This window comes from Biomphalaria glabrata, chromosome 2, assembly GCF_947242115.1.
Source record: "Biomphalaria glabrata chromosome 2, xgBioGlab47.1, whole genome shotgun sequence".
Lineage (NCBI taxonomy): Eukaryota > Metazoa > Mollusca > Gastropoda > Planorbidae > Biomphalaria > Biomphalaria glabrata.
Genome location: NC_074712.1, coordinates 26,641,305 through 26,713,393, shown reverse-complemented (window position 1 = coordinate 26,713,393; position 72,089 = coordinate 26,641,305). Strand labels below are relative to the sequence as shown.

The window sequence follows — 72,089 nt, the reverse complement described above, 5'->3', positions numbered from 1 at the left end:
TATATTAAACCTGCATTTATTTACTAGTTTTATATTATGCTAACATTTTAGTTTTAATCTGTGTTTTATTTCTATTACATTTTGTGTAAGTTAATACTATATTTAGTTTTAAATTTTATTTAATTTCTACTTTAAGCTTACTTATATTTACTAGTTTTTTTTATGCTAATATATTAGTTTAAATCTTTTTTTTTTAATTCTACTACATTGTATATGATTTTAAATTCTATTTTTAATTAGAATATCTATTAAATTAGTGCTAGCATTTAGACATTTTTTTAAATTAGATTTATAAACTAACTACTGTTTACAACCTAAGCAAACAAAGGCATTGTTGACAGCAAAACAATGACAATGTAGATAGGTTACAGGCTATAAAGATTTTAATTCTACTATATTAAGATGTAAGTTAGTACTACATTTAGTTTTAAAGTTTAAATTGTTCATGTATACTTTAAACCTACTTATATTTAATAGTTTTATATTATGCTAACATTTTAGTTTGAATCTGTGTTTTATTTCTACTAAAATGATGTGTAAGTTAGTACTACATTTAGTTTTAAATTTTAGTTAATTTCTACTTTAAACCTACTTATATTAACTAGTTTTTATTATGCTAACATATTAGCTAATGTTACAATTAGATAGAAGGCAGACATCATGATGGAAAAGAAGAAAGGCACTTTAAGGCTCTAAAAGTGCCAAAAAAGAGGAGCGCAGTTTAACGTCATGTCTCGGGACATTACAATTATTTTAATGTTCACTACATTAAACCTGCATTTATTTACTAGTTTATACTATGCTAACATTTTAGTTTCAATCTGTGTTTTATTTCTACTACATTTTGTGTAAGTTAATACTATATTTAGTTTTAAATTTTAGTTAATTTCTACTTTAAACCTACTTATATTTACTACTTTTTATTAAGCTTACATATTAGTTTAAACCTTTTTTTTAATTCTACTACATTGTATATGATTTTATATTCTATTTTTAATTAGAATATCTATTAAATTAGTGCTAGCATTTAGACATTTTTTAAAATTAGATTATAAACTAACTACTGTTTACAACCTAAGCAAACAAAGGCATTGTTGACAGCAAAACAATGACAATGTAGATAGGTTACAGGCTATAAAGATTTTAATTCTACTATATTAAGATGTAAGTTAAGACTACATTTAGTTTTAAAGTTTAAATTGTTCATGTCTACTTTAAACCTACTTATATTTACTAGTTTTATATTATGCTAACATTTTAGTTTGAATCTGTGTTTTATTTCTACTACAATGATGTGTAAGTTAGTACTACATTTAGTTTTAAATTTTAATTAATTTCTACTTTAAACCTACTTATATTTACTAGTTTTTATTATGCTAGAATATAAGCTAATATTACATTTAGAGAGGAGGCAGACATCATGATGGAAAAGAAGAAAGGCACTTTAAAGCTCCAAAAGTGCTAAAAAAGAGGAGCGCAGTTTAACGTCATGTCTCGGGACATTACAATTATTTTAGTGTTCACTATATTAAACCTGCATTTATTTACTAGTTTTATATGATGCTAACATTTTAGTTTTAATCTGTGTTTTATTTCTACTACATTTTGTGTAAGTTTATACTATATTTAGTTTTAAATTTTAGTTAATTTCTACTTTAAACCTACTTATATTTACTACTTTTTATTAAGCTTACATATTAGTTTAAACCTTTTTTTTAATTCTACTACATTGTATATGATTTTATATTCTATTTTTAATTAGAATATCTATTAAATTAGTGCTAGCATTTAGACATTTTTTAAAATTAGATTTATAAACTAACTGCTGTTTACAACCTAAGCAAACAAAGGCATTGTTGACAGCAAAACAATGACAATGTAGATAGGTTACAGGCTATAAAGATTTTAATTCTACTATATTAAGTTGTAAGTTAATCTACATTTAGTTTTAAAGTTTAAATTGTTCATGTCTACTTTAAACCTACTTATATTTACTAGTTTTATATTATGCTAACATTTTAGTTTGAATCTGTGTTTTATTTCTACTACAATGATGTGTAAGTTAGTACTACATTTAGTTTTAAATTTTAGTTAATTTCTACTTTAAAACTACTTATATTTACTAGTTTTTATTATGCTAACATATAAGCTAATATTACATTTAGAGAGGAGACAGACATCATGATGGAAAAGAAGAAAGGCACTTTTAAGCTCCAAAAGTGCTAAAAAAGAGGAGCGCAGTTTAACGTCATGTCTCAGGACATTACAATTATTTTAGTGTTCACTATATTAAACCTGCATTTATTTACTAGTTTTATACTATGCTAACATTTTAGTTTTAATCTGTGTTTTATTTCTACTACATTTTGTGTAAGTTAATACTATATTTAGTTTTAAATTTTAGTTAATTTCTACTTTAAACCTACTTATATTTACTACTTTTTATTAAGCTTACATATTAGTTTAAACCTTTTTTTTTAATTCTACTACATTGTATATGATTTTATATTCTATTTTTAATTAGAATATCTATTAATTAGTGCTAGCATTTAGACATATTTTAAAATTAGATTTATAAACTAACTGCTGTTTACAACCTAAACAAACAAAGGCAGTGTTGACAGCAAAACAATGACAATGTAGATAGGTTACAAGCTATAAAGATTTTAATTCTACTATATTAAGTTGTAAGTTAATCTACATTTAGTTTTAAAGTTTAAATTGTTCATGTCTACTTTAAACCTACTTATATTTACTAGTTTTATATTATGCTAACATTTTAGTTTGAATCTGTGTTTTATTTCTACTAAAATGATGTGTAAGTTAGTACTACATTTAGTTTTAAATTTTAGTTAATTTCTACTTTAAACCTACTTATATTTACTACTTTTTATTAAGCTTACATATTAGTTTAAACCTTTTTTTTAATTCTACTACATTGTATATGATTTTATATTCTATTTTTAATTAGAATATCTATTAAATTAGTGCTAGCATTTAGACATTTTTTAAAATTAGATTATAAACTAACTACTGTTTACAACCTAAGCAAACAAAGGCATTGTTGACAGCAAAACAATGACAATGTAGATAGGTTACAGGCTATAAAGATTTTAATTCTACTATATTAAGTTGTAAGTTAATCTACATTTAGTTTTAAAGTTTAAATTGTTCATGTCTACTTTAAACCTACTTATATTTACTAGTTTTATATTATGCTAACATTTTAGTTTGAATCTGTGTTTTATTTCTACTACAATGATGTGTAAGTTAGTACTACATTTAGTTTTAAATTTTAGTTAATTTCTACTTTAAACCTACTTATATATACTAGTTTTTATTATGCTAACATATTAGCTAATGTTACAATTAGATAGAAGGCAGACATCATGATGGAAAAGAAGAAAGGCACTTTAAGGCTCTAAAAGTGCCAAAAAAGAGGAGCGCAGTTTAACGTCATGTCTCGGGACATTACAATTATTTTAGTGTTCACTACATTAAACCTGCATTTATTTACTAGTTTATACTATGCTAACATTTTAGTTTCAATCTGTGTTTTATTTCTACTACATTTTGTGTAAGTTAATACTATATTTAGTTTTAAATTTTATTTAATTTCTACTTTAAACCTACTTATATTTACTACTTTTTATTAAGCTTACATATTAGTTTAAACCTTTTTTTTAATTCTACTACATTGTATATGATTTTATATTCTATTTTTAATTAGAATATCTATTAAATTAGTGCTAGCATTTAGACATTTTTTAAAATTAGATTTATAAACTAACTACTGTTTACAACCTAAGCAAACAAAGGCATTGTTGACAGCAAAACAATGACAATGTAGATAGGTTACAGGCTATAAAGATTTTAATTCTACTATATTAAGATGTAAGTTAGTACTACATTTAGTTTTAAAGTTTAAATTGTTCATGTATACTTTAAACCTACTTATATTTAATAGTTTTATATTATGCTAACATTTTAGTTTGAATCTGTGTTTTATTTCTACTAAAATGATGTGTAAGTTAGTACTACATTTAGTTTTAAATTTTAGTTAATTTCTACTTTAAACCTACTTATATTAACTAGTTTTTATTATGCTAACATATTAGCTAATGTTACAATTAGATAGAAGGCAGACATCATGATGGAAAAGAAGAAAGGCACTTTAAGGCTCTAAAAGTGCCAAAAAAGAGGAGCGCAGTTTAACGTCATGTCTCGGGACATTACAATTATTTTAGTGTTCACTACATTAAACCTGCATTTATTTACTAGTTTATACTATGCTAACATTTTAGTTTCAATCTGTGTTTTATTTCTACTACATTTTGTGTAAGTTAATACTATATTTAGTTTTAAATTTTAGTTAATTTCTACTTTAAACCTACTTATATTTACTACTTTTTATTAAGCTTACATATTAGTTTAAACCTTTTTTTTAATTCTACTACATTGTATATGATTTTATATTCTATTTTTAATTAGAATATCTATTAAATTAGTGCTAGCATTTAGACATTTTTTAAAATTAGATTATAAACTAACTACTGTTTACAACCTAAGCAAAACAAGGCATTGTTGACAGCAAAACAATGACAATGTAGATAGGTTACAGGCTATAAAGATTTTAATTCTACTATATTAAGATGTAAGTTAGTACTACATTTAGTTTTAAAGTTTAAATTGTTCATGTCTACTTTAAACCTACTTATATTTACTAGTTTTATATTATGCTAACATTTTAGTTTGAATCTGTGTTTTATTTCTACTACAATGATGTGTAAGTTAGTACTACATTTAGTTTTAAATTTTAATTAATTTCTACTTTAAACCTACTTATATTTACTAGTTTTTATTATGCTAGAATATAAGCTAATATTACATTTAGAGAGGAGGCAGACATCATGATGGAAAAGAAGAAAGGCACTTTAAAGCTCCAAAAGTGCTAAAAAAGAGGAGCGCAGTTTAACGTCATGTCTCTAGCATTACAATTATTTTAGTGTTCACTATATTAAACCTGCATTTATTTACTAGTTTTAAATGATGCTAACATTTTAGTTTTAATCTGTGTTTTATTTCTACTACATTTTGTGTAAGTTTATACTATATTTAGTTTTAAATTTTAGTTAATTTCTACTTTAAACCTACTTATATTTACTACTTTTTATTAAGCTTACATATACGTTTAAACCTTTTTTTTAATTCTACTACATTGTATATGATTTTATATTCTATTTTTAATTAGAATATCTATTAAATTAGTGCTAGCATTTAGAGATTTTTTAAAATTAGATTTATAAACTAACTACTGTTTACAACCTAAGCAAACAAAGGCATTGTTGACAGCAAAACAATGACAATGTAGATAGGTTACAGGCTATAAAGATTTTAATTCTACTATATTAAGTTGTAAGTTAATCTACATTTAGTTTTAAAGTTTAAATTGTTCATGTCTACTTTAAACCTACTTATATTTACTAGTTTTATATTATGCTAACATTTTAGTTTGAATCTGTGTTTTATTTCTACTACAATGATGTGTAAGTTAGTACTACATTTAGTTTTAAATTTTAGTTAATTTCTACTTTAAACCTACTTATATATACTAGTTTTTATTATGCTTACATATAAGCTAATATTACATTTAGAGAGGAGACAGACATCTTGATGGAAAAGAAGAAAGGCACTTTTAAGCTCTAAAAGTGCTAAAAAAGAGGAGCGCAGTTTAACGTCATGTCTCGGGACATTACAATTATTTTAGTGTTCACTATATTAAACCTGCATTTATTTACTAGTTTTATATTATGCTAACATTTTAGTTTTAATCTGTGTTTTATTTCTATTACATTTTGTGTAAGTTAATACTATATTTAGTTTTAAATTTTATTTAATTTCTACTTTAAGCTTACTTATATTTACTAGTTTTTTTTATGCTAATATATTAGTTTAAATCTTTTTTTTTTAATTCTACTACATTGTATATGATTTTAAATTCTATTTTTAATTAGAATATCTATTAAATTAGTGCTAGCATTTAGACATTTTTTTAAATTAGATTTATAAACTAACTACTGTTTACAACCTAAGCAAACAAAGGCATTGTTGACAGCAAAACAATGACAATGTAGATAGGTTACAGGCTATAAAGATTTTAATTCTACTATATTAAGATGTAAGTTAGTACTACATTTAGTTTTAAAGTTTAAATTGTTCATGTATACTTTAAACCTACTTATATTTAATAGTTTTATATTATGCTAACATTTTAGTTTGAATCTGTGTTTTATTTCTACTAAAATGATGTGTAAGTTAGTACTACATTTAGTTTTAAATTTTAGTTAATTTCTACTTTAAACCTACTTATATTAACTAGTTTTTATTATGCTAACATATTAGCTAATGTTACAATTAGATAGAAGGCAGACATCATGATGGAAAAGAAGAAAGGCACTTTAAGGCTCTAAAAGTGCCAAAAAAGAGGAGCGCAGTTTAACGTCATGTCTCGGGACATTACAATTATTTTAATGTTCACTACATTAAACCTGCATTTATTTACTAGTTTATACTATGCTAACATTTTAGTTTCAATCTGTGTTTTATTTCTACTACATTTTGTGTAAGTTAATACTATATTTAGTTTTAAATTTTAGTTAATTTCTACTTTAAACCTACTTATATTTACTACTTTTTATTAAGCTTACATATTAGTTTAAACCTTTTTTTTAATTCTACTACATTGTATATGATTTTATATTCTATTTTTAATTAGAATATCTATTAAATTAGTGCTAGCATTTAGACATTTTTTAAAATTAGATTATAAACTAACTACTGTTTACAACCTAAGCAAACAAAGGCATTGTTGACAGCAAAACAATGACAATGTAGATAGGTTACAGGCTATAAAGATTTTAATTCTACTATATTAAGATGTAAGTTAAGACTACATTTAGTTTTAAAGTTTAAATTGTTCATGTCTACTTTAAACCTACTTATATTTACTAGTTTTATATTATGCTAACATTTTAGTTTGAATCTGTGTTTTATTTCTACTACAATGATGTGTAAGTTAGTACTACATTTAGTTTTAAATTTTAATTAATTTCTACTTTAAACCTACTTATATTTACTAGTTTTTATTATGCTAGAATATAAGCTAATATTACATTTAGAGAGGAGGCAGACATCATGATGGAAAAGAAGAAAGGCACTTTAAAGCTCCAAAAGTGCTAAAAAAGAGGAGCGCAGTTTAACGTCATGTCTCGGGACATTACAATTATTTTAGTGTTCACTATATTAAACCTGCATTTATTTACTAGTTTTATATGATGCTAACATTTTAGTTTTAATCTGTGTTTTATTTCTACTACATTTTGTGTAAGTTTATACTATATTTAGTTTTAAATTTTAGTTAATTTCTACTTTAAACCTACTTATATTTACTACTTTTTATTAAGCTTACATATTAGTTTAAACCTTTTTTTTAATTCTACTACATTGTATATGATTTTATATTCTATTTTTAATTAGAATATCTATTAAATTAGTGCTAGCATTTAGACATTTTTTAAAATTAGATTTATAAACTAACTGCTGTTTACAACCTAAGCAAACAAAGGCATTGTTGACAGCAAAACAATGACAATGTAGATAGGTTACAGGCTATAAAGATTTTAATTCTACTATATTAAGTTGTAAGTTAATCTACATTTAGTTTTAAAGTTTAAATTGTTCATGTCTACTTTAAACCTACTTATATTTACTAGTTTTATATTATGCTAACATTTTAGTTTGAATCTGTGTTTTATTTCTACTACAATGATGTGTAAGTTAGTACTACATTTAGTTTTAAATTTTAGTTAATTTCTACTTTAAAACTACTTATATTTACTAGTTTTTATTATGCTAACATATAAGCTAATATTACATTTAGAGAGGAGACAGACATCATGATGGAAAAGAAGAAAGGCACTTTTAAGCTCCAAAAGTGCTAAAAAAGAGGAGCGCAGTTTAACGTCATGTCTCAGGACATTACAATTATTTTAGTGTTCACTATATTAAACCTGCATTTATTTACTAGTTTTATATTATGCTAACATTTTAGTTTGAATCTGTGTTTTATTTCTACTACAATGATGTGTAAGTTAGTACTACATTTAGTTTTAAATTTTAGTTAATTTCTACTTTAAACCTACTTATATTTACTAGTTTTTATTATGCTAACATATTAGCTAATATTACAATTAGATAGAAGGCAGACATCATGATGGAAAAGAAGAAAGGCACTTTAGAGCTCTAAAAGTGCCAAAAAAGAGGAGCGCAGTTTATTGTCATGTCTCGGGACATTACAATTATTTTAGTGTTCACTATATTAAACCTGCATTTATTTACTAGTTTTATACTTTGCTAACATTTTAGTTTTAATCTGTGTTTTATTTCTACTACATTTTGTGTAAGTTTATACTATATTTAGTTTTAAATTTTAGTTAATTTCTACTTTAAACCTACTTATATTTACTACTTTTTATTAAGCTTACATATAAGTTTAAACCTTTTTTTTAATTCTACTACATTGTATATGATTTTATATTCTATTTTTAATTAGAATATCTATTAAATTAGTGCTAGCATTTAGACATTTTTTTAAATTAGATTTATAAACTAACTACTGTTTACAACCTAAGCAAACAAAGGCATTGTTGACAGCAAAACAATGACAATGTAGATAGGTTACAGGCTATAAAGATTTTAATTCTACTATATTAAGTTGTAAGTTAATCTACATTTAGTTTTAAAGTTTAAATTGTTCATGTCTACTTTAAACCTACTTATATTTACTAGTTTTATATTATGCTAACATTTTAGTTTGAATCTGTGTTTTATTTCTACTACAATGATGTGTAAGTTAGTACTACATTTAGTTTTAAATTTTAATTAATTTCTACTTTAAACCTACTTATATTTACTAGTTTTTATTATGCTAGAATATAAGCTAATATTACATTTAGAGAGGAGGCAGACATCATGCTGGAAAAGAAGAAAGGCACATTAAAGCTCCAAAAGTGCTAAAAAAGAGGAGCGCAGTTTAACGTCATGTCTCGGGACATTACAATTATTTTAGTGTTCACTATATTAAACCTGCATTTATTTACTAGTTTTATATGATGCTAACATTTTAGTTTTAATCTGTGTTTTATTTCTACTACATTTTGTGTAAGTTTATACTATATTTAGTTTTAAATTTTGGTTAATTTCTACTTTAAACCTACTTATATTTACTACTTTTTATTAAGCGTACAAATAAGTTTAAACCTTTTTTTTAATTCTACTACATTTTATATGATTTTATATTCTATTTTTAATTAGAATATCTATTAAATTAGTGCTAGCATTTAGACATTTTTTAAAATTAGATTTATAAACTAACTACTGTTTACAACCTAAGCAAACAAAGGCATTGTTGACAGCAAAACAATGACAATGTAGATAGGTTACAGGCTATAAAGATTTTAATTCTACTATATTAAGTTGTAAGTTAATCTACATTTTGTTTTAAAGTTTAAATTGTTCATGTCTACTTTAAACCTACTTATATTTAATAGTTTTATATTATGCTAACATTTTAGTTTGAATCTGTGTTTTATTTCTACTACAATGATGTGTAAGTTAGTACTACATTTAGTTTTAAATTTTAGTTAATTTCTACTTTAAACCTACTTATATTTACTAGTTTTTATTATGCTTACATAGAAGCTAATATTACATTTAGAGAGGCGACAGACATCTTGATGGAAAAGAAGAAAGGCACTTTTAAGCTCCAAAAGTGCTAAAAAAGAGGAGCGCAGTTTAACGTCATGTCTCGGGACATTACAATTATTTTAGTGTTCACTATATTAAACCTGCATTTATTTACTAGTTTTATATTATGCTAACATTTTAGTTTTAATCTGTGTTTTATTTCTACTACATTTTGTGTAAGTTAATACTATATTTAGTTTTAAATTTTATTTAATTTCTACTTTAAGCTTACTTATATTTACTAGTTTTTTTTATGCTAATATATTAGTTTAAATCTTTTTTTTTTAATTCTACTACATTGTATATGATTTTATATTCTATTTTAATTAGAATATCTATTAAATTAGTGCTAGCATTTAGACATTTTTTAAAATTAGATTTATAAACTAACTACTGTTTACAACCTAAGCAAACAAAGGCATTGTTGACAGCAAAACAATGACAATGTAGATAGGTTACAAGCTATAAAGATTTTAATTCTACTATATTAAGTTGTAAGTTAATCTACATTTAGTTTTAAAGTTTAAATTGTTCATGTCTACTTTAAACCTACTTATATTTAATAGTTTTATATTATGCTAACATTTTAGTTTGAATCTGTGTTTTATTTCTACTACAATGATGTGTAAGTTAGTACTACATTTAGTTTTAAATTTTAGTTAATTTCTACTTTAAACCTACTTATATTTACTAGTTTTTATTATGCTAACATATTAGCTAATATTACAATTAGATAGAAGGCAGACATCATGATGGAAAAGAAGAAAGGCACTTTAAAGCTCTAAAAGTGCCAAAAAAGAGGAGCGCAGTTTATTGTCATGTCTCGGGACATTACAATTATTTTAGTGTTCACTACATTAAACCTGCATTTATTTACTAGTTTTATACTATGCTAACATTTTAGTTTTAATCTGTGTTTTATTTCTACTACATTTTGTGTAAGTTTATACTATATTTAGTTTTAAATTTTAGTTAATTTCTACTTTAAACCTACTTATATTTACTACTTTTTATTAAGCTTACATATAAGTTTAAACCTTTTTTTTAATTCTACTACATTGTATATGATTTTATATTCTATTTTTAATTAGAATATCTATTAAATTAGTGCTAGCATTTAGACATTTTTTAAAATTAGATTTATAAACTAACTACTGTTTACAACCTAAGCAAACAAAGGCATTGTTGACAGCAAAACAATGACAATGTAGATAGGTTACAGGCTATAAAGATTTTAATTCTACTATATTAAGTTGTAAGTTAATCTACATTTAGTTTTAAAGTTTAAATTGTTCATGTCTACTTTAAACCTACTTATATTTACTAGTTTTATATTATGCTAACATTTTAGTTTGAATCTGTGTTTTATTTCTACTACAATAATGTGTAAGTTAGTACTACATTTAGTTTTAAATTTTAGTTAATTTCTACTTTAAACCTACTTATATTTACTAGTTTTTATTATGCTTACATATAAGCTAATATTACATTTAGAGAGGAGACAGACATCTTGATGTAAAAGAAGAAAGGCACTTTTAAGCTCCAAAAGTGCTAAAAAAGAGGAGCGCAGTTTATTGTCATGTCTCGGGACATTACAATTATTTTAGTGTTCACTATATTAAACCTGCATTTATTTACTAGTTTTATATTATGCTAACATTTTAGTTTTAATCTGTGTTTTATTTCTACTACATTTTGTGTAAGTTAATACTATATTTAGTTTTAAATTTTATTTAATTTCTACTTTAAGCTTACTTATATTTACTAGTTTTTTTTATGCTAATATATTAGTTTAAATCTTTTTTTTTTAATTCTACTACATTGTATATGATTTTATATTCTATTTTAATTAGAATATCTATTAAATTAGTGCTAGCATTTAGACATTTTTTAAAATTAGATTTATAAACTAACTACTGTTTACAACCTAAGCAAACAAAGGCAGTGTTGACAGCAAAACAATGACAATGTAGATAGGTTACAAGCTATAAAGATTTTAATTCTACTATATTAAGTTGTAAGTTAATCTACATTTAGTTTTAAAGTTTAAATTGTTCATGTCTACTTTAAACCTACTTATATTTAATAGTTTTATATTATGCTAACATTTTAGTTTGAATCTGTGTTTTATTTCTACTACAATGATGTGTAAGTTAGTACTACATTTAGTTTTAAATTTTAGTTAATTTCTACTTTAAACCTACTTATATTTACTAGTTTTTATTATGCTAACATATAAGCTAATATTACAATTAGATAGAAGGCAGACATCATGATGGAAAAGAAGAAAGGCACTTTAAAGCTCTAAAAGTGCCAAAAAAGAGGAGCGCAGTTTATTGTCATGTCTCGGGACATTACAATTATTTTAGTGTTCACTACATTAAACCTGCATTTATTTACTAGTTTTATACTATGCTAACATTTTAGTTTTAATCTGTGTTTTATTTCTACTACATTTTGTGTAAGTTAATACTATATTTAGTTTTAAATTTTTTTAAATTTCTACTTTAAGCTTACTTATATTTACTAGTTTTTTTTATGCTAATATATTAGTTTAAATCTTTTTTTTTTAATTCTACTACATTGTTTATGATTTTATATTCTATTTTTAATTAGAATATCTATTAAATTAGTGCTAGTATTTAGACATTTTTTAAAATTAGATTTATAAACTAACTACTGTTTACAACCTAAGCAAACAAAGGCATTGTTGACAGCAAAACAATGACAATGTAGATAGGTTACAGGCTATAAAGATTTTAATTCTACTATATTAAGATGTAAGTTAGTACTACATTTAGTTTTAAAGTTTAAATTGTTCATGTCTACTTTAAACCTACTTATATTTAATAGTTTTATATTATGCTAACATTTTAGTTTGAATCTGTGTTTTATTTCAGCTACAATGATGTGTAAGTTAGTACTACATTTAGTTTTAAATTTTAGTTAATTTCTACTTTAAACCTACTTATATTTACTAGTTTTTATTATGCTAACATATTAGCTAATATTACAATTAGATAGAAGGCAGACATCATGATGGAAAAGAAGAAAGGCACTTTAAAGCTCTAAAAGTGCCAAAAAAGAGGAGCGCAGTTTAACGTCATGTCTCGGTACATTACAATTATTTTAGTGTTCACTACATTAAACCTGCATTTATTTACTAGTTTTATACTATGCTAACATTTTAGTTTCAATCTGTGTTTTATTTCTACTACATTTTGTGTAAGTTAATACTATATTTAGTTTTAAATTTTACTTAATTACATATTAGTTTAAACCTTTTTTTTAATTCTACTATATTGTATATGATTTTATATTCTATTTTTAATTAGAATATCTTTTAAAATTGTGATAGCATTTAGACATTTTTTTAAATTAGATTTATAAACTAACTACTGTTTACAACCTAAGCAAACAAAGGCATTGTTGACAGCAAAGGTTACAGGCTATAAAGATTTTAATTCTACTATATTAAGATGTAAGTTATTACTACATTTAGTTTTAAAGTTTAAATTGTTCATGTCTACTTTAAACCTACTTATATTTAATAGTTTTATATTATGCTAACATTTTAGCTTGAATCTGTGTTTTATTTCTACTACAATGATGTGTAAGTTAGTACTACATTTAGTTTTAAATTTTAGTTAATTTCTACTTTAAACCTACTTATATTTACTAGTTTTTATTATGCTATTATATTAGTTTAAATCTTTTTTTTTTAAATTCTACTACAATGGTTATGATGATATATATTTTTTTTTATTAGAATTTCTTTTAAATTAGTGCAAGGAATTAATAATTAATTAATATTATTGAATTATTAATATGCAACTTAATTTTCCACTCCACCAGACGTCTTGAGCAATCACAACACAAGCCCTTGAGCTAAAAAAAAAAAAAGAACACAAACTGTTATAATATATTTTTGAATAAAGTATATAACTTATGAAAACATACAACGCAAGCAATATATTTTATGATATAAACAAGCTAAAGAAATAAAAATTTAATACATTATAATTAATGACATTTTTAAATTTACATAATTTAATATTTATTACATAGTTTAATATAATTAATGTATATAACTGTAATTAAACTATTAATGTTCATTATAATTTATATCATAACTTTGTGTTTTTATAATACTGTGACTTTTTTTTACATTTGATATTATAATTATACATTAGATATTAGATACTAAGCCTGGCAAAACTGCTCTTACTATTAGGTGAAGGGGTGAAGGTGAATACCTGGTGCTACAAAACCAGGAGCTTCAGGCAGATTGAGCTCACTGGCCTAGTAAGGCAATTCATCTAGGAGAGGGGTATACTGAGTTCAAACCCCCACTGCTTTGATGTACTTAGGCTTCAGGAGACAATGGTTGTTGAGGAAAAATCAGGAGTAAAGCCCCTTAGGCAATGTGAGTATCAACTAAGACATTCCCTCCAGCAGCTTCTGCAACTAAGCATGTGCAAAATTTAATGACAAGCGTTAGTTTGGATTACACAAGCAAGGTTGAGAGAGGGACCATGAGCCCTTTAACTAAGGTCCAGGAATGCGACCTGGAGAAACTCTGGTTCTGCTGCAAAGTGGCTAAAACAACAGTTATGGGTTATAAGTCCAACTTGATTGGCGTAATGTATGGATGCCACAGGTTGTTTCTGACAGTTGAGAAGTCTTCACGCCTGTGTTATGAGCACTCTTCTTTATAGCAGTGAGAGCTGGTCAACATGCATGTACCAAAGCAAAGATTGAATAGTTTCCACTTGCACTGCCTAGGATACATAATTATGTCTTCAATCAGGAAGTTTTGAAATTGGCCAATATGCACAGGATCTATGTCACCCAAACTCTAGATGGCAGAATCCTGAAAGAGTTCTTATATGCTGAGATTGTGGAGGCAGTCAGACCAAAGGGCTGCCCAAGACTAACCTAGAGAAATGTTTACAAGTGAGACATGAGAACCACAGGCATCAATGAAAGTATGTAGAAGAAAATATTCCAAGACCAGAGTGCAAGGAGACTGACTGTGCATCTGTCAGAAAATTTCTAAATGTTTATGTGTATCTGTATGTTATAAATTATTTCCATGCTATATGTTAAATAAAATGTATAATGATGTTGTTTTTTTTATTTTTACTACATTTAGGTGTAAGTTAATACTACATTTAGTTTTAAAGTTTAAATAGTTAAATAGTTTGTACTATTTTTATAATTAGCAATTATTTATTTAAGATTTTAGGTCATTCTTGGAATTCACTCAGCACTAAAGGATACTGAACATCTCTCATAGATAGTAAATGTGATTTATCAGTGCGCTGTTCACACAGACAAAACTTGTCATATCTCAGAATACAAGTTGTTCATTCTTTTTTTTTTTGTTAAACTTTTTGAAAACATTTTAGATTATCTTTTGGTTCATAACATACCATTAATAGAGTTGAAAAAAAAACTAATAAGAGGATGAAGGTAAGCAGAAGGAAGATAGATGAGAAAGTTACAAACAAGACAGCAGTTTCTTTGAATATATATAGATCAGTGATTGATAGGAATTTGTGTACAGCTTGGTTTAATACTATATTAAATTTTTTTGACCAAAGTTAATCATTAAAAAAGGGATTTAAATCTACTACTATTTCAGGACATATATTTTGATTTTATGGGGTTTTGGCACATCAGCACAATTCGCCCACTGGTTCAGGACAATATGTTAAAGCTTATTTTTAAAGTGTTTTTGTTTGGATCAGATTACGTGTGTAAGCCTAAGTAAGATTTTTTTTACCAACCGAGCTGCTGATTATGTAGTCCTAAGAAAGATTTTTTTTTACCAATCTAGTTGCTGATTATATAGGCCTAAGTAGATTTTTTTACCAACTAGCCGCAGATTATGTAGGCCTAAGTAAGATTTTTTTTACCAATCTAGCTGCTAGGGACTAGTTAAATCTTGACTATAAATTTAAGCTTATATTTCAGATACTTCTCAAGAATGTGCAAAATTTCATGTTTATTAATGTTTGTTTAATAAAAAAGTATTTTTTTTTAAGATAACATTTAACATTTAGTACAAATTAAGTTTTAAAAAGCAACATTTTTCTTAACAATAATTAAATTATGTTAATTAAAATGTTCAAAGTGATCATCATTAAACTACTATGTTTTACCTAAGTTTGATCAAAACCATTTTAGAAAATGAACATATAAGATATGTTTCAGATATGTACCTATTATGTACCTAATAATTAGATTAAATTTCATCAGGTACTTCTACAACAGACAAACAAAAGTTCATTCCCAAATTATTTAACAAGTTAAATGTACAACTATTTAGCTTAAAGGCAATTTTATTATTAGTTAGTTACTGCTTTTATAATGAAATAGTTTCTCCATGAGAGAACTAAATCTGGTACTTGTACATCAGATAAGCTTTAATTCAAGCCTAAATTATATAATTTTCTGATGTATAACTGTATACTTAACATGCCCATATAATATTGGCTTTTTAAACTTATGTTGGAGTTTTTCAGTAATAAATTCTAAATGGAATTACAAATTTCTGTCCATTAAAACACTAAATAAATGTGATACTTGTACTTAAGATATATAGTACTATCACTTAAAACTAACAAATTAATATACTAATTATAATCTTCATTTTCAAATGTCCAATTCACTGCTGTATTAACAGAAAAGATCTGTGTTACTACTAAATAATATGTAAAATACAAACTGTCCATTAAAATGCCAACTAAATTTGGTACTTGTACATCTGATAAACATCAGTACATTTCAAACAATTAACAAGTTAATGTAAACCTAGTTATTAATGTAGTTTCCAATGTAAGCTATTTACTGCCTAAATAAATGGAAGATATTTGTGGTATTGCTAATTTATTTATATGAATATTGTACACTTAAATGCCAAATGATGACAAAGAAGTTAATGTACACTAGTTATTTACCTTAAGCTTGAAATCTCAATTATTCACTTCCTAACTTAGAGCGGTTTTGCTAAGTAATAAATAAAACAAATAGTTCACTTAAATGCCAACTAAATTTGGTACCTGTACATCTGATAATCATCAGTACAATCCCAAATGATTAACAAGTTAATGTACACTATTTATTTACCATAAGCTTCTAATCTTAATTATTTACTACCTAACTTTAACGGAAGAGATAGGTGGTTTTACTAATTAATATATAAAACAAACAGTCCACTTAAATGCTAACTAAATTAGGTAACTGTACATCTGATAAACATCACTACAATCCCAAATTAATGTACACTATTGATTTACCTTAAGCATTTATCTCAAATATTTGCTAACTAGTGTAATGGGAGAGATCGGCAGAATTGATAACTCAAAGAAACAATCCCAAATGGGACAAAGAGGCCAGATTAGACAATGGTGCCCTTTCTGATCACTTCCCAATAGAAAATGGCATGAAGCAGGGCTGTATACTTGGCCCTACTCTATTTGCTATCTTCTTTGGCATAACGCTGGGTCAAAATGAGGCAGCGATTGCATGAAGGCATCTACATCTGGTTTCATTCTGACGGCAATGTGTTCAATCTCCGGCGTCTACTATCCCATACAATAACAAAGGAGATGGTCATAACGGAGCATCTCTATGCCAATGATTGTACCCTGCTAGCTCACAATGAACATGACCTCCAGAATACGATAAACGAATTTGCATATGCTGTCGCCTCTTTCGGTCTATCTATAAACCTCAGGAAAACAGAAGTCATGTTCCAGAAGTCACCCAATGAAACATACTCAGCCCCAAGGATCACAGTAAACAGACAGCCCCTTAATGTGGTAGACCACTTCACATATCTAGGTAGTATAGTGTCAAATGACTCCTCACTTTCAAGGGAAGTTGATAACCATCTGGCCAGGGCTAGTAGCGCTTTTGGACGCCTTCAAGTGAGAGTCTGGAAGAACAAATCGCTCCGCCTGCCTACAAAAATCAATGTCTTCCAGGTGGTGGTTCTCTCAACTCTTCTATATGGCTCTGAGACATGGACACTATATCAAAAACAACTAAGACTTCTTGAGCACTTTCACCAAAGATGCTTGCGCTCCATCATGGACATACAGTGGCAGGACAGCACTACAAACAGCGATGTCCTTGCAAACTCTGGTATGGACAGTATAGAGGGACTTCTTATGGTCCGACAACTACGCTAGGCAGGGCACGTATCCCATATGGGAGACAAAGGTATGCCAAAGACAGTATTTTTTTGTTGAGCTAAAAGGTGGTCGACGTAACAGAGGCGCCCCACGGAAACGCTTCAAAGACCAGCTTAGGCATCACTTTTCCTTGACTGACAAAGAAGAGAGCACCTGGCTGCATGCAGCATCGGAACAAGACAGCTGGAGGTCACGCACGATACATATGAGACCAAAAGAAAATCCGCTGCCGAGGACAAACTCAGGCGGCGAAAAGAAAATCTAAATCGACCACCTGTGGACAATGGTTATGCTTGCCCCGGATGTGTCAAAATATGCAGGTCACAGCTGGGGCTGCGCAGCCATGGGAAATACTGTATTCCTCATTAATCTTCGGACTCGAAGGCAAGCCTTATTATTATTATTATTAACATTAAGCTTTTTAGGTTTTGAAGCATTATCCAAAGTGTATAATGGCATTGCTAATTAATTGGCCCACTAAAATGCCAACTAAATAACATACCCGACATCTGATAAACATCAGCACAAATCCAAGTGATCAATAAATAAATGTAAAATTAAACTACTAAATTAATGTACAACTGGTGCTCCTACTATTAGTTTTTCAGTGTGTATAAGAATGGAGGAATTTCACCCTAATACTAAATCTAAATTTGGTACTTAATCATCAGAAACATTTTCGCCTAATATTAATTATGTAATGTGTATAAAAATGTGGTGAATTGAACAGAATTAAACTGAGAAACACAAATCGGTTTACTAAGTTGCTAACTTAATCTGATATTTGTACATCAGATTAACAATCCTTCTTTCTAAAAGACCAAGGTGTCTGAAGTTTTTCACCACCATGGTGATTTTATTTACTTATTTCCATGATCAATGACTAATGAGGATGTAATGTGGTCAGCACAAATCACCTTTATTTTCACTAATGAATGTCAAGTACCCATTATGCTCAATAAAAATAAGAAGACCTTTTAGCCATAATCTCATAATCTATGTGTCAACTTGAATACACACTCTTCTTAAGAAAATCTTATCTTATATAATACAGACGTTACTTCAAAAAAGAAGATGTTTACATCCTATGCGTCATGCATCTAGTCATGAATGTTAACTAATGACTTAAATTCTGCCAAGTCACTGGTTTTCCTGGCTGGCTCATGCAACCCATTTCATGCTTTAATAGCACTAGGGAAGAAGGAATATTTGTACAAATTTTTCTTAGCATATGAAATGTGCCTTTATCTTTGTATCTTTCTGAGTATTTTATAAGATATTGTTTTTGTATTTGAGGATAATGGTTCAGTGTTTTATGTTAAGTTGTTAAAGCTAGCATAAAATATACTTTATTTTATAGTTTATAATATTTATTATGCTTTCATAAATTCTATAGAAAAATTAATACTTTATTACTTTATTTAGTTTTTAGTATTTTATCCTTTTGTTGATGCCAACATTTAATACTTTAAGAAGAACTGTATTAAAATTATCTTTTATACTTGTATATATGCAATCAATTCAAGATAACCTGTCTCTAGAAGAGGAGATTAAAATCGCATAGAGAAGGCCGCATTGATGTTTGCTAGACTATGAACAAGAATTTAGGAAAACCAAAAGCTTACTACAGCCACCAATATGCATCCTTAGTATGCTACTGTACAGCTGTCAGTTGTGGACAACCTATGCAAAGCAAGAGAGAAAACTAAACTCATTTCACTTGAACTGCCTTCGAAGGATCTTAAAAATCACATGGCACAAGAGTGTGTGCAATACTGAGATCCTGACATGAATGGGGCCTTATAAGCATCTTTACAATCCTCAGACAATGCTGTCTGTTCGCTGAATGGAGGACAATCGCATCCTGAAAATCTTTCTTTATGGGCTACTCGAGTCTGGCTTAAGAAAAACTAGCCGCCCACACCTCTGTTACGAGGATGTAATAAAACAAGACCTAAAAACAGTGAACATTGATATAGACCATTGGGAAGACATAGACCCAGACGGCACTAGCTTGAGAGACAGTGACCAAGAAAGCTTTGGACATTGAAAAAACATGGGCCTCAGCTCTAGTTGATAAGTTATGATTTAGTGTTTCATTCATTTTTATTACTTTACTTTTTATTTTCTGTCCTGAAGACTATCTTAAAGTTAAATGATTTAAAGAATGGTGCTACTATAGTCATATGTCAATATTTATTCATAATCCCAATTTCTTTGTTTTTGACTGAAGACTATCCCCTAGTTAAATGATTTAAAGAATGGTACTACTATAGTCAAATGTGAATATTCATTGATGTTCCTACTTTATGTTTTGATATTTTTTAATTGATTAATATTTTCTAAAGCCATGTTGGTATGGAATATAGACATAATGTTTATCCAAGTTGTTTTTGGTGTAGCTACATATTATGTGTTCTAATATTTTACATGTCAAGCTGGTGAGTGATATCTTACATAATACAAACATTACTTCAAAAAATAAGATGATTACATCCTACGTGTTATGCATTTAGTCATATTGTTACTTTATTACTGTTTAATATTTTGTTTTTAAGCAAATGTTACTGCAATGTTTTAAGTTTTGTTTAATATTACAAGAATTTATTTAAATTATAGATTTTAAAAAGTTCAAAAGAATTTAATTTCTTTTTATCTTTCAATATATCTAAGATAATATTTAAGTAAGGTAGTTAACAAATATTTACAAGCAAATTAAGGACATTTTAAAACAATATTTAACTCTACCAGACCTTGAGACCACCTTAAGGAATTTTTGTAGATACCTATATCTGTAAATTCTGTAAAGAGGGGATTTTTCACCTTAAGAATTTTTGTCAGAATCTAAAAAAAACTAACAACTTGTGCCTAAACTATTTTAATAAGCTATTGCAAATGGCTACATCCATGTTGTAAAATTGAATGTGATTTTATTTGGAAAATATATGAAAAATTCACAATGAAATATATGATTAATGAACCAAGAACTTCAACAAGAAAGTGAAATAAAAAAATTTGTCTCACATCTATAACTTTCGATAGGATAGAAAAGGTCCATTCCTGGATCAATCATAGCGAATGAGTTAACTAGATGATGTTAGTTTTTTTTTTTGCTTTAAATGCTCAGGAGCTTATTAATATAAACAATTTAGTTCAAGGACTCTGGGCTGGTGGGATTAAGACATTGGTTTACAAATAGAGATTTCTATTTAGAGCTTTTAATTTTCAGTGTGACAAGAATTAGGGATAATAAAGCATACAAGAGGCACATGTCTTATTCTATACACTAGAACAAAGTGCTCCTTCTTCCCTAATGTCATTAGAAAATGAAATGGGCTGCCTGAATCAGCAAGGGAAAACCAATGACATAGCAGAGTTTAAGTCATTGATCAACACATGACCAGATTTACACATGAAATGTGTAGGACAAAATTATCTTTTTTTGAAGTAATGTTTGTAGTCTATAAAAAAAAAGACAAGAAAACAGAAGGTATAGACAATTAAGTATTAAAGATTAATAATTACATTTAAATACATTTAAATAGATGCACTGTTTCTCATAATGTTTTATTGTTCATGTTCTTTACACATTAGCACAGAGAAAAAAAAGAAGTCAAAAGACCTGTCTGATTTTTGGGTTTGATGCAATATTTTTGTTATATGACAAGTTATTTTATTTTTCTTAAGTTCTATTGTCAGGCAGATTCTGTAGGCCTAGTGTAATACTACAGGGGGAGAAGATCCTCAATGCAGAACACTTTACTAAACTAAGAAGAAGATTTAGTAATCTATAAGCAATCTGGTGCTCCAAGACACTGTCTTTACAAAACAAGAACTAAATCTATAACAGAAATGTTAAGTTTCTGTAGGTTTCAGATATAAGGAGAGTTGTGTGCAGGAAAGCGCTCTCAGGGAGGTCAATACAAGCAAAGACACTCTCAAGAGCTCATTCAAAGAGTGTGATATTGACATTCATGACTGGGAAGCACTAGCTTTCAATCGCTCCTGACCAATCTTACCCATGCCACATATGCAGCCAGATTTTTAAAGCAATGATTGGATTTTGCAGTAATTGAGTCAATAGGATTTGAGAAATGTGCTCATCTTAGATCATGAAGGAGGAGCTATATAAATATATATGTTTCAGAGACATGGAGAGTCACAAAAACAAATATGAAAAAGCTCTGACCTTTGGCTCTGCCGTATATTGGGAATTAGGTGGCCGGAAAAGATAACTACTGTTGGAGAGAACCAGACAGAAACACACAGCTCAAAATATCAAAAAATGAAAGTAGAGCTGGATAGGACACACCCTGCGAAAATTACCAATGTTGCAAGGAACTTGATTGGAATCCACAAGGAAAGAAGAAAGCAAATCTGGAAGAGGTCAGTCATCAGTTAAGCTGAAGATACTGGAATTACATTGAAGTAGATAAAGAAAGCTGCTCAGCACCAAGTTTGGTGGAGAGGTGTGGTTCTGGCTCCCCAGGGAGTTCACAGGAATAAGTAAGTGAGTGAGTGTTGAGTTTGAACAACTATCATATCCCTCATTTTTCAAATAATTACCTCCCAGTATTATTATTCATAAGAAATAAGATGGAAAGAAACCTAACCAATGTCAAATAAAGATGAAAATTGCAAATTGAAACTGAATGACATCTCAATAAATTAGAAGTGGACATAAAACTTGTATTAAATGATGACATGAATGAGTGCTAACAATAAGAATGAAAACAATTTCAAAATTGTATGATGATGATACACAATAAATGAACAATGAGAATCCCATTACATTAAATATTTTATGAGGAGACTTTTCAAATAATATTCAAAATGATTTCAATAAATTAACATTTTAATCTCATTAAAAGAGATGATATAATAAATATAAATCTTGTGTTAAATTTTATAGAGTGAGAAATGATGATCATATATTTAGGAAATCATAATACTTTTAAATGATGATGATAATGATGAAATTTATTTAAATGAATACTATTCAAGATGAAAATGATGTTTATTGAGAAGTATATAATGAATGAATCTTTCAAAATCATGATAACTAACTAAATAAAATGATATTTAACAAAAGTACAAAAATGAAAAAAAGAATGATATCTAATTAAATGAACACTGAGAATTAAACATTGTTGAAATATTTTCAGTTCTCATTGTTTATTCAATGAAATATCAGACTTTTTCTTTGATAACAATGATGATGGCATTAAATTAAATGACCAAAAATTATAATAATGATGTTATCTAACTAAATGTATAAATAGAATATATAAATATTGTAAGATAATAAACATGCTATTTAACTAAATGAATAAAATAAATGTTACAAAATAAAATGAATGATGAATAATGATACAAAATGATAATAATCAAATCTAATTAAATCAATAAAATAAATAAATAATATTAAGATGATAATGACAATGAAATATAATTGAATAATAAAAATTAATAAATATTTTAAACTGATGATAATGATGATAAATCTAAATTAATCAAATGAATAAAGATACAAACGGTAAATAATGGAAACTAACCAAATGAAAAATTCAATGAATAATGATACTAAAATTAATAATATGTCAAAATGATATTTAAATGAACAAAATGAATAATATTTCAAAATGATAATTACGTCTAGCTAAAAAAAAAAAGAATGAATAATGATATAAATGATGATAAAGATTGCATCTAACTAAATAAAAAATTATTTCAAATGATGATGATATGTAACTTAAATGAATAAAATAAATTAACTGATAAAAAAAATGAAATGAATGAAATGAAAGATTAATGATACAAAATGATATTGAACTAGATATTTAAAGATGATAATGAGGATGAAATGTAACTAAATTAACAAAATGAAAACTAAATGAAACTGGGGATAATGATAAATGACTTGATACAAATGATAATAATGAAATACAACTAAATTAATGAAATGAATGATTAATGATACAAAATGATATCGAACTAGATATTTGAAGATGAAAATGAGGATGAAATGTAACTAAATTAGCAAAATGAAAACTATATGAAATGGGGATAATGATGATAACTCAAATGATGATAAGTTAAATGAATTAATGATACAAAATGAAAATGATGAAATACAACTAAAGAATGAAGTGAATGATTAATGATACAAAATGATATTGAACTAGACGATAATGAAGATGAAACGTAACTAAATTAGCAAAATAAAAACTAAATGAAAATGGGGATAATGATAAATGACTTGATGATACAAAATGATAATAATGAAATACAACTAAATTAATGAAACAAATGATTAATGATAAAAATGATATCAAACTAGATATTTGAAGATGAAAATGAGGATGAAATGTAACTAAATTAGCAAAATGAAAACTATATGAAATGGGGATAATGATGATAACTCAAATGATGATAACTTAAATGAATTAATGATACACAATGAAAATGATGAAATACAACTAAATGAATGAAGTGAATGATTAATGATACAAAATGATATTGAACTAGACGATAATGAGGATGAAATGTAACTAAATTAGCAAAATAAAAACTGAATGAAAATGGGGATAATGATAAATGACTTGATGATACAAAATGATAATAATGAAATACAACTAAATGAATGAAATGAATGATTAATGATACAAAATGATATTGAACTAGATATATTTAAGATGAAAATGAAGATGAAATGTAACTAAATTAGCAAAATGAAAAACTAAATAAAAATGGGGATAATGATAAATGACTTGATGATACAAAATGATAATAATGAAATACAACTAAATTAATGAAACGAATGATTAATGATACAAAATGATATCGAACTAGATATTTGAAGATGAAAATGAGGATGAAATGTAACTAAATTAGCAAAATGAAAACTATATGAAATGGGGATAATGATGATAACTCAAATGATGATAACTTAAATGAATTAATGATACACAATGAAAATGATGAAATACAACTAAATGAATGAAGTGAATGATTAATGATACAAAATGATATTGAACTAGACGATAATGAGGATGAAATGTAACTAAATTAGCAAAATAAAAACTGAATGAAAATGGGGATAATGATAAATGAACTGATGATACAAAATAATAATAATTAAATCTAACTAAAGGAATGATTAATGATACAAAATGATATTGAACTAGATATTTGAAGATGAAAATGAAGATGAAATGTAACTAAATTAGCAAAATAAAAACTAAATGAAAATGGGGATAATGATAAATGACTTGATGATACAAAATGATAATAATGAAATACAACTAAATGAATGATTAATGATACAAAATGATATTGAACTAGATATTTGAAGATGATAATGAGGATGAAATATAACTAAATTAGCAAAATGAAAACTTTATGAAATGGGGATAATGATGATAACTCAAATGATAACTTAAATGAATTAACGATACAAAATGAAAATGATGAAATACAACTAAATGAATGAAATGAATGATTAATGATACAAAATGATATTGAACTAGATATTTGAAGATGATAATGAGGATAAAATGTAACTAAATTTGCCAAATGAAAACTAAATGAAAATGGGGATAATGATGATGACATGTAACTTAAATGAAATAATAAATCAAAATGATAATAATGAAATCCAACCTAATGAATGAAATGAATGATTATGAATCATGAATGATACAAAATGATATTGAACTAGCTATTTGTCTAACTACATTAGACAAATGAAAACTAAATGAAAATGAAATAATGATACAAAATGATAATAATGAAATCCAACTAAATAAATGAAATGGATGAACTTAATGAACAATATGATAGCAATAAAGATAACTAAATGAGCAAAATGAATGAGGATGATTATGTTATACTAATGAATATTAATTTTCATTTAATGTTTTAATTCTTTTTCTTTTTTTACTTTTTTTCTTTCCTTTTGTGTTTTTTTTTTTTTCTTTATTGTTTATCTTTTTTTTTTCTTTCTTTTTTTTTTAGTAACAAATTCAACATGAAAGAGAAAATTAAATTTCTGCAAAGGTTTTATTACTAGCAAAGTAAAATAATTTAAACTTAACATTACTTATGTAAAATGAAGCTTACATATCAATAGAATGATATAGGTAACATCTACGATATCTAACAAAATGAATTTTTAAAAAGAACACAGGATAATGATAATGTCATTCTGGCAATACAAAACTAAATGAATAATAATAGTTACCAGATCTCTAGATGATAATTATGATGATTATGATGATAATTAAACTAAATGGTGAATAGAAATATAAAATTATGATGCCAATTTAAATAAATGTAGTTTCAAAATGATTATGATGATGATTCTACCTAAATGCATAAAGCAAATGAAAATTTCAATATGAAAAAGATGATTCTAACTAAATGAATAAGATAAGATAATGTAACTATATGACTAAAATGAACTGTAAATAAAATGTTTATGATGATGAGTTTCTATAAAGAGCTCATTGGTTAGTACTATCCTTCCACACATTCAAGTTTATCTAGCTGTTACTGTTTTAAATTTGAGGAGAATATTTCCAAAATAAAGGGTATGATTTGTTGAGTCAGTGGGCTGAAATAGTCTGTATTTATGCATTGCTAAAAAGAAAAAATGATGTTTGTATGTGTTTTAAGTGTGTATAATGTATATATGTGTTTGTTTGTGCATAAGTGTATATATGTGTATTGCAGTCACATTTTAAAGTAAAAAAAAAAGATTCATTCAATAATTTTGAAAGGAATTAAAGAAAGCTGTAAATAAGGGAGATGATATTGTGTAAATGTGTATTTTGTCACATTTTAGAATTATTCCCCTTAGCAAGGGAATTAATATTGTAATATTGTGTGTTGCATGTTACTGTATAAATAAAATTCAATTGTGAATTATTAATTGTAAATGCAACAGCTACTAGTATCACTGACCTGAAATCAGAGAAAAAAGAGAGAGCCAAAGTGTTTTCCTTACTATCAAATAAAAAATGCATGTAAGTATTCGAACAGGTACAACTGTCAGATCTTAAATGCATGATAGGTTTTAATATTCTCATGAAGTTTCTAGACAGCTCCATACAAAACAAGCTTACAGATATCTTTAAAAATTTGAGAAATTTTAAGATTTTAATCAGGGTGAAGATCAGCCAATACAAGATTTTATTGTTTAATTTAACACTAAGTTTGGGACAATAGAAAACCAATGAGGCTGCCTGAAATTCTGGTGCTGGGAAAGCAAGGATTACAGCAATTGAGAAAATGCTTGTTTTGACAGGTATAAACAAAGTTCATTGGGAATCACTGTATAAGGAAGCAATGTCATCTCTCAAAATGTTCATAGGAGAAGAAAGTAAAGTAAAATTGCTTGATGCGTACAAACTTGAACAAATCTTAGTTTAATGAAGTATGATTGGTTGGAGACATTGTTTGGTTTGTTGGTTGAAGAAAACAAATTACATAGAAGGACATGTAAAGAGTATTTAAGTTTGATGGTGGGACATCAAAAGGTGAATTTTATGTAGCCGTCAGAATGACTAGATAAAAAGTTAAGCTTGTAAGCTGATGTAGTTGAATTAGAAATAATATTGTTATTGTATGGATCTGTTATGAAAACATCTGGATTAAAAATGGAATAAGAGAAAAATAAAGAGATTGTATTTCAGAAAAATAAAGAGATTGTATTTGAGAAAAATAAAGATGTATTGTCTTTCATCAATTTTAAAAGTGCTTTGGTATATGTATCAAATGAAGGAGGCTCCTCTTCCTGATACAAGGCATGGTCACAGCAGTCCCTTTAACTTTATTACAGCCAGAAGGATAGTAAGAAATAAAGGAGTGGGGCTCTGGAACTCCAGCATTGGGGACAATTTGGTTTAGGTTTTAAGATCTGGTAGGGTTAAATATTGTGCTTGATAGTACTTGTCTAATATTATATTTAATTGTTATTAAGTTTAATTTCTAATGTCATATAATAATCACTTTATTTTCTTTTTTAATTAGTACCAAATTAATTTCTTTTAAATGATCTCACGATATTTTAATTGTTACTGAGTAATTCTTAAGCTTTCATTGAGAAATTAGTTTATGACAAATTTTTACGTTAGGTTTTCTACTAAAGGCATCATATTATCGTAATTTATAAACAACTCAGCATATGATAACACTAATGGATGAACATTTCTAAGAAATACAATTTACCAAGCATTAGATTGTATGTTTAAATGGGTCAGAATCATCTAACAATATAAATGATAAATAAAAGAAATTAAGTGTAATGTATGAGACCCATGCAACACTTTAATGTATAGGATGACTGCCTGGTCATGTGGTATGTGCTCTGGATTTGGTAAATCCCCAGTCATCCTGTGAGAAGTTTGAACTGGGATGTAATACTCTTCAAATCTGAAGGATCATCTGAAACATATTAAACAAACTAAAAACTAGGGGAGATAATAAATGTGAATACATGACCTGATCTAGTCCTCTTGAACTACTGTCTGTACAGTAAGCAGACATCAGAACTCTTGTTCCTTAGTTCACAACATTCTTGCGTGTCATGCAAAATAAAAAATAAAACATAGTCATTGATCTGCTGTATTATTTTCATCATCTTAGTTTTAATTACAAAGCAAATTGTAATTTTTAATAATATTTGTCTCAAATAATTTTTATCTTTATATTCATGTGTAAAACACAACACTTAAAAAAATAACGTATCTTATCCATAGTATAAGGGCCTTTTCTTTTAGTAATTAGCATGCAATTTTAATGGTTACAAAAATTATTTTTATCGAATTACTCTTCAACATCTCTCTTTTCTTCCCTTTTGAACAGTTTTGAGCTATAGCATTTTGCCTATATTAAAATGTATCAGGAATAAACTCTTGGCTGGCTATATATTATTTTGGCATTAAACCCCTTTTTTCTTTTGCCAACCCCAATGCAACTATCTTTCTAAGGCACAACCATGTGTGACTTTTAGTATCCCTTTCATTTGTGCATAGTTTTGTAGTTTGTAAACAAAATATTTTTTTTTAATAAAATGTCTACACCAGCATTATTTTTTTTTTGCACCTGAAGTTGAGAGCCACTGTGTCCTAAAATGAAATTGATATTTTTGTGTTACTAGACATCATTTTTTGCCTTTAACAAGTGTGAAAAATACTAAGGAACTTAATATTTATTATTTCATTGGCCAATAAGTGTAATAATAAGTGTAATTTCTAGTTTTAAAAAGTCATGTCTAACAGTGTAAAAAAGAGAGACAACTTTTAAAATAAATAAAATACTTTAAAACAAAAATAAAACAATATGCCTAGTTTTCAAAACTATATACTTGCAATAAAGTTAGAACAGTTTCTTAAACTCTCAACTTCTATAGGTGATTTAATGCACTACAGTATCAACTTTCATTTCAATTATTGTTTTAAAAAAAATAGCTATATGCATCAAATTTTCACCACAAAAAGATTAACTAAGTGTATCTTCTTGTTCTGAATAAAAACCTAAGGTACACACTGTAGATCTGTTTTACAAAAGTGTGATGGTATTTTTCTATCACAATGTAACTGATTAGAAGTTAACTTATCACAATAAGAGCTAATAAAAATTTGTAAGTAAAAATATTACCTGATTTAGATTGATGACAATTACTGTTTCCATATCAACCACTCAGTTTATAGAAGTCAGACATCTTGATCATGAAAAATTATTTTAAAAAAGCAACAAAACAAAATACATTTGGCAATCAAATCATTAAATAGAAAGAATCTGATATAAAACTTTTCACATGTAAGTTATGAGTGAGTATGGTGTGAATGTTCATTTTGTTTTTTTATAGTTATAATGTTTTGTTTGATGTAAAGCACAAATTGTAAGACAAATTTCCTTATGGACAATCAAGAGTATTATTATTAGCAAATGAATGGAATATTTAATATTTAATAACCTCCAACACTGTTAATTCTGAAACTATAATTTAGTAATAACAAAAGCAAAAATCTGACCTGATGTAGATCTATTGTAGTTACCATCACCACATCAAATGTTCAAGTTAGCAAATGTCATTAATATTATACTATTATCCAATTCATATGTAATTCTTAGCCTGAAAATTAAAAGATCGAAAAGACTAATTAATTAAATTTAATATTATATTTGTATGTAGTTGTAATACATTTATGAAAATGAATCTATGACCTTTCTGAATTAAATATGATGGCATAAAAAGAAAAGAATTAACATTAACCTATGTAGGTCTGTTCTATATTAATAAATCATGATAAAAAATGTTATTCAATTTTTTTATTTTTTCCAGCAAAATATTACATTATTTTATTTTGTGTCAGAATGACTTTTCAAATAGAAAGCACTATTGAAGAATGTATCAAATCAAACATAGTCTTCAACCAAGACTTTGCCTGAATTAAACTAAGAAAGAAGATGGGACTATTATCATGTAAAGTGTTACAGAGACTATTCAATATCCTTTGATTTTAACAGTAGATTTTATCTGCATATTGTTCACATTATTTTGGTGATAATAAAAATAAACAAGATGCAGTCAAACTTCATATGGTAAATTTCATCCGGCCAAAACATTTTACAATTTAAAATAATGACAGAAGATTGGCCCATGTGATCATGATTTACTTCATCTCTTCTTTGAAATATAGAGATCTTTTTCTAGATTTAATTATTAGAAAATTTTTAAAATCCTCTTTGTCCATGTTCTTATCTTGACATTGAAATATATTTAATCCCTAACTCACCTTCTTTGTCTTCTTATATTTCTTAAATATGAATGTGAGATTTGCCTCAATACATGTGAGACCCACAGGAGCAAATTATTTATTTTTTAAGTTATTCCTTTCAACTAGAAATCTCAAGCTTAAATTAAGTGAATAAAAAATAAATTAAAACTAGATTCTTTGAACAAAGACAATGCAATGAAAAAATATTTCAGTTTTATGATAAGAATGCTACTAGTCACAGAAATGATGCAAGAATATGATAGTTGTCAAGACAAAAGATGGAATAGAAAAATCAAGCTATTGCTCATAGAAAGCAGATCAACACTAAAAATTGACTTACTTGACTTGTTCCTGTGTATCCCAGGTGAGCATAGAGCTGCAACCAGAACAATCTGCCAAAGTCTATTCTGAGCAGCTTTCTTTATCTGCTCCCAGTTTATTTCATAATCCTTAGCTTCACTGATGACTGACCTCTACCACATCTGTTACAGCCTAACACTTTTTTTTCTGCTCAGTTCTCTCTCACAATTTAACAGTAGATGTCTTTTGGACCACCTGATTCTCAGTAACCAACATAGGCACTTGTTGGCAAAGATCTTGAGTTTTTTATATTTGTCTTTTGACTCTCTACATTTGTGTTAGAATTTGGTTCTTGTTCTTTAAAGAAAGTGCTTTGGAATGACAGGCAAACCTAGCTTTATCAATGCAATGTCTTATATTGTCTTTAATTTCACTGTTTTGATTATCCCCACTTCACAGATAGGCAAACAAAATGGTCTTAGATTTCTCCACCTATAGTATGCCTGGGCTCTCTTGTTTGTTATTAATTCTCATAACTTCAGTTTTCTTTTGTTGTCCAGTCTTGTTTGCTTCTTTGTCACTCTGATCAGTTTGGCCTGAGCACTTTGTTAGTATGGGAGAGGAGACAGATGCCATTAGGTCTATTGTTTGAGCACTTTGTTGTGTATTGGAGAGGAGGCAAGTGCCATCAGGACCATTGTATGAGCACTTTGTTGTGTATGGGAGAGGAGGCAGATACCAACAGGTCCATTGTATGAGCACTTTGTTGTGTACAAAAAAAAGAGCCAGATGCCAATAGGTCCATTAAGGTCACCAGGTCCATTGTATGCCATTTCTATTGTCATGACCCAATCAATGACAAAAAAAAATTAAACTGGGTCAACTAAAGAGTTCTGAAACATAGAAATTGAAAAATTTTAATTTCTTTACCTACAAATAATGTGCTCTTAAGTTAGTACATTAATTTGACAGACAGTTAATAAGCTCTTTTTCAATATGAAATATTTCACTCAAAAGTAATTTACTCTTTATGAGATTTTAAGTTAAAACTAAGACAAAAATATAACTGCTTTTCATATAAGTTAAAGATAGGGGAACTTTACTTTTTTTTTTTTTACTAAATAATAATTATATTCAAAATAAAGTGGGGAAAAAAATACATACTCACCATTTATTAAAATATATTTTTTTGTTTTGTTTTACGTTCTTTAGAAATAAATATTATATCCTAGCACAAACCTCCTGCAGGATGGCAGGGGATGGCAGAGGGCAGGATTCAATGAAACAACAGGCTGAAGTGTCTTGACCAGGCAGGCACCACTTGTTGCTGAGGGGTGTGAGAAAAAGAAAACAAGAAGTGTTTAAACTTTAATTCTTGTCTAAATTGTATGCATAGCATTAACATGCAGAAATGTTTAAACACCATTACTTTAATTCTTGTCTAAATTTTATGCATAGCATTAACATGCAGTTTTTATTCCCAAAGAACAGGGGTAAGCAAACTTTTCTATAGAAGGCACATTGAAATCCTACTTTTCAAGTATTATTGACCACAGCAATCAAAATCTTAATCTACAATGCCTGTGTTGTGAGCACTCTTCTTTATGGTAGTGAGAGCCGGTCTATATACATATATCAAGAGCATACATTAAATAGCTTTTACTTATACTGACTCCAATCTTCTGTATCTCTCAATAGCTTCAAATGCTGCTCTGTTGCGCTTTAACTGAAAAGGTTCAATATTGGAGTCTATTTCACAGGACGCTGTGGGAGTAGTTCTCATACCTCCACTGATTAGATGCAAGGCTTGCTTTAGGATTGTGCCTAGTGATGATTGATAGGTTTTGTTAGCGGCTACTTGTATGGATAGACAGTTATCCATTACAGATCTGATGTATCCAGGGTAAAACTGTCTTAAGGTTTTTTCTTTTAAATCTGCCATAAAGTGTTTTAGAGACAGTCTTTGGTCTAATTTTACACCAAGATATGTTGGATTTTCTGAAATGAGGTCCAGGAGGTCATTCATAAAGATAAAAGTGCAAGTTAGGGCTGAAGCTTTTTTACCTTCGAATCGGGTTTGGATGGTTCTGTTTTTTAGGAGTGCCCTGATCCAGCTGTACATTCTTACATTGATGCCAATCTTTTCTTCTTCAAAAATAGATCTTTTCTTCACCCTCTATTATAGGCTTGTAACATCTATAAATACTGCTGTAGTGTGCTTGTTTTCATGTTGTACATCATCTTGTTCTCTCTAGTAGGTTTTTTTTTCTACAGTCTTCCTGGCCACGTTTCTTTCTTTTACTAATTCCTCTAATTCTGGTGTACGAAAGGGTTTGTATTTCCTAACTTGACCTCAAGGGATGTTTTTTTTTGCTGCTTCTAAGATGTTAGAGACTATAGTTGCGTAAGTTGTGTTGACATTTGTGTTGACTGTATGTATATAACCATAATCACCATCAAGTCAAGTACATTTGGTTTAGCAGCAATGCAGTTAAGACCAAGCCCCAAAACATGAGTTGGAACAGAAAGAATAAAACTTGTGCAAAAAATAACTCACAGTAACATTACATTAGAATAAAACACTTGGAAACATTTATGGATTAATTTTATAACAAAGACTTAACCTAGATCTAGGTCTATCAGTATGTTGACTTTGTTGACATTTTAAAAATATTTTTTCCCACAGAGATCAAAGTTTTTTTTTTAAGTTGGTTTTACATTTTAAACTTTGTTGCCATGAATAAAACTGCATGATATACAGTGAATTCCAGGTATCTTGTTACCTTTACTAAGAATAGATCAAAATGGCAAGTATTTTATGGCTACACTAATTAACGGTGAAGCAAAATTTACAGAATCGAATCGAGTATAACAGATCCAAAAGTTATTCTTAATAATGCTAGAATAGTCCATTATTCGGGTTTGGTGTCTATAATTTCAGAAGTAAAATTCAGACTATAGTCATCTTTCTCAATCTAATGGAAACTCTTTATTTCCATCTAATCCTTTTGCTTTCGCACAAAACATAAACAACAAACAATGACGTAATATCATATAATATTAGCACATCCTTCCTTTTGAAGTTGTTATTACATAATTCCTTTTAAAGTTCTTAAGAGTGATATCTACTAGGAACTTTAACAATTCGTTCACTTCTGGTTGTCTTGACTGGTACAACAAGTTCTCTAGATGTTTTGTTTGTTCCAACAGTTTGCAGTTCATTGTCTTCATCGGTATCATTGTACCCAGAGATGTCTTCATCGAAACTCTTATTCAAAAAGCAATTTCATCTGTATGTTTTTCCATCGTTTGTCTTTATGATGTAAGATCTGGGTGCTAAATGTTTTTTATGACAACTGCTTTCTGCCATGTTTGACCTAGATGAACTCTCCGACAGAATAATCTTTAGGTAGTCTTGCTTTTGCATTGTATTTCACTTTGCTTTTCATCTGTCGTTCATTGAGTAATGTCTCTGCATGGTTTCAATAGTTTGGGATCAGTTGGTATGATTCCCTGAGTCTTCTACTCATCAGCAGTTGTGATGGTGAATACGGCAGTCTGCTTATCGGAGTATTTCTATACTCGAGCATAACGAGATACGGATCTTTCCCACTTTTGTATGCTTTGAATACTTTTGCTTTCACACAAAACATAAACAACCAACAATGACGTAATATCATATAATATTAGCACATAATCTTCTTCATGCAGTGGAAAATTATTTTTATTTGCCTATTTGGAATTCTGGTCAAAGCTCCTGCACCCAATTAATATATTTCAGAAGAAACTACAAAAGTCTGGACTGCATATACGGGAAGCTGCTGAAGAAATTAGTACCCTTTCATGCTTTCTGCAAAATGTTGAGAAACTGACAAAGACCCAATCCATCAAAAAAGCAAAAGAAGGTACTGAATACTATGGATTCCCTGTAATCAAAACAACCAGAAGAAAGAAAAGACTTGATGGGAAGTTGAGTTCTAATGTAGGACTGTCAATAGAACTGCAATTCAAACATGTTGTGACAGATTTCATATGGAGATGAAGGGCAAATTCCAATGGAAAGAAAATGGATACCTTTCTTCTTGAACCAAGACACCGTTAGATGAACACACGCTTATGACAAACTGTGCTACTTTTCCTGTTTGTATGATGAAATAAATGGCAAATCGCTTTTTCAATGATGTCATTAATGCACGAGTACTTTTCATCAACAAACCAGTAATACAATTACTAATAGATATATTGAGGAAACAGGCTTCATATGGTAATTATGTGTTCTCAAACCTTGCAACCTCCTCCGAATACCGCTAACTCAGGCCACTTCCATTACGTCATGTGAGAGATCATTCTCAAAGCTCAAGTTCATCAAAAACTATCTCAGGAGCACAATGATGCAAGAAAGGCTCATCAAGGCTTTAATGTCAGCGGAGTCACAAATACTACAAAGTATCAATGTAGATGATGTTATAGATTTCTTTGCTGCACATAATGCACAACATGAAGCAATATCAATTGAGATTTGTCACTTGTGCACAATTTAACTAATAAACAATGGTATTATTCATTAGAAGAGTCTTAATGATTATTTTTTGTTAAGTTTACTGATATACTGAACCAATCTGAGGTCAATCCCCCCAGGCCCCCAAATCCCTAGTTATGCCCCTGACAGCTGTCAAAGATAAATTTTATAAAAGAATATGATATAGTAAAAGGAGGACTTGTTGAGTTGTTTGCTCATGAGATATGAAACAGCCAATATAAAGACTAAGACTGAGAAACAAAGACAGACTAAAGTTCTGCAAGTAACATCAGAAAGATGACTGAGTGTTCAGAGAAGAAATGGCTGCCAGGATAATATAAAGAAATTTTGTAAAGCACCATCCTAGAAGTTGTGTATGCACCAAGGGACACAGAGATTGTCATTTTTTATTGTGTAGCATAATAATAATATGTCCAAAGATTAATGAGGAATGCAGTATTTTCCATGGCTACACAGCCCCAGCTCCAACCTACATATTTTGCCACATCTAACATATGTGTAGCATACTATGAAAATAAATCCTATTTATAGGAGAATGCTTGCAACTATATTCATATAAAGAAAATAGAATGAAATATTTGCCTTTACCTTGCCTGCAACCTTGATCCCTTGATACCAAATAATATAAAATGAAATGGGAAAATCTAGTTTTCATTTATGCAATGAAGATCATTTGTTGTTATCCTGTTGACATTGAACAATGTCCATTGGTGTGGACAATGTCAACACAAGTTTAATCCAAATGTTGTTTAATGGAAACTCTTCTGCCATATTGAAATCTGTGTTGCAGTTTGCTTTCCTGTCTTCATGCCTCAAAAAAAAAATCTTGCACTGAGTTGAAGGTTTTTATGAGATTTTGATCATTCTGGGTTCAGAAGTTTGTATATGACCTGAGGGGAAAAAAACAATAATCAACAAGTTCATCAAATGTAATATTGGGGAAATTGATATTCTAAAAAAAATTAAAACATCAATAAAACTTTGCAAGCAAAATTTGCCCCAGCTATGAAAAATTGTTGTGTGTATTGAGTGTATACAATAAACAGACCAGAAGTTAACATTGTTGTTTTTATTCTCCCACTTCCAAACACAGAGACATTAAGACAATGATTTCAACTTTCTTTTGGTCTGACTGTTTAGACATCAAATTTATATTGAACTCACTGGTTAGGTTTATTACTTTATGGCAACCCTTATGTAAGTCTCTAGTTGCTATTGGCTTGAATGGTCAATCAGCTGTGTGCCAAAAATCTTGGTTGCTTTGACTGACTAGTAGCTGTATGACAAAAACTTGGCTGCCTTAATAGACTACTTGGCTGTATGACAAAAACTTGGCTGCCTTGATAGACTACTTGGCTGTATGACAAAAACTTGGCTGCCTTAATAGACTACTTGGCTGTATGACAAAAACTTGGCTGCCTTGATAGACTACTTGGCTGTATGACAAAAACTTGGCTGCCTTAATAGACTACTTGGCTGTATGACAAAAACTTGGCTGCCTTAATAGACTACTTGGCTGTATGACAAAAACTTGGCTGCCTTAATAGACTACTTGGCTGTATGACAAAAACTTGGCTGCCTTGATAGACTACTTGGCTGTATGACAAAAACTTGGCTGCCTTAATAGACTACTTGGCTGTATGACAAAAACTTGGCTGCCTTAATAGACTACTTGGCTGTATGACAAAAACTTGGCTGCCTGGATAGACTACTAGCTGTATGACAAAAACTTGGCTGCCTTGATAGACTACTTGGCTGTATGACAAAAACTTGGCTGCCTTGATAGACTACTTGGCTGTATGACAAAAACTTGGCTGCCTTAATAGACTACTTGGCTGTATGACAAAAACTTGGCTGCCTTGATAGACTACTTGGCTGTATGACAAAAACTTGGCTGCCTTGATAGACTACTAGCTGTATGACAAAAACTTGGCTGCCTTGATAGACTACTTGGCTGTATGACAAAAACTTGGCTGCCTTGATAGACTACTTGGCTGTATGACAAAAACTTGGCTGCCTTAATAGACTACTTGGCTGTATGACAAAAACTTGGCTGCCTGGATAGACTACTAGCTGTATGACAAAAGCTTGGCTGCCTTAATAGACTACTTGGCTGTATGACAAAAACTTGGCTGCCTTGATAGACTACTTGGCTGTATGACAAAAACTTGGCTGCCTTAATAGACTACTTGGCTGTATGACAAAAACTTGGCTGCCTTAATAGACTACTTGGCTGTATGACAAAAACTTGGCTGCCTTAATAGACTACTTGGCTGTATGACAAAAACTTGGCTGCCTTGATAGACTACTTGGCTGTATGACAAAAACTTGGCTGCCTGGATAGACTACTAGCTGTATGACAAAAACTTGTCTGCCTTGATAGACTACTTGGCTGTATGACAAAAACTTGGCTGCCTTAATAGACTACTTGGCTGTATGACAAAAACTTGGCTGCCTTAATAGACTACTTGGCTGTATGACAAAAACTTGGCTGCCTTAATAGACTACTTGGCTGTATGACAAAAACTTGGCTGCCTTGATAGACTACTTGGCTGTATGACAAAAACTTGGCTGCCTTGATAGACTACTAGCTGTATGACAAAAACTTGGCTGCCTTGATAGACTACTTGGCTATATGACAAAAACTTGGCTGCCTTAATAGACTACTTGGCTGTATGACAAAAACTTGACTGTAGGACTTGTTCTTCTTCTCCTTCTAGCCAGCTTTATTGCTGCTGAGCTGTGAGCTCTTTTCGCAGACTGTGCCAAGGAAAAAAAGTGTGCTGTTTTCTTCAGTTGTTCAGCACTGCCGTAAAGGGTGTTGGTTATGTCGGGCTGTAGTGGAAGTAGGGTCTGCCTAAGGTGGATTAGGGAGGGGCATTCAAAGAGGATATGGTTTACGGTTGCAGTGTCTGCAAAGGGGGAGTTGTGTGGAGTTTATTTTGTTCAGGTGGTAATTTAATAGTGGTGTGTGTCCTGTTCTTAGTTGGAAAATTGTAGATTGTTCTTTGCAGGGAAGGAAGTTAATACTGTCCAGTTTGTTAGGTGTAGTCATTTCTTTGTACATGTGTTTCCTGGTGCCCATTGATTGAGCCACTCCTCTTTGTGATTGTTGACTAACATTGACCTTAGGGTGAGGTAGTTAACAGGTCTATCTGGTTGTTCCATAGATGAACCTGCCTTTGATAGCTTATCTGCCTTTTCATTTCCCATGACGCCAATATGTCCGGGGATCCACTGTAGTGTGATATTGATATTTAATTTTGGTATCATCTGATGGATTATCACAATTAGAGTTGTCAACTCTCTTGGGCTGTTTGAGGTGCTGCTGTTAAGTGCTTGCAGAGTAGGTTGGGAGTCTGTAAAGACAACAATATCTGATGGTGGTTGTACTCCTTGACTGTAGGACAAAACTTGGCTGCCTTAATAGACTACTAGCTGTATGACAAAAACTTGGCTGTAGAACAAAAACTAGGCTGCCTTGAAGGACATGGTTCTTGGTGGGTTATTTATATCTCAGTATTCCTCATTCGTTCAAATTTTGAGCACTACATATAGACCAATCCAATGAGTTAATGCCAACATAAATTAGCTGTTACCACTTAGTGCTGCTTCTCGACAGCAATGATGGTAACTTGAATGTATGAAATAAAATATGCTACTTTGAATGGATGTGCCACATAATTATCTATATTGTTGGACAGCATGGAGCTTTTATTTCCATCTTGGACAATGTGTTCACAACTGTTCAAAAAGGAAGGATGATTATGATTACTCAGTAAATAGTTCTGACACCATCAAGGTCTGAAGCCATCCGGGGGCGTAGCTAGGAATTTTACATTGTTTTGGGGCCCGGGGGCTTGACCTCTTTGGGGGCCCAGGGGGATTTTTATCTTAATATACCCCCTATCTTAAAACCTAAAACATGTATAGCAATACTATTGGTGCAACCCCTCTTAAACATTCACACAAGAAATAGGCCTTAGATAATATTTGGCCTTCCTTATATTATAAAGACCCCTCTACCAAAATCCACCTTAGACTCTAGATCTAGTCAATCAGTGTTAATAATATATGCTATGGTTTATCGTTAGGTTATTTTATGAATACCTTTTTCTTCTACAAAATGTAACAAACTGGCAAGGATTTTAGAATTTACTACTTTAGTTATCTTGAGTATAGTTTACAAAATTGAAGGTATATAGATATAGTTATATAGATCTAGTATTATACTATGCAGTGTAGTCTAAATATCTATACCAGGTATACCTAAGTCTAGAATTCGTTAGGTCAAATCTTCAAGTATGATATCATAATGATAATTAAATCACTGTCATCCAATGAATTTGAATGAATGAATTAGAATGACAATCATTGACAATGAAGTTATGAATGGGTACTTAATTGAATTGAACAACGGTACATTTAAGAACAGTGCAGACTTATCATCATAAAGTAATTAAATAGATTAACAAGGACGAGACTTGGAATATTGATCTAGATTTTTAGCGCTAAGCTTGATAAAATGGTGCTTGCTTAGAGCCTTTTTTAGCCCTCGATGAACAGAACTCAGGATTTTCACGTGATTTTTAATTAAACTTTCGACATGGAAGAGCTTACCTCTTGTGTTTATTTCAGTCTATACATTATTTCAATTTCGCAATATTACCTGTAAATACATTTAGATTTAGCTAGATACTTATTTAGCTTTTAAAAGAATACTCCTGCCCATGTCTTTTATTGATAATAATAAAATATCATTCTAGATACTTTTCAAACCGTTTTTTAAGTGCCAACGAAGCCGTAGATCTACTTGCTTTTTGTTAATTATAATAAAGATGGGAGAGAATAAAAAAAACCAATCCATAATTAGGAAATTGTCTAGCTCTAGATGTATAATATTAATAGTATAGGCAGGCCCTATCTTTAATCTAGACATAGTAGATCTAAATTTAATCTTATCTAAATCTTGGACTATGTTAATTGGTAAGATCATACCATTGGTAATACTTTCTTAGTATTTAGAATATAGTAACTAATAATAGTAATTCAATAGTAAATAATAGTCTTAATTTTTTAATAAACTAAAATAGTAAAAAGTAGACTAGAATCTAGATCTAGATTCTAGATCTAGAATGTAGACTGAGTCGATTCTAGTCACTAGATCTAGATCTAGTAATACTAACAGTAACTAACTTAACTTATTATACTTATAATGTCTTATACTTCTTATAATAATTATTATTTAGAATCTATATTTTAACTAATTATTTAATTTATAATTTTTATATTACTTATATTATAGTATTATAGTTATCTGAGTGTTAATACTATTAATAGTGTTATCTAGTCTAGGCTAGTTTCAATTTAAGTTTAGTAAAGTAAAGTAATACTAGTACTAAGTAGTACCTAATAGTATAGGCCTACTAATAATACTAATATTATCATATTATGCTGTTTGCCTCCCGATACTATTTAACTATTAATAATACTTTTATCATTATCAATCCTTTTTATTTGTGAAATGCTATTTACATCGGCTATGTACTATAAAATGAGTATAATCATAATGTAGTCTATTAAAATTACAAGGTCGGTCTTAGGCCACTGCAACCTATCCGGCCGCACTGGGCCCTGTACTTTCATAGGCCCCGCACAAATTCTAGGTGTAAATTTTTATAGAAATTATTTTAACTTATTATTAAAGGGTTTCTGAACTGGAATTCTCATGAAATTGTGATATATACAAAAAAGTCATGAAAATCTTCTGAAATTATCAAAATCCTCTGAAAACTGTCATTCAATATGGAAAACACCAATCCTACTAGCAATAAAAAAAACGGCATTGTCAGCTTTCATTTAATAAAAATATAATAAGGCGAATTTTAACCAAAACAAGAAATTCAAATTCTTAATGTACTTGAATAGTCACTGGTATACAAATATAGTTTTAAATCTAACTTTTAAAAAAAAAGCGATATTTTGCTAGTCAATAGTAAATCTAAAGACATCCCTATAATCATGCCCATTATTGCCCAGTATCAGTTTTAATTAGGGTTATCCCCCTTTGCCCTAATTGCAGCCCTAAATAGCCCAAATGGCGCCCTAATGGGTGCGCATACCGTTTGCACATTGGCGTCATTAGGTTCCCATTAGGGACCAATACGGGCAACCCTAATTGTGCCAATATCGGCCCAGAATGGGTAAACCCACTTCCGGATTCATTGGGGATTTCCAGAATCGCGCCATAATCAAGCCCATGCTAGCCCCAATAGTTTAGTAACTGAGATTTTCATTGGGGTTCAATTAGGGATAACCCTTATTGTGCCATTATCGGTCCGATTCTGGCCTGAATGGTTTAGTAACTGAAATATTTATTATGGCTCAATTAGGGATAACCCTTATTGTCCCATTATCGGTCAATGCTAGCTCTAATGGTTTAGTAACTGAAATATTTATTAGGGTTCAATTAGGGATAACCCTTATTGTGCCGTGATCTGTCCAATGCTGGCCCCAATGGTTTAGTAACTGAAATATTTATTAGGGCTCAATTAGGGATAACCCTTATTGTGCCATTATCGGTCCGATGCTGGCCCTAATGGTTTAGTAACTGAAATATTTATTAGGGCTCAATTAGGTATTATCATGCAAATACTGTCTCCTATGGTTCAGTCATTAAATTTTATCATGGCTTAATTAGGGACAATCTTTAATGTTTTTCAATACTGTGATTTTTTGTTTATAATGCCCTTTTTTGTTCAGATGCAGCTCAATGGCTTAGTATGAGATTTTTAACCTTTTACATAGGTCTACTTTCACATCTAGCTATAATATCAACATATTTATAAAGTAATGGACATGTTATATTACATTTTTGGGTTTGAACACTAGCAAACAATACAATTTTTGGTAATGTACTTTATAAGACTTGCATGCTCTGATCATTCATTCTTAAATCAAACTTACACAATTAACTTTTTTTTATTTTTTATTCATGGAATAATTAACCAACACCAAAGACAAATATAACAGCACAAACAAGATATCAAGACAGCATTTTCATTCAATTCGTAGCATTCTTTACAAGCTGACTTCAAGACTGGTGGCAATAATTCATATTTTGACTTCCATACAGCAGCTGGAACAAACAAACAAAAGAATATTATAGTCATGTAACAAAACTACCTTCAAGCTGTATTAATAATAAAAAGAATCTAACAATTAAACATCAGAAGACCTTACATTTATCTATGTGGACATACTATTTAACGGTTAAATTTCCAGCCCTTGATGATAAATGGTGCTAAAAAAATTTGGTTGCTTCTATAGCCTATTAAGCAAAACAAAAATTAATGGTATTTCAAAATTTGGAGTTCAATCTTCTCCTTAAATTAAATGTTATGAATTGGTGTCAGCAAATGTGGCACTGGTATTTGACTATGCTAAAAGTGCAATGGCAGACTAAATCTAGCTAGGCTTCAATTCATTCAATATTATATTTTGTCCAATTTATTTATATTAACTTTATCACAGGCTCTTAACTAATACAACTATATTCTGTTGCAATTAGAGTTCGATGGTAATTTTAAAAATAAGTTGACTGAAAAGTTATTGATCACTGATCATTAATCTTAAAGAAAAATGTATTCTCTATACCTTTTTGAGCAGGCTTCCTTGTGAAAAGATATTGAACAGCATCTGTAGTGCATACATAGACAATTCTTATTGTCAGCTGCCCTTAAAGAAAACTGGCATTCTAAAAAAAAGAAAAAAAAAAATACAAACAAAATAAAATTACAATAAAGACAAATCCTGAAATGTTTATGGTATGTTGTATAAGAAAAACTGTTGCTATAGCCTAATAACAGTATCCACACAATGAACTTTTTAAAAAGCCTAAGCCTTAGCTAAGCATATAGAATGAATCCTAGATCAAATTGTAGAAAAATGTATAATATAATAATTAGTATTAAGACCTCTAGATATTCTAGCTAGTGATAATCTAGATATGTCTAGTTTATAGATCTAGAATTGCTAGATCTGTATATATCTATTTAATTCTATTACCTAGAGCCTATAGAGTATAGAGTCTTTAAAATTTAGAAAAAATAAAATCTAACATGTATTGAGTATTGGTGAATAAAGATCTAACGCTACCTGGACCTGGTTATGTGGTAGCCTATGCACGATGGACTGTTTAGTCGCCTCGATGGTCTCTTCATGGTCGTCTGGTTGATACCCCGCAACTGCAATCACTTCCCTAAGCTCCTTTGAGGTTTAGACTACCAAGTAGATATCTGCAACTCTGAAGGAACATTAAAAAAAAAACAAAAAACAATGTCAATATAGGGTTAGCCGTTAGTCTATTATATAGATCTAGATATACATATTTAGCTAGACATATCTCAATATATCTAGACATATCTCAATATATTGGCCTACCTGATTTTAAAACCAAAATAAACGTTTGATTTTATTTATTTGTGTAAATTTAAACAATCTAAACTCTAGACTAGAATAGACTAGATTGTCAAGATCTGGAGTGTAGGCCTATTACATTAGTCTCTAGTCTCTACAAAGTAAATATCTAGATTTAGATCTAGATCTAGATCTACAATAATCTACATATTATAAATAAGTCTATAGTCTCAGTCTATATTATAGGTCTATGACTATTACTAGATCTAGAATTATTTAATCTGAATGACCTATCGCCTATAGCCTATATGATATCGCCCTATAGTATGAAAAAATTAAAGATTAGTCGATATTAACAATATATTAAATGTTATTCTATATCTACTAAATTTTCTAATAACAACTAACAAACTAACATCTATTCTAGATCTAGATTTAGAATCTAGACTATTATAATTGTAGACTATCTTTTATTTTTATTAGATCTAGATCTAAGTCTTAAGTCTAAGTTTACAAAAAAAAAAGTCTTAGTAGAATCTATATCTTATATTATAGGTCTAGGTCAATTGTTTTTAACCTCAAAATATTTTAATTAGAATAGAACTAAAATCTATATGAGTATAATAATTATTATATTAATATACACACCAAAATCCTAAGTCTAAGTCTAAGTATTAGATCTAGTTTACGGTTACGTGACTAGATCATACTAGATGGCATATGATATAGATCTAGATTTAATAATCTAATTATTCTGCCCTAAAAGGTAGTAGATTTAGAATCTAGATTTAATATCTAGATCTAGTAAGTCCTTAACTAAATCTAATTTTATGCTGCAGATGCATTTCTAGATCTAGAATCTATTCTAAATAGTAAATCTAGTCATAACGCATGCATGTTAATCGCTTAAGTCGTCTAGATCTAGATCTATATAGATTTAAAATTTAATAGGTCTCAAGTCTAGAGTCTAGATATAATAATAATATTAGATCTATATCGTACTAAGATCTAGATCCTAGTAGCCTATATAGTATATTTATAATTTATATTATAATAAAACTAGTCTTAAGCCTAGAACTAGAGAGATCTAGAATCTAGATATATCTCTAGATTCTTAGCATTCTAGATTATCTAGATATCTATTCTAAGTCTAGACCTAATCTACTATATAGATCTTATATATATCTGAATGTTTAAATCTGCTTTTTGTTGAAAACTATCATCTACTGTACGTAGATGGCTCTTTAAGCTAATTTCACAGTGGTTTTGTACTTAGTAAAGTATGAATAAAATGCAAAGACAAATTTTTTTTTTTAATACAAAATCTTAATTTTCACTTATTATCCTTATCACAGCCCAGAATCGGCCCTGCGCTATCTGTTTCACTTATTATCCTTATCACAGCCCAGAATCGGCCCTGCGCTATCTGTTTCTCATAGGGCCCCGCAATCTATAGGACCGGCCCTGTTAAATTATAACCATATTGTCATATAGATTAGATCTATATCTAAGACAGACTAGGCTAAGACTTAAAAGGGTGATAAAATCTCTAGATTTTATTCCCCTCTAAAGAAGCTAATCGTCTGTGCTTGAACTAAAAAGCATCTTGAAACAAGAATACTTTCAAGTTTTCATATCGAAGACTGTTGATAAAGATGTTTTACTAGAAATTAATTTGATGACAATCACAAATAATCTGTCAGCAAGTAGATTGCTCATGAGGTATCTTCATATATTTTGAATATAGATAAATATAAGCTATAGTATACAGTAGAAGGAACTTTTAGTTGCTCCATTTTAAAGTATATGCTTTACTAGGCCTGTAATGAAGTATTGGGTTCAAAATAATAAGGCTGTGAGTGTACTGTACATTTTTGTGGTACACATTAAGCCATTAAGATTTTATATAGCCTGTTAGCCAACCTACATATATAAATACACATCAATACGGAATTCCACTTTTGTTTTTATACTCTGGTTCTTATTGCATTATATAACTTTATATATTGTGAGGTCAGGTACCAATAGATGCACATCATATCACATTTTACTTGTGGACTGGTTCCCAGATCATATGATAATGCTAGGGGCAGGGCTGAATATGACATCCATTCCACCCCTGAAGTAAAGCACTTTATCACTAGGAAACCATTCCCCTCATGACAATGTAAGGAGGTAATTAATTTTCCTTGTATAAAGTTGTAAAATTTACCACATGCTTTGTTTTCATTTCTTGTATAGGGTTAGGCATGTTTCTATTTGACCTGTGCAATGTTTACCAGAATGTTTAAAGAATGCCATAACTTTTTATGTTGCAGTCAGTAGTAAATGTCAAAGAAAACAATCCATGATTTAACCATGCTGAGCACTTGATGGGCACTGGAGCAATGGGTGTGTTAGTGTTTGCTTCTGTAATGTGTTTGAATAGGCCTATATATATATATATATTTCAATTTTCAACCATGTTGATTATATAAACTTTATAGATTGAGTTATATTGTTGCATAACAACATCTTAATACTTCTTGCCAGATATTGGATATCATCTAATTTGAGTTTGAAATATTATAGTAGTTAATGAAGTTCATTTGTTTCTATTTCAGAAAGATTTGTGCAGACTCCACCCTGTGGGTCAGTTCATGAACAGAATGATATACACAAAATGTCAGGAGGCAGGATTGGTGAAGTGGGAAAATTATCCAAGGATCCTGACTGATTACTGATGCATTCATCTTCTATATCTCCAGGTAGCAAAATCTGTTATATACTGGTATGTCATACTTTAAAAACAGAATTTGCATATCTTTTTAATGTGAATTCATCATTAAATGGAAACTCTGATGGTTTTTGACAATGTTTGATATAATATGTGTTTTGATTTACAGATAAAGAATATATTATTCTTGCTTTTATTATTTGCAATAATAACATAGTTAATTATGTTTTTTGACGTAATTTTCCTGTACATCCAAAACTGTCAGACTTTCACCTGGTTTCTATGTGACTATGCATCTCAAACAAGGGAAAAAATTGTATTTGACTGAACTGGCTGTATAAGCTGAATTAGTCCCCTTTATAGATTTTTGTCTGAGGCTTTGTGAACCCAAACATGAAATAGAAATAATAGATAACTATACAATCATACATGATCATAGACTCTTTGCTAGCAGAGTGGTTTCTGCATCAGATTTAGCCCACAGGTTCAAATTCAAGTCATTCCCTTTTTTTTTTTTTTCAAATTGCATTTAAAAAGTGAATACCATAATAGCCTGTTCTTTCTTTCCCTACCCCTTTCTAACTGGTTCAGCCAAGTGATAGGATAATAGCATACCAGTATTGAGAATGCTAATCACACAGATTTTCCCATGTGCAAGCATGTCAATGGCAATGTTCAGCTCCTTTACTGAGGGCGTTTCGTCTAATTCCGTCAAAACTGGAAGTGATGGGAAGTTGGAAACAGCATTTGGTGAGATGGCGTTTTCAATCTGGTAGAGTTCTGTATAGTGTTCTACCCATCGTTCCATTTGCAGCGCACGATCGCTGATGATTGAGCCATCTTTTGACTTGAGCGGAGCACAATTGCTGGTGAGAGATCCAAAGGCTTTTCTCATGCCCTCATATAGTCCTCTTATGTTACCACAGTCGACACAAGATTGAATATCTTCGCATAGCTCCTGCCAGTATTTGTTAGCACATTGTCTCGCTACTCTTTGGGCATTGTTACGTGCAGCTCTGAGCCTTTTTAAGTTGCTTGGGGTGGGATCCTTCTTGTAGATTAGCATGGCTGCTCTCTTGTTCGTAGTGGCAGTTTCCATTTCTGGTAGACTAGCTTCAAACCAGTCTTCGCTTTTCTTGGTTTTGTTTCCAAAGACCAGTGATGATGTTTGGTAGATTGTATCACGCATAAACGTCCAGCTTTTTTCTACCTCAGTCACAGAGAAGTTTTTAAAAGCTTCCTCTAATTTGTTCTCAAATTCGGTGCAAAGATCAGGATTTTTTGTGCTAGTAGTATTCAGGCGTGATTTTCTTTTTCCCTGTAAAGTGTGGATCTTAGTTGGCAGCAGTCTTGTCCGGCAGTACACTAAAGTATGATCAGTATCACAATCCGCGCTTTGGTAGCTACGTGTCAGCAGTATATTTCCAATGTCCTTTTTTCGTGTCAGTATCATATCCAGCTGGTGCCAGTGCCCAGACCTAGGGTGCCTCCATGAGACACAGTGCTGTGGTTTTGTTCTGAAGTATGTGTTGGTAATGCAGAGCTTATGGTATGTGCAGAATTCAAGCAGTCTTTGTCCGTTCTCATTCATCTTTCCGATTCCAAAAAGCCCAAGACAGTCTGGCCAGGAAGTGTGATCTGATCCTACTCTGGCATTGAAGTCACCTAGAAGGATCATATGTTCTTTTTGAGGAATGTTTGCAATGACTTCTTTGAAGTCTTCATAGAACTTGTCTTTGTCCTCCTGAAGCGAGCTTAGTGTGGGGGCATAGGCACTAATTAGAGTGACTTTTCCAGATGCTGTCATCATACTTATGCTTAGTAGCCGTTCCGAGCCACCAACTGGAGGGACTATCATGGGAAGAAGACTGTTCTTGACAGCAAAGCCCACACCATGTATTCGAGTCTCATCCTGTGCTTTCCCTTTCCAAAAGAAAGTGTAGTCAGTCTCGCGGAGCATGCCGTTTTCGGATGGTCGGGTTTCTTGCAGGGCTTCAATGTCAATATGTAGCCTTTTTAGCTCGTTGTTTATAACTGCAGTCTTCCTTGCATCGTCGATCTGCCTTAGATCATCAGTGAGACCAGGACACATTGTCCTGACATTCCAAGTGGCCAGTCGCATGATAGGGATTTTCTTTTTCAGTTTAATTTTTCTTCTTTTGTTGCTTGGTGCAAGTTTCCAGCCTACTTGTCGTTTTAAACTAAGCTCTAAGCACCCATTAGAGCAGGCAGGCTGTGGCGGATCAGCACCTAACTGACTGGGGGCTGCCCAGGTTGAGGCGGGCGGTAGCTGATCAGTGAGGCGCGAAGACCTCTCCCACCGTCAGAGACAACCCGTGGCGTCCATACATTACGCCAATCAAGTTGGACTTATAACCCGTAACTGTTGTCTCCCGTGTTGTTTTAGCCGCTTTGCAGCAGCACCAGAGTTTCCTCTCCAGGGCGCATTCCTGGGCCTTGGATAAAGGGGTCATGGGTGGCCCATGCGTCATGATCCCTCTCTCGACCTTGCTGATGTGATCCAAAGGAACGCATCGCATTACATTTGGCACCAACTCAGTTGCAGAAGCTGCCGGAGGGAATTTCGTAGCTGATACTCCCAACGCCTAAGGGGCTTCACTCCTGATTTCTCTCGAGGTTGTCTCCTGAAGCCTCAGTACCGCAAGGCAGCGGGGGTTTGAAGTCAGAGTACCCCTCTCCTAGATGAACTGCCTTACTAGGCTGACGAGCTCCATCTGCCCGAAGCTCCCGGTTTTGTGGCGCCAGGTATCCGCCTTCACCCCTTCACCTGTTAGTAAGAGCAGTTTCGCCAGGCTTAATATTTAAGCCACACGAGCAGGCCAGGTGCTGGACTTAGTTGTCAGAGGCTATTTGAGACGCATGCCATTAGGAGTACTTTATAGACAATGGGAGCTTAACCCCATTGACACCCCTGGCCATGACAACCTTTGACGTGATACATATATAAAACATTAATAACACAAAACTGTTACACAATAAACTCCCTAATGCAATAATTCAAGTTGATATTCTACAAGTAATTGACACAAAAGAAATCTGATAAATGTAAAAAAAAAATAAAAATAATAATAATGCATCATGTTCGATTTACATAAATTGATTTCTTTTTTTTTTTAAATGGGGTTTGAGTTGGAATAAGATTCATTGAGAACAATAGCTCAAACTAAGTTATCATTTTATGCAAATCGAGCTATTTGATTTTATTGTTTTCATAAGTTCCAAATTAAACAAGGAAAAAAAGATACTCTAGCTAACTTTTAATTCATAGTTACTCTGTATTATATTCACGTTTCTTTTTTTCCACAATCCACGTTAAGGAAATACAAGGAGAGTTAGCAATTTCTGAAATCAATTAATAATTTGTTTTAATTGCTGTTGTCTTTTTATATTACAATAACCCCACTAAAATATAGTTGTACTGAATGTGCAGTATTTTACTTTTTTACACTCGTGCATAATGTTCCGGAACTGTGGAACTAGCTTACTAGTTGTTACCCTTGTGACTGCTGTCAAATTACAGTCAGTCAAAATCGACCAGTAATTATACTTGTTTAGTTTCCCCCCACTTAAGATATAATGCTTGTTCACTGGATGAGACAATATATGTTCCGGAAGTTAAATATCGGGACGAGCGAAACTTGCCCTTTTGGAGCATCACCAGAGAATGCAGACCATATCCTTCAATGGTGCATACTAAATCTGAGACCCAAACAGGACTCTGGACCTAAAGCCCTCCTATAGGACCAAAACTATTCGGAGAACTGCCTGATCTGGAAAACATTGCGCGGTTCATCTTAGATATAGGATTACTGATCTGAACTCTCCAACATGTAAAATGAGAACAAAGAAGAAGAAGAAGAACAGATGTTTGTGTACACAAATAGTGTGAACAGCAGCACATTTTTTAAAGTGTTGACATACAGATTCTGGCACTCATAAAGACTCCTGTGGAAGTACTGACTGGAGCTTCTCTTTGCTCGGAGTTATGTCCTCTGCGGTAAACGGTGAGCTAATGGTATTGAAAACCGGTTCTTGACATCTTAAAATTTGCTTTTATAAATTTCAAAATTAAGGGATCTAAATAAGTGTTGTACTTTTAATCATTTCGCTAGAAATAATTTCACCTTTCAGCAAAAGAAAATGAAAAAAACCTATTTTATTTTTGCTTGCTTGTAGAAAAGGGAAGGCCTTGTTTGAAAAGATTTAACATCCATTTACATTTCATATGCAAGAGGCTCATTCAATGGCAATTATGAAACATGAAATCTGCCTTCCACTCTTCATTAGAAATATTGGTAACTAAGTCACAGTCAATGTCCTTCAAGTAACAGAACAATGTTCTCGTTTACCTTGCCCATGTGGACATATTAATTAGTTTGTTCATAATCGGAACTACTTGTGGTTAGTATGCTTTGGCCCTAATAAGTTTCATGGATTGAACACTATGATCTTAAAATTTTATGAATCTTTGTGCAAACTTTCCTTTTTATAGATTATGGTTGAAGTATTAAAAAAAAACACCATTTTACTCAGTCAAAGATCGAGCTCCACCAGTTGTCACCCTTGCCATCTTGTTCCAAGAATACCAAACATTCAACACAGTTCTTCATAGCATTGAATAAATATTGATCAGAGATTGTGTCTTCAATTGAGTGTATTGATGTATAGCTAATAAGCATAGTCTTCGTTTGCTTGAAACTTTTTATAATGACAGTCTTAATCATTTATATTTATATTATTTTAATATATTTGCATTTTTTATAAGTATATACAGTGGGCACACCTGACTTCTGTAGGTGTCGGCGGGCCGTCTAAAACACTCCGGCGGGCCGCATGTGGCCCGCGGGTCGTAATTTGCCCACCCCTGCATTAGACAATACCAATTGGTTACACATTAACACATCTCTCTACTGAGTCTATTCCTAGGTCTAGGTCTAAAACTCTTATTGAACTCTAAGATGATAAAACTTCTTTTCGCAAAGATAGTTTTGTGCTTTAACACATAAACATACTAATTATTGTCCATTCATTTGATATTTTAGTCAATTTAACATTCAAATTTGTTTTTCTAAAGCATTTTAAATACATTCGCTCACTGTTCGCTATAGTTGCGTAGCCGTGTTGAGATAAGCCTATATTCATTCATGAAAAAAGGTCATGCATGCGCAACACAGAATGAACTCTATAAAAGCCAATTTTTAACTCTAGATAAGTGTAGATTTAGATCTATGTCTACCTCAAGGTCTACTTTATACTTAAACACATGAACATACAAAATTAAGTCTATTCATCTCAAATTTTAATCAAATATATGAAGGCCTACAAGCAAATGTTTTAATTTGAAAAAATGGATTTAAGCAATTTAGCTATTTTGATTTGATAGCTTCATTCACATTATTTTTACATTGACACATTCGCTTTACTTATTACATTATTATTTCGTTTAATTGTTTACAAAACACTCTCAGTGACTATATCGACAGTAATGCACAAATAAAGACCCACGGGTCGCGGGTAACACATGTCTAGTCTTAAATAAATGTAAGAGCTTCTTATCAATACCCTGTTCATTATCAAGTTATTCATTCAACCTCTTCTTTTATTTTTCTGTCATATCTCACATAGATGTGTGGCTTAGTGATTAAATCGTTTGTCTCTCAATCAAATGTCTATCTAAGGGGCTCAAGTACAAATCCTGAATCCAGCAGTTTTTCACAACCAATTTTTAAAAAGAATAAACCTTGATCAAATCATCATTAAAGCTTGTGTGAGTTATGGTTAGGGTGTATTATAAATGGTGTATTTCATGGATCTCAAAAAAAAAAAAAAAAAAAAAATATAGGCCTATATATGTATAAATGAAATATCTTGCAAGATGTGCAAGTTTCAGTGTGGGTTAGTTGTATAGTTCTAAAAAAATAAATAAAATAATATTACTTCACTAATAGTGGTAGGTCAATTATATATACATGTGACAGGTGGGGAAATGTGACGTATGTTTGGCACGTTTTATGTCTAGGGGATGATTATTTTTAATGCTATCACACCCCCACTTATCAGCATATGAATCGGGAGCAGACACGCAACGAGACAAAGCAATGAAAGATAGATACAAAAGTTAAAAATGAAGAATATTTATTTACATAAATATACATATAAGAATAAAAAGGGGGAGGGTTTGCTTCTATCTCTAGTGTATTCTATGTTTAATCATCACTCTTGCACCTAATAAGAGAGTATGTCACTTTGTCCTCTGACTTAGCTGGTTGTCCTGTTGATGTCGCAGCTGGCTGTGTCCTGGCTTGAGGTTCTGCAGCTGGAGGTGGCGCTCTAGCGGATAGAGGGACAGTCTCAATCCCCAAAATCTAATATCCGTAGTGGGCACAGTAGGGCGGGTGGCCGGCTACCGTGGGCACAAGGTTACTGCGGGCAGAGCTGATCTGCCGTGGGCAGCGTAGTTGACAGGATATGTCCAGTGAGTTGCAGAGGGTTGGCGTAGCTATGACGTCTCACACAGATCTGAATCTATAGGGACGTCGCACCTAATAGCTTGACAGGTGGGCTGTCGAATAGGCGGGCAATGCCGATAGCGCCAAGTGGTAGAGTTGAGTAGATCTCAGTAGGCAAGTGCAGTGCTGAATAGCACTAAATAAATAGGCAGGTCAGTGAGCTAGTGCAGTGCTGAATAGCACTAAGCACAAAGATAGTAGGTGATTCTTGATATCAAACAAATACAGTGCTGAATAGCACTAAGCACCTAAATAGGCAATAGGCAGACACCTGAGGGAGGCTGCGGATAAATAAAGACAAGTTAGGACATGTCTCTCATACATCTTATCGATGCCCTCGACTGAGGTGCATTCGTCAGATTGGTGAAATTGCTTTAGAGCACAATAGGGAGATGATGACATATGGGATTGAGAAAATAGATGGCTGATAATAGTAATATAAAAATGTACATAAAAGGGAAAGTAATAATCTCACATAAATAACACAGGTGGATAGAGAAAGAAGGGGGGGGGAGTGAAATGGGCGGTGGTCAGTGACCAAGATGGTTTGTTTACATACGACCGTATGTCGAGAACAATGGGGCGCGCTTGAATGGAGTGGGTGTCCATTCAAGCGGCGCAACTCTCGTTAGAGTGAAATGACTACAGGGGAGATAAATCAATACAGGAGAGATAACTCGTATCTCTTTTCTAGACGCAGTATTAGTGCGCTAGTAAAATTATCACGGTTGTCAGCCGAGATAAATGAAATAGACTAAGATGTACAAATATATACATGGTTGCATCAACGATCAATTGAGCAACGTAGCATTAATAGATTAATGCAATACATAAATAAATACGTAGGACATGTTTATGTTTTCTACTTACGCCAGTGAGAAATACACAATGCACTAATTAAATATAAATGAACTAAATGAATACACATGATAATATCTAATGGAAATAGCACAAAGTAATTAAGATGGAACTTGTGATTAAGTTCGGCTTACCACCAGGTATTCCTCTAGGAGAAAGAATGTATGAAGTAGTCCAGACTCGATTGTTCAGCGATAGAATGAGAATGAAAGAGAGTCTGATTTGATTTGGATCTACTTTATATATGCCTGGGAAATGCGGGCGGACACAGGAAATGCCCTAGGCTAAGATTTATCTTACACGTGGGTGGATTTGACTCGAGGTGGGAGCCGCACCTTGGAATATCACGCGGTGTGTTGACCAGGGTAATCTCTTAGATCAAAGAGAGACGTGAGAGAAAGGGGGGGGGGAGAAGAATTAGCTTGCATTCAAACCAAGGTGGTGTAAACCGCGACCGTCCTTCAGACATCCGGCGGGTAAGACAAAAGAGATTGTGTGTTTACCTTTCCCCGATCAAGGGCAGATAAATGAAAGGACGCGCCTTAGCTATCTCCAAGGTGGTCAACTAAGTCTAGCCTGGAGGGGAAAAGGTGGCGCGGGTGGAGAATTTAGGGGTAGGATGGGGAAATAATTAAAATAAAATAAATAAATAATGAAAAATAATAGTTAAAGCTGTGATAAATTTGAGTGACTCTGACAGCGAGTTTTTGACTTGTCACAATACAGTTCTTAATAAGCACTATCTGAATGTTTGGGGTTAAGGTTAAGGCTTAGTGTACTTGTAAAATGTGTGTGTGTGGGATGCTAGATGCATACAAGGTTCAGTGTTGTGCATGTCAGCCAGCATACAGGAAGTGTGGTAGGTAGGTGCTGTTAAAAAAACTCCCCAGGAAAAAAAATGAATAATAAATATTGCAAATCTTCTATATAACATACCTATATTCATATTATTTTGTTATTTACTTTCTTACTTTAAACTCTATCACTGATTGATAAATTAAAATGAACAGCATTTTTTTTACAGATATGCTTATCATAAACTAATCTTTGTAACATGAGATGGTGTGTGCGTATGTATTGTAAAGTAAAATGTGGGATAACTCATGCAGAATATATAAACATATATGTAACTAATGTAAATCTTTCAAAGGTAAAGTTCACTCTTGGTTTTATAGCGTAAATCTTTCTTAAGTACAATCTAAGTTGTATAGTGGGTAGATGTTTGTGTTCATGTATTTGACACCATCAACTTGTCATTAGGCTCGTGTTTTAAAGGCCACAAACCGCTTCTGGTTTGTATCTAATACAGATAATGGCTTAGTAAATATCTTAAGTACTGCAAATTTGCAGCCGTATGCTGGCCATTAAATTTTGTACAATGCAAAACATAGCTGCTTTGGTCAAATGACTCATTCAACCAATGGGCAGTTAAACCAAAATATGATTCGGTGGTATTATCAGCTGTCCAAGTGACCGTTGAGAAAGCGATGCTTTTAGCATCAGATAGCATTTCACGAAGCTTTGAGGAAATATTGTCGTAGATATCTGGAATAACACGTTCTGTAAAATATTTGCGACTAGGCACAGTGTATCTTTTCTCCAGTACTTGTAAAAGTCCAATAAATCCAGGCTTCTTAACTACTTGGTAAGGTTCCATGTCAGTTGCAATCATCTTTGCTATGGCCAAGTGAATGCGTTTAGCATTATCACTATTAATATCCCACAATTTAGCTTTGTCTAAGACCTCTTTAATCCATGGTTGCTGCTTGTGTGTGAGGCTTGACGAATCACTGGAGCTCGTAGACGTACTGGCACAGGCAGTGATATTACTTGATGCTGATTTCAATGCAGTCATTCCGTTGAATAAGTCTGGGTGTTTCGAGCGTAGATGACTAATCATAGCGGTGGTTGAGAAGTCTTTAGGTTTGCCTGGTTTACCACGTGACATTACTATTTTACACGCATTGCAAACTGCTTTAGAGTAGTCCATTGTTTTGACATTAAAGTAACGCCATATAAGTGATGACTTTTTATCAGCCATTATTATTACTGTTTAATTTACTAAATGCCCTTGCAAGCCACTTTTGTGTGTAACAAAATACTTGTAGGGATGTGTCCTGTAGTTCAGCGCCCTAATTGACATTTCTCTCCAAGTAAACAAACTTAGTGTCATCATCTAGTGACCTCTAGACAGTGTCAATATGTCTTAACAATTTGGTTTGTGGACCAGACCCTTGATTGACAACCTATCCCATAATAAACAAACTCATACCAGATTAACCTTATAGAGATTTGGCTTGTAGTCCCGCCCCTAATAAAAATTCTACTCCAAGTAAACAAACTCAGTTACCTCATAAGATGTGACCTCTAGAAAGTGTCAACACGTTGACATCTGGCTTAATGTGGTCAGCTGCCTATCCGTGAACTCAATGTTATGGACTAAACAAACAAAAGGAGGTGGGGGTGCTCATCTCTACCTCTGGAGATATACTCGCACATCTAGACAGATTATCAGCGTGAGGTAGTTAAGGAATATTACGTGTTTACAAGACCACTCAAAGGTCAAGACAAGCTTTTAAAATGTGCCAGACATCGCTGCTACGTATGTAATACGAATTTATAATGTAAAGTCTAGTCCCCCCCCCCCCAATAACAAACCTAGTTCCCTCGTGTGACCTCTAGAGAGTGCTTACGTCCATCGTATCTGACTTGGGGTCACCTGTCAATCAATGAACTCAATGTGATGGGCTAAACAAATAAAAGGGGAAGGAAGTTGTTCATCTAGAAATATACCTGGTTACACTAGAGGTGTGGCTCTTGTAGTCCAGCCCCCCCCCCCTAATAAAGATTAACTACTAAGTAAACAAACTCAGTTCCCTCGAAAGGTGTGACCACTAGAGAGTGTCAATACGCTGACATTAAACCTACGTCCATCGTATTTAACTTGTGGTTACCCACACATAAAAAACTCAATGTGATGGACTAAACAAATAAAAGGGGGTGGGAGTTGTTCATCTCTACCTCTGGAGATATACCCGCACAGCTAGACAGACGTCTGGTCAGCATGACGTAGTCAAGGAATGTAGCATTTTAACATGTTAACTAACTTACTCAAAGGTCAAGACAAATTGAAAAAGTGCCAGCCATTGCTGCTCTGTATGTAAAGCGCATTTATGATGTAAAGTTTCATCTCTATTTATATTAAGTTATTAACACGCCTTGTCTTTATAATAAACGAAGTTTGGTGCATATTCATAATGGCTCTATTTTTAAGCACATTATTTTGTTTTCATATAAGCATTAATACATTCTATAACAGACAGTAATGGAACGAGGTCCACTTTATGCATATTAAATAGGTGTATTTTTTACAATCCGGTTTACTATCCGGTAGTGATATCCGACCGGAGCCGAATAGCACCGGATAGTAAAAAATGCCGGATATTCGGCAGAAGCCGGAGCCGGAGGGACTATCCGGTGCACCCCTAATTTAGAATGTTATGTACATCTACACTTGACTTTAGGGATCAGGTATTGAATGATTAGAGCCAGGCATTATCTATAATTAGAGATCACAGGAGCGATACACTATCTTATATAATAACTTAAGGAGCACACAGTGTGTAACATCCTTGACTCTGTGTACAGACAGTGTGTCTCATAGCAGAGTATATAGCTAATCAAGGAAATGGACTACCGTAGATCTGGTATTTTTTTTCCTTTCAGTTTCGTTGGGTTGATGTATTTAATGTGTAGCGTACTGTCCATGGATAGTATAGTCGAGACGCATAGTCGATCAACTAATTTAAGCAACACAATTTTTAAGGTAACTTTTCTATTTCTTACTTTTTTTTAAAGCATACATTTTAAACAGATAAAGCTCTAATGAATTCAGCGACCTATATCGTTTCTACCTTTTATGTACATTTTATTAAGAAAATTAAAATAATAAAAAAAACTTTTTTTTTTTTTTATAAGAAGCTCAATATTTAAAGAAGAGATTATTTTAAACATAAATTGAATGGCTTCCATTGATAGCTCAGGGATATGTCGTCTAATACAGTCAAGGGTCATGTGGTATGTTCTCTGGACTGTCGTCTCTAGGGTCCCGGGTTCAAATCCTGCCTTATTCGGGAAGTGGGGCTATCTACGAAGATCTGATTTCTGAATTTGTGAACATGCACTATTTACATTAGATTTTTACCAAATATTTAAATTTTTACTACCTTTACTATTTTAACTGTGAATAGACCTTAATTTTAATTATATTACTGTATAGAATCTGGCCCTTGTTGTTTAGAGAGAGAGTAGTCCTTAGGGGACTGCAGGCACGACATGGCCTAAATTGTGCCGATGTGCCTCAAATCAACAAATCAATCAAATCCTGCCCGCTTCCATCCCTCACAGTTGTGCAGGTGAATGTAATAATCTGGTTGGATAGTTTGATGGAACATCCTAAACATTTATAACAAAAGAAAATGTATTTAAAATATTATTATTAAAATGATGTATATATAGTTCTTCCATCGTGGTTCGATGATGACCACTTTGTCATCCAGGGGGCTGAAAGCTTTGCACTGAGGTTTTATGCCTCCTCGTGTGGCTGGTAAGACCTATGAGAGCCCGGAATGTTCGGTTGCACACTGGCCAGTTATTCCAGCTGGAGCTAGTGTCTTTGGCCTTGCTTTTCTTCTCTGGCGTTTTTCTTCTGCTAGCGTTGTTCTCTTTTCCTGAGCAACCTGTGCGCCAGTTTTCACACCGCGTCGCCATGATGCTCTGTCATGTGCCTCTGTCTCCCAGGTGGCTGGGTCTATGCTGAACGCCTTCAGAGAAGCTTTAAAGGCGTCCCTGAATCGTTTTCTTTGACCGCCTTGCGAACGCTTTCCTTCGCTTACAAGAGTCGTTTAGGGATGCGGCGGTCTTCCATTCTGCAGACGTGTCCTGCCCATCGCAGCTGACTGCATCAGGATTGTCTGGATGCTTTGCTGACCCACTCTTCGAAGGACTTCAGTGTCTGGTATTTGGTCTTGACATTCAGTATTTTTTCTTAGACATGTCATGTGGAAGTGGTTCAGTTTCTTTGCATGTTTTCTGTACACTGTCCACGTTTCTGAGACATAGAGCAATGTAGGTAGGATGACAGCTCTATAGCTCCATAGCTTTGTATTTGTGGTGATACCTCGTCTGTTCCAGACATTTTTAGACAGTCTGCCATAGGATGCACTGGCCTTGGCGATACGCAGGTCGATTTCATTATCATTATCATGATGCAATATAATAATGCAATTTGATAAACGCTGTGTCATTGTTTAATCAACAGAACTCAAAATGTATCAAAATATATCCAGCGTTACAATTTGGCTAAATAGATGCACAAGATATTGCGGCCGTCTTTGAAAGTAGAATGGTATTCTCAAGCTGACACTCTGACATCAAGATTTGTTTTCAAGCTCTCTTTTGAACAAACGTATTGGTTTTGTAATATCAGTTTATATCGCCAGTCACTGACAATAAGAAAGGAAGACTAATTTCGTTAATCCTTTCAATCCACGAAGAAATGTTTGCAGACAAAAAAGAGCAAGACTTGGTGGAGAAAACTACGGATGTCCAGGATCGGTCATTTGTCCACTCTGCATCAGTCAAATTATTGTTTCATCTAGTCTTAGTTCTGTTACTGACAGTTGTTGTTTTATCAGTATGTTGTCTGTTTCAACTGCAACGGCGAGTACATAACTTGGAAACGTATTTACTTGACCTAGATCATCGAAATGCTCTAGCCGTAGCCAGAAAGAATTAAGATCTAGATCTAGCAGCAGACCAGTCAGTACAGGACGGTGAAGTCATTAAACATATAGAAAACATTGAACCCGGGCAAAGATTGTCCGAAAGTCAATTCAATTCTAAGAGTGGGAAGACTAAATCTCGAGACACAACACAGGTCACTGAATAGTTCTTTCATAAATTAACCAGAAATGTAAGAAATGCACAAAGTACTAACTGCAAAATCAATATTCAATATGTATTACAAAACTACTGCGAAGAAGTGAACAAAAAGCAAGTCCCTCCTAAAAGTAAGTTAGAAATAACTGTTTAAACACATTAAAGAACTTGTGTAATGTCTAATGTTTCCTGAAGTAAGATTGATATTGTTTTCTACCCACATACCTATATATGTGTGATTTTACCAGTAGTGATAGACAGGTCACAGACTATTGTTTTACTAGTACTACTAAATAAATGCATGTCTCTTAAACGTAATATAGATGAAGATATCAATTAAACACGGAACAATGCTGCACTGAGAGGTAGATGGGCTGTAAAGTACACTTGACTATTATTGGCATCAAATTACAACCCAATTACCTACTATACTATGTAAAGACATATGTTTCAATAAGGAACGGTTGACCAGGGTGCCATATGGCTAGCACAACGACCAACCGCCTTTAATTGGGTCGACAGGGGCGTGCTAAAAAATCCCGAAATTCAAAATCCCAGTCTTCACCAAGATTCGAACCAAGTAGCCCAGGTTCGGAAGCCAAGCGCTTAATTACTCAGCCACTGAGCGTCACCTACTAAACTGGTTTAGACCTATTTTGACCGACAAGACGTTGAATTTTAATCGCCCATATTTACTCTTTATGGACTAAACACAGCGAAATCCGCAATTATCATTGTCATCGCAGTAGCGTAAGTACCACTATCTCGCAGTAGCGTAAGTACCACTATCTCGCAGTAGCGTAAGTACCACTATCTCGCAGTATAAAGGGAAAAATTGAATAAAAAAAAAAAAAAAGAAAAAAATACATAAGCTTGGAAATTAAGCGACTAAACATGCATACAAAGATTCAGAGGTCAGTAGGCCCTACTGCTGCAGACCTGCCACATCACTAATAAAGTCCCTTTTTTGAATGCAAAGATTAAAGGAAAGAGCAGTAGGCGTTATTTACGCGACAGTAGGTACTTGACAGATGAGTGAACAAATTGTAAAGTTGAGCGCATGAAGGTAATGGTCTAAAGATAAATTGGGGTGGGCAGACAATATACTGTAGACCTATACTTGTTTGTTGTTTTTACCTTACTCCTAGACACACACGTGTTCTTAATATTTCTTTTCTTTCCATTCAGAGAGCGTGGTAAGTATTTGTCTAAATATATCGCCATTTTAAAAACTAATTTTACGCATTTAAAAATATTATGATTTTTTTTTCAATAGCTCAGTACAAAAACTATCTAGAACTCAAATGTCTAAAATAGGGATGTTTCTGAAAGTTTTTTTATTTATAAAATATTCCTCATAACAAATATTATTCCTATTTATAGTACCACACCAATTCCAGACTCATAGGAAAGCACTCATCGAAAGGAAGTAATAACAGACGATGTGTTCATCAACATTTTTGAAAACACAAAGACAGTGACTTCAGGCTTTTTTTTTTTTTTATTGTAGCCTTTATAAATAGTGTGTCTGGAAAGTACTCAGGTCAGAAGAGTCTTTACAGCGTTTATAGATCAGGTGACCGAGCCTCGCTCGGATGAATAATTTGTTAAGGAAGGATATATACCCGAAGTCATTTTGGGAATATTGTTGTAATTACGAAAATGAACGATCGGGTAAAGACTATCAATCCGAAGAGTTGCTTTTTCGTTCTGTCAGTTCTCAATGTAATTGTACATGGCGATTAGAATAGAAAGTCCCCCCCTACTTTAGGCCTATAGAAAACCACAGCTCACGTCTTAACGTTTTACATTGCTTCTTTCGCGTAAAACTATTGGGCTGTTGTTGTAATTAGAAAATGAACGATCAGATAAAGGCTACTAATCTGAAGAGTTGCTTTAGTGTTCTGTTAGTTCTAAATGTAATTGCACATGGCGATTAAATATAAAGTCTCTTAAGTCCTCCTATAGTCTAGACCAACCACATCTCACATCCGTCTTATAGTTTTACAATCCATCTTTTGCGTAAAACTATTGTAGGTCTACTATTATTGGCTTGGAAGAAAGTCTTTGCAGTGTTTCTTCTCAGATGGTTACGTTCAGACATTTAATTATGGAATTAGTATATGTTCATTATGGCTTTAGTACGAAACATCAAGTTACGCAAATCTCTACGTTATAGGGTAAAACAGGCACTTTGTGACAAAGTAAAATGGCAATTTTTTTCTTAATAGACTTAAATCATTGCGTTAGTTTTCTAAAGAAACGTTTCCGTGGGGCACCTCTGTTACGCCGAAAAATATGTTCGTCCCCCATACGGGATACGTGCCCTGCCCAGCCTGACTCTCGGACTATAAGAAGTTCATAACGGCTTTTGTCATCCATCCATCCATCCCAGTGGTGCTACAGCCCGTGGAGGGATATGGCCTGCTTTTACAGATCTCTCCATTCAGATTTGGCAAATTTTTTCTTAATAGACTTAATTCATTGCATTAGTTTTCTAAAGAAACGTTTCCGTGGGGCACCTCTGTTACGCCGAAAAATATGTTCGTCCCCCATACGGGATACGTGCCCTGCCCAGCCTGACTCTCGGACTATAAGAAGTTCATAACGGCTTTTGTCATCCATCCATCCATCCCAGTGGTGCTACAGCCCGTGGAGGGATATGGCCTGCTCTTACAGATCTCTCCATTCAGATTTGGCAAATTTTTTCTTAATAGACTTAATTCATTGCATTAGTTTTCTAAAGAAACGTTTCCGCGGGGCACCTCTGTTACGCCGAAAAATATGTTCGTCCCCCATACGGGATACGTGCCCTGCCCAGCCTGACTCTCGGACTATAAGAAGTTCATACCGGCTTTGGTCATCCATCCATCCATTCCAGTGGTGCTACAGCCCGTGGAAGGATATGGCCTGCTTTTACAGATCTCTCCATTCAGATCTCTCCTGGGCCTTCCGTCAACACGCCCTAATTCCAAGCTTTTTACCGAGGTTTATAATTAAATCAAAAGAGGCTGCAGCGTACGCAAACTCGTTGACCGCTAGATATCATGTTTAGTGTGAGCAAGTAAGGCGTAGAGAAGCTGTGTTATGACCATTTCCTTTGTTTTGGTACGAGAAAGTAGACACCGAAGCATGAACACATGGTAATAATTCACCAGCAAAATAATAATAAGGCTTGTCTTCGAGTCCAAAAATTAATGAGGATTGCAGCTGTGACCTACATATTTTGCCACATACAGGGCAAGGATAACCATTGTCCGCGGTGCTCGATTAAGATTTTCTTTGAGCGTCTGCGTCTGTTCTCGGCAGCAGATTTTCTTTGGTCTCAAATGTGTATCCGCTCCTTTGTATAGATGGAATTCTTTAAGTCCGACAGTTACGCTGGACAGAGCAGTATCCTGTATGGGAGACGAATTTCAGACAAACGTATGCCAAAGGCAGTCTTTTTTTGGTGAGCTAAAAAGTGGTCGACGTAACACCGAAACGCTTAAAAGACCAGTTTAGGCGCAAACTTGACTTAGCTGACATAGAAGAGAGCACATGGTTGCATGCAACCTCAGAACGAGACAGCTGGAGGTCACCAGCAAAATAAACAACAAAGTAAAAGGTATCTACACCGCTCTACACAATTAAAGTGTAAACAACTTATTAAGCACTTAAAACACAATAACTAATCATATATCGGCACATTTAATTTCAATACTTTTCTTTCATTGTTCTATAATAAATCAATCTACAGTAAGATGGTGCGCAAATGTTTAATAAGGTCTATTGATTCTTTAAAACTTGTTCTTGTTTGCAAAGAAATATTTTAGTATACTGCGGTAAGCCTAGTGACGTAAGCAGCGTTTTTCCTGTTTACGTCATGGAAAATTTTCATTCATAAAACATTCTAGCCAAAATTAATTTTTCGATAATGAGGCATTTTCTAACCGATATAACGGTCAACCTCGAGTTTTCCCGATGTGGCCAATGAGTTGAGAATTTTTTTCTCACTAATATGCACATACCTTGAAATTTTAAAGAAAATCGTTAGAACCGTTTTTGAAATAAAATTTATATATATATATATATATATATATATATATATATATATATATATACATACATACATACAAGAATTGCTCGCTTAAGAGTATAGGATATATATATATATATATACATACATACAAGAATTGCTCGCTTAAGAGTATAGGATATATATATATATATACATACATACAAGAATTGCTCGCTTAAGAGTATAGGATATTTATATATATATACATACATACATACAAGAATTGCTCGCTTAAGAGTATAGGATATATATATATATATATATATACATACATACAAGAATTGCTCGCTTAAGAGTATAGGATATATATATATATATACATACATACAAGAATTGCTCGCTTAAGAGTATAGGATATATATATATATACATACATACAAGAATTGCTCGCTTAAGAGTATAGGATATATATATATATATATACATACATACAAGAATTGCTCGCTTAAGAGTATAGGATATATATGTACATACATACAAGAATTGCTCGCTTAAGAGTATAGGATATATATATATATACATACATACAAGAATTGCTCGCTTAAGAGTATAGGATATATATATATATATATATATATATATATATATATATATATATATATATATATATATATATATATATATATATATATATATATATATATATATATATATATATATATATATATATATATATATATATATATACATACATACAAGAATTGCTCGCTTAAGAGTATAGGATATATATATATATATATATATATACATACATACAAGAATTGCTCGCTTAAGAGTATAGGATATATATATATATATATACATACATACAAGAATTGCTCGCTTAAGAGTATAGGATATATATATATATATATACATACATACAAGAATTGCTCGCTTAAGAGTATAGGATATATATATATATACATACATACAAGAATTGCTCGCTTAAGAGTATAGGATATATATATATATATATATATATATACATACATACAAGAATTGCTCGCTTAAGAGTATAGGATATATATGTACATACATACAAGAATTGCTCGCTTAAGAGTATAGGATATATATATATATACATACATACAAGAATTGCTCGCTTAAGAGTATAGGATATATATATATATATATATATATATATATATATATATATATATATATATATATATATATATATATATACATACATACAAGAATTGCTCGCTTAAGAGTATAGGATATATATATATATATATATATATATATATACATACATACAAGAATTGCTCGCTTAAGAGTATAGGATATATATATATATATATATACATACATACAAGAATTGCTCGCTTAAGAGTACAGGATATATTTATATATATACATACTGTTACGATTTTCTCCCCTAATCAGGCCTTCTGTAAACACTGCTAAACACATCACAATACATCAACACATCAAGAACTTGACAACAAGACCTCCACAATATCGGGTACTTTAATAATGAGTGAATAAGTAGGTAACAGCCTATTGGCATCAAACACATCAACAACTAAAATGTCACTCTGTACATCACCGTACAAAACTCTACTGTCTCTCTTTCTGGACTTGTACATCAACACATGAGGACTCAACCAGGACCGACTTCATGGCAGACTAACAGTCCCGGTCTCGACGCTCTCCGGTCTTGAACCGCCACTTTCCTACACACTTTGTCCTCGTACACGCAGGCTTTCGATCACATGACCATAACATTGGTCATATTTGCGTGTAATCATGTAATCGTAGTACTGTCCCTTGTCCATGGCCCCGCTGACCTGAGTGATTCACGTGTGTGTCAGCTGAGTCTAAAGTTAACCCTTTTGCGCCTCCAATAGGGTCATAACACTGCCCCCTTCTCAGATTTGTCCGTCCCGGACAAAATCTATCTCACGACATGGGCAGTGGAGATGAATCGATGCAGGTGGGGGTCTATCGGTGGGGGCGACAATAGGCCTATATTGCCATCTCCATGAAGCCATCTGCGTTGTATACTGCGTATGTCTCTTTCTCCTTCTGCTCCAGTTGACCTTCACCTGGTTGCACAGACGTCGTGGTTGCATCGCCATCCACTTTGGATTCAGCAAACGTCGCCTTCTTCAGTCGCTCACTACCGAGAGCAGCCACTTAACACTTGGGGAGGGATAGGATGTCAGAACAAGGGTCACCAAGATCGTTGGTCTAACAGGTTTCTTCATAGGGCTTTGAAGAGAAAGACTTGGGGGTTGGATTTCAGGTTCACAGTAGGGGAAATTGTGGCACACATCATCTTCAGGCTTGTCCGGAGGGCAAACTAGTGGAGCAAGTTGGCAGCACTCCACTTGCGAAAGTTCCTCATCTTCAGCATCAGGCTCCAGTTCACTTACATGACCATCACCAGGGCTTCTCACTCTGGTCTCGTCAGCTGGACAAACGTCTGCTGGGTGCAGACCTTGCCGATGGGTTCCTTGGAGTTGGCGTTCTCCCTGCAAAGCTCGACACACAAAGTTTTTGCAAAACATCTGGGTGCAGCCACCAGGATTCGAGTTCCTCCCATCAACACTGGCAGATTGACAGATGTCTTTAATGTCCTCAGCTACGAGCTTGGGGAAAGACACAACGTTGTCATGTTCTGTCTGGCTGATGGAGGCACTCATTTCTGCAGCGAAAGCGTTGGTTGAGCTATTGGTCTCGGTCTCTTCTTTGGTTTCTTCATCTGTCTCTTTCTGCGAGTCACCGTTGATCACATTCTGAAAGCCAGCCAACATCTGTTTTTTAAATGTGATCAAGAGCTCTACCACATCAGGTTCGAGTTCAAAGAGGAACGTGTTCGGATCTTCCTCTTCATCCACTAGGGCTTGCCGGAGACGTTCTTTAAGAGTTTCGTTGTTCCTTTCGTAGTACTTCAGTCCTCGCCATTTCAGCTCTTGTTTCAGTTCTTTCAGATTCAGTTCATCTAGCAGTTTTACAGAAGCCATAGGAAATCCCACTTCAAGACACCAGTGTTACGTTCTCTCTCTCCTAATCCGGCCTTCTGTAAACACTGCTAAACACATCACAACACATCAACACATCAAGAACTCGACAACAAGAGCTCCACAATATCGGGTACTTTAATAATGAGTGAATAAGTAGGTAACAGCCTATAGGCATCAAACACATCAACAACTAAAATGTCACTCTGTACATCACCGTACAAAACTCTACTGTCTCTCTTTCTGGACTTGTACATCAACACATGAGGACTCAACCAGGACCGACTTCATGGCCGACTAACAGTCCCGGTCTCGACGCTCTCCGGTCTTGAACCGCCACTTTCCTACACACTGTGTCCTCGTACACGCAGGCTTTCGATCACATGACCATAACATTGGTCATATTTGCGTGTAATCGTGTAATCGTAGTACTGTCCCTTGTCCATGGCCCCGCTGACCTGAGTGATTCACGTGTGTGTCAGCTGAGTCTAAAGTTAACCCTTTTGCGCCTCCAATAGGGTCATAACAATACATACAAGAATTGCTCGCTTAAGAGTATAGGATATATATATATATATATATATACATACATACAAGAATTGCTCGCTTAAGAGTATAGGATTAACTCGCTCTGTATGTTTCTTGGATGTTGTTTAGATTTTTGCAATCGAATGTTTGAAGATTTATTTTAAATTTGTTTTGTTTTTTTCAGCCCGCTAGTATTTTTGTCAGCATTTCTGAGTGTTTCCATGTCAATTAGAATATTGTATTGTACAGAACAAAATGTCAGCTTATTTGGAGCCCTTAGATAACTTGTTCTATTATGATTTGATGTTGTTCTCTACAGATAGTCCTCTTGGTATCTTTAATGTGAGCAATGAAAGTGCTATTACTCCACTGGTACATGTAAACAACTGGAAGAGTGGGGAGTTTACTGTGGACAAATCTGGCTTATATAGCGTACACTTTAATGTAAGACTATAAACTGTAGAGAGCGAGAGATAGAGAGGAGTAGAGAGGGAAATGAAAGAGAGAGAGAGGGGGGGGGAAGGAGGAAGGGAGGGAGAGATTCAAATGATGAAACTAAAGAAGTTTTATTTTTGTGCATGTTTAGTTATTGCTGGGGAGAATATTATAATTGACATCTAAGTTATAACTATTTGTTTGTTCTACATAATGGATCAAGTTCAAGCTTTTCATTATATTTACAAGTCTATAGTCTGTTTGAACTAACAACATAAGAGCAAAAAGAAATGTAGAGTTACGGATACATTTAAATTACTCTTAAAGTATCTTTTTATATATTTTATTAGCCATGGGGGGGGGGGGGACCTACAACCACATAGTACGTATGTCATATAGTGCTACATGTGTTGGTCAGATATCTTTAGGTTAATTGATAGGATAGTATGTCATTTAATGTTTTATCATGTCAGTTAATGTTTTATTGTGTGAGTTAATGCTTTATTGTGTGAGTTAATGTTTTATTGTGTGAGTTAATGCTTTATTGTGTGAGTTAATGTTTTATTGTGTGAGTTAATGCTTTATTGTGTGAGTTAATGTTTTATTGTGTGAGTTAATGTTTTATTGTGTGAGTTAATGTTTTATTGTGTGAGTTAATGTTTTATTGTGTGAGTTAATGTTTTATTGCGTGAGTTAATGTTTTATTGTGTGAGTTAATGTTTTATCTTGTGAGTTAATGTTTTATTGTGTGAGTTAATGTTTTATTGTTAATGTTTTATTGTGTGAGTTAATGTTTTATCTTGTCTTGTAAGTTGATGTTTTATTGTGTAAGTTAATATTTTATTGTGTGAGTTAATGTTTTATTGTTAGTGTTTTATCGTTTGAGTTAATGTTTTATTGTGTGAGTTAATGTTTTATTGTTAATGTTTTATTGTGTGAGTTAATGTTTTATCTTGTGAGTTAATGTTTTATTGTGTGAGTTAATATTTTATTGTGTGAGTTAATGTTTTATTGTTAATGTTTTATCGTGTGAGTTAATGTTTTATTGTGTGAGTTAATGTTTTATTGTGTGAGTTAATGTTTTATTGTTAATGTTTTATTGTGTGAGTTAATGTTTTATCTTGTGAGTTAATGTTTTATTGTGTGAGTTAATATTTTATTGTGTGAGTTAATATTTTATTGTGTGAGTTAATGTTTTAGTGTTGGTGTTTTATTGTTTGAGTTAATGTTTCATTGTGTGAGTTAATGTTTTATTGTTAATGTTTTATTGTGTGAGTGAATGATTTATCTTGTGAGTTAATGTTTTATTGTGATAGTTAATATTTTATTGTGTGAGTTAATGTTTTATTGTTAGTGTTTTATCGTGTGAGTTAATGTTTTATTGTGTGAGTTAATATTTTATTGTGTGAGTTAATGTTTTATTGTGTGAGGACAGCTGTTCCATTAATTTTTAATTAATTAAATTAAGTACGTTATTGTCGCAACAGATTACTTTGATAGACAAGTGAAGCAATACATATATCGGACTGTTTGTGAATAATAGAGCAATGCTAGCCTGCCCTCCAGGAGGTTTCATCTGTCCTTCTAACTATTTTGACAGCAGCCGATATAGAATAGTAACATTCAAGGTAGGTAACTATAAAAATTAAATATATATGAATGATATTCCTAGAAGGACACGTAATAATCTATTAATGATTTGAGAACCAATAGATATTTATAAATAATTTTGTAACCTGATGGCTCAAAGGGTTCAGCATGAAACTTGAATTCAAATTTTATTAGAGGCGGGGTCTTTTATTTTGCAGATTTGAATAACTCTGTACTTCTATCAAGCACTACTGTGTACTTACAATAGGTTTGGTCAAGTAAGTGTATATCTTATTCATCTCGTGGTCGAGAGATGCAGTACACTTACACTTGGCTTGGCTTGGCTACCTATGAAAGGGGCTCAAGGCTCGACACCCGACTCGAGCAGAGTTGAGTTTACTGAACGCCCAAAGGCAGCACGGAAAACCTTCTCCCATATACCCCCTCTCCCCCCCCCCACCCACTGGTCCACAAATGAGATTGGACCAAAGCGCCTTGAGTATGCTATATGCATGAAAGTAGCGCTATATAAAAGCTATAATTTATTTTATTTACCCTATAAACACAGCTAGTGATGCACTAAAAATGATGTATTAAAAGAAAAACATTTTGTTTTTTTTATTGTGACAACCAAGAAAGTTTATGTTGTTAGTACAAACACAAATCCGGTTTGTATGTAACTGCATGGCTAATATGATATGTAGATAGGCATGTGGATTATTAGGTAGTTGATGAGTATGTTGATAATTAGGTAGGTGTAGTAACGTTAGTGGATAGTTAACTATGTGGATAGGTGGGCAAAACCTTGGTGGATATTTAGGTAGGCATGTGGATAGTTAGGTAAGAAACCTTTGTTTTTGGGACTTCTTTTTGTTGATCTCTTTTTTTTTCTTGTAGGTGTTCTCACATTGAGAAACGGAGATGTCATTGTTTTGAAGACAATGGTTCCCGATACAACAATCCGCCTAGAAAGTGGAAAAGCCACACGTCTTTACTTTGTTTTACTCTCAGAAGACAAGCCTGAACAGGGATCCTCATAGAGTAACTGCAAGGTCCTAACCTCACTTGAACGTTGCATGTGGCCCTTTAATAAGAAAGCACAAAGCAAATAAAAACAGCTATGTAACAGAAGAAAACAAAAAAGCACAAACTTTTCTTATTCGCTGAGAATATAATTTCGTTTGAAAACTAGATGATCCACAAACTCGACATTGAGATTGACAAACATCTATCTATATCTGACCATTTCAATAAAGATTTAAAAAAAAACATTTGGCTTTCTTGTCCACTGATTTAAAAAAAAAAAGTGATGGGGAATGAAAGGATGCTTTATGCAACTCAGTATATGGTGCCAGATCCCCCTAACGGATTAAAGATCCTAATATGTACGACTCGGTACCCAGTGTAATGACTTTCACCTCTACCATGTAATGCCATCGTAATAATGAACAGTTCAGGTGGTCATGATCTGGGACTGTGTATAGCATGAGGTGTAATGGACCATGTCAATCTGTATTGCCATCAGATGTCCCTCACAAAGTCGAGAGTCAAAGGTTTTATTGCATTATTATTTATAACCTTGGACCCAGTTCAAAAAATCATTTAGTGTGGGTAAAACAAAAGCCGTACTTAGAACTTTGTTTTTCCAACAGAACGAACATTTGTCTCAAGTATCAACAACTTCCCGCCTTTCGGTGTGTGTGGGGGGGGGGGGGGTCTCTGTTATGAATACTCTTGATTTATCATAAATTACCCCCCCCCCCCCCAGTCGTAGTAAACTCTATTTATTTTTCATCCCAAATAATTTAAAAACCTTTGCACAGGGCCGCCGCGAGGGTTGTGGCCGCCTGCGTGCGAAATTAAAAATGCCGCCCATATCCCTTTTCTTTTTCTCGAAAAAAAAATTCCATTAAGACTGAGCTGGACGCTGTTTCAAAAGTGTCCTTTGATTTAAATCCATTTTTTGGTAGAATTCTATTTTTCTCCTTGCATATTTGCACCGCTGTTGTATCTTTCAAATACAACTATGAGCCATCCACAAGGAACAATTTTGAATATACGTGCCTACAGAAATCTGAATTATTGGTTCTTTGTAATTAAAAACTGATCTCGTTCTGGCTACTCGCTTATTCTCCTGTATTAGCGACGGGTATAAATTGATGAGCTGCGGCGGGTATATTACAATGAACAGATGAAATGATTATGATCTATGTACATTTCTCGATAACTTTGACTGCTCAATAGTGTGACATGGTCTGGACGTGGATATGTTGACGTGTTTGTTATTGCAAGTTAAAGTAGAGTAATAAAAAAAAGCATGAAATACAAAAAGCCATTGACAGTGGAACAATTTTCAACGTTCGTAAACTTCATAATAATTATCACGATTGTATATATCTTATATATATACTATATACTTATACAATGACT

The 72,089-nt window shown here is 32.1% G+C and overlaps 1 protein-coding gene and 2 long non-coding RNA genes across 18 annotated transcripts; 1 reads left to right on the top strand and 2 right to left on the bottom strand.

Annotated features, from left to right (window-relative positions):
- Positions 1–26,144: 26,144 nt before the first annotated feature.
- LOC106057674 (uncharacterized) lies at positions 26,145–31,972 on the bottom strand. Its single transcript, XR_001215863.2, has 4 exons — positions 31,134–31,972; positions 30,047–30,147; positions 29,670–29,733; positions 26,145–28,586 (listed from the first exon to the last, which is right to left on the bottom strand). It is a non-coding gene; the product is annotated as an uncharacterized LOC106057674 (long non-coding RNA).
- An 8,362-nt stretch (positions 31,973–40,334) lies between these two features.
- Positions 40,335–70,930, top strand: LOC106057667 (uncharacterized). Of its 14 annotated transcripts, XR_008776496.1 has the most exons (10): positions 40,335–40,619; positions 46,070–46,226; positions 46,370–46,442; positions 46,655–46,821; positions 57,882–57,981; positions 59,476–60,226; positions 61,479–61,638; positions 67,954–68,078; positions 69,557–69,697; positions 70,557–70,930. It is a non-coding gene; the product is annotated as an uncharacterized LOC106057667 (long non-coding RNA). The 14 variants fall into 14 exon arrangements; XR_008776498.1 differs by lacking the exon at positions 61,479–61,638 and having other exon boundaries at positions 40,338–40,573; XR_008776506.1 differs by lacking the exon at positions 61,479–61,638 and having other exon boundaries at positions 40,338–40,619; positions 46,070–46,218.
- On the bottom strand, positions 42,604–67,600 carry LOC129924536 (uncharacterized). Of its 3 annotated transcripts, none has more exons than XR_008776493.1 (4): positions 44,700–44,714; positions 43,791–43,938; positions 43,290–43,389; positions 42,604–42,771 (listed from the first exon to the last, which is right to left on the bottom strand). XR_008776493.1 is itself a non-coding variant. In XM_056019780.1 (3 exons), the coding sequence occupies exon 1, from the start codon at positions 67,107–67,109 to the stop codon at positions 66,252–66,254; it is 858 nt and encodes a 285-aa protein (XP_055875755.1). In that variant the 5' UTR covers positions 67,110–67,600; the 3' UTR covers positions 42,604–42,771; positions 43,290–43,389; positions 65,502–66,251. The 3 variants fall into 3 exon arrangements, 1 of the variants encoding a protein (XP_055875755.1); XR_008776492.1 differs by lacking the exon at positions 44,700–44,714 and adding an exon at positions 44,076–44,494; XM_056019780.1 differs by lacking the exons at positions 43,791–43,938; positions 44,700–44,714 and adding an exon at positions 65,502–67,600.
- Positions 70,931–72,089: the final 1,159 nt, after the last annotated feature.

Coding starts and splice junctions, on each gene's coding strand:
- LOC129924536 (XM_056019780.1), bottom strand. CDS start 67,109: ATGGCTTCTGTAAAACTGCTAGATGAACTGAATCTGAAAGAACTGAAA.